Genomic DNA, 72,089 nt, shown 5'->3' on the forward strand with positions numbered 1-72,089 from the left:
TAGTTGTAGTTACAACAATTATTCATGATCGAATTAAATGCGTCACTTACGACCAACAGTATATCAAGTAAATTTGAATATTTATTCTGAAAGAACCATCACTTCTGAAACATTTCAGTTTTGCAAATCACATATTTATTTTTAAAAAGGAGAAAGCTTGTAAATAGAACATATTTAGAAGCAAACATTAAAAAAAGAATACAAGTAGAAGTACGTATTAATAAAATCACCACTTAAACAAAATATTACGTGAAAAAAGTTATTTTACTTTTGTTAATAATAATACGATAAATAAAATCAAACTACTCTGTCTCGTGAAATCCTCTTTTCTTTGACCCACCCCTGATTTTGTATGACTAAGTCTGGTGCATTGTTTCTGCCAGTGGGTAAAAAGGTATGGTGCCATACCCAAATATGTTTGCAGAATTTTTTTGACAAAATTATATTATCATTACTGTATGATTTTCTTAATCCTAACCCTAAACGTAACTCATGTTCTTTCTGAAGGAGGACCCCCCCCAACCCCTTATACTCCTGTTGACTGTGGTTGCTTTCAATTCCATAGAGCCATACCCAAAAATGTCTTTCTAGCAGAAACACTGTGGTGGTAGTGCTCCATGTTCGTTGTTTGATGGTGGTGCATCAGAATCAGACGACTTGTCCATACAAAACCTTTTTTTCTAGGCAAGTATTCGTTCCTGATGAGTCATCAGAAAAGCTGATGTCATGTTGTGTGCAGTGTTCTTTCCGTGTTCTTGGAGTTCCTCGTTCTGCTGCCTCAGGGTGTACTTCACTAGTTTCAAGAATACTTGGTTTATCAGCTAGTGCAACAGGCAAACCAGAATAGTTAAGCAAACTGAAGCTGGTATCCTTAATGAAGAGACTATGTTTAGCAGGTTATTGGTTTGGGATACACCGGGATCAAGTGAAGCTCATTCAAAGGATATAGGGTTTACATTTCCAATGAGGGTGTGCACTGAATATCAAATCCAGAAGTAGTGAACACTATACCATGTCCACCTGTTGAGTATGCAGGATTCTCTCCAGGTTATATTGAGTGAACAGTAACCCATACAGCTTCTGCTTTGCATTGGGTGTACTCTCCGGGTTCTGTTGTGTGTTCAGTGCACACACCTGGTTTTGTTATGTATTTGGTGATCTCTCTGGGTTCTGTTGTGTGTCCAGTGATCTCTCCAGGTTATATTGCGTGTTCAGTGATCTCTCCAGGTTCCGTTGTGTGTCCAGTCATCTCTCCAAGTTCTATTGTGTGTTCAGTGATCTCTCCAGGTGCTGTTGTGTGTTCAGTGATCTCTCCAGGTGCTGTTGTGTGTCCAGTGATCTCTCCAGGTCCTATTGTGTGTTCAGTGATCTCTCCAGATTCTGTTGTGTGTCCAGTAATCTTTCTAAGTTATGTTGTGTGTTGGGTGTACTCTCCGGGTTCTGTTGTGTGATCAGTGCACACTCCTGTTTTTGTTGTGTATTTGGTAATCTTTCTAGGTCCTGTTGTGTGTCTAGTGATCTCTCCAGGTTATATTGTGAGTTCAGTGATCTCTCTCCAGGTTCTCTTGTGTGTTCAGTGATCTCTCCAGGTTCTGTTTTGTGTCCAGTGATCTTTCTAGGTTCTGTTGTGTGTCCAGTGATCTCTCCAGGTTATATTGTGTGTTCAGTGATCTCTCCAGGTTATGATGTGTGTTCAGTGATTTCTCCAGGTTTTTTTGTGTGTTTAGTGATCTCTTCAGGTTCTATCGTGTTCAGAGATCTCTCCAGGTTCTGTTGTGTGTCCAGTGGTCTCTCCAGGTTATATTGTGTGTTCAGTGATTTCTCTAGGTACCGTTGTGTGTCAGGTGATCTCTCCAAGTTCTATTGTGTGTTCAGTGATCTCTCCAGGTTCTGTTGTGTGTCCAGTGATCTCTCCAGGTTCTATTGTGTGTTCAGTGATCTCTCGAGGTTATGATGTGTGTTCAGTGATCTCTCCAGGTTCTATTGTGTGTTCAGTGATCTCTCCAGGTTCTGTTGTGAGTCCAGTGATATTTCCAGCTTTTGTTGTGTGTTCAGTGATCTTTCCAGGTTTTATCGTGTTCAGTGGTCTCTTCAGGTTCTACTGTGTTCAGAGATCTCTCCAGACTATGTTATGTGCAGTGTTCTCTCAGTGTTAAGTGATCAATCCTCCGGTTTCTGTTGTATGTGCTAAATTATTTTCTGGGTCTGTTGTGAGTGATATGTCATGTTCAAGTTCTCTTGTGTGTTCTACATCATGGTCATGGTATGTTGTATGTGTGTTCTGTCACGTTCTTCTTCAGGTTCTGTTGTGTGTACTATGTCACGTTCAAGTTCTGTTGTGTGTGCCTAATCATGTTCAGGTTTTGTTGTGAGTTCTCCGTTATGTTCAGGTTCTGTTGTGAGTGCTATGTCATGTTCAGGTTCTGTCACAAGTGACCGGTTAAGGGCCGTGGTATGTGCTGTCCTGTCTGGGGAAGTGCATATAAAAGATACCATGCTGTATTAGGAAAAATGTAGCGGGTTGCCTTTGATGACTACGAGTCATAATTACGAAATGTTTGACATCCAATAGCCGATGATTAATTAATCAATGTGCTCTAGTGGTGTCATTAAACAAAACAAATAAACTGTCGCAAGTGCTATGTCACGTTCATTTTCTATGGTGATTATGTTCTCATGTTCAGCTTTTTGCTATGTTATATTCAGGTCTTGTTGTCATTGATGTGCCAAGTTTTGTTGTGTATGCTATATATCATGTTCAGGTCTTGTTGTGAGAGCTATGTCATGTTCATGTCCTGTTGTTTGAGCTATGTCATATTCAGCTTATGGTGTGTGTGCTATTTCACGTTTAACTTCTGTTGTGCTTGCTATGTTGTGCTAATGTGTGTGTGTGTGTGTGTGTGTGTGTGTGTGTGTGTGTGTGTGTGTGTGTGTGAGTGTCATGTTCACGTTCAACATTCTGTTGCAAATATTCGTTAACTGTAAAGTTAATCAAACTGTATAGATCTTGCTGTCGTTTATGTTGAGGCCACATTCACTTTATTCGCCTTTTAACCTTACGTTTGATTACACTGTCTTCTGTTACTGGACTTTGTCCTGGATAACTTACAATTTCGTTTATATGTGCAATATTGTTAATCCATAATGTCTACACGTAGGGCAGTGCTATAGATCTTCAAAGGCAGCTGAAAGACGGAACTTGATCACCGTAACATACAATTAAATACATCCAAAATCAGTGCAATTATGCTTTAGTCCATGAGCTAGGACCCAACATTGGGCCAATTGGTACCACCTGGGGGGGGGGGGGGGGGGGGGGGGACGAATGCTCATAGTGATTTTTGTCAAGGACTACATCCCTAGGAATGGAAAATTGATGATAGCATTGCAGGACTCACGGCTTTCTGTGTGTATCCACCCGTTTTGTGACCCTACCCCCATTTCCACGACAGATATAATTTTATAGAATTGCTTAAAGGTCACTAGTTTAAAAACATTGTAAACTATTTGTTAGGGCATTTAGGAATGCAAAACTTGGAGAACTGGGAGGCAATGAATTGGTGAATTAAGATATGTACCAATATTGAAATCCTTTGAGGATTAGGGTCTCATATAACACTTTTTTTGTGTAACGTTACAAAATATAATTCACAGTTTTATTTTTTAGTAGAAATTTACACACGCGCCCAACACTCTAGGGCTGAGCACACCAGCTAGGGTAATGCCCAGTTTACACACACGCCCAACAATATAGGGCTGAGCACACCAGCTAGGGTAATGCCCAGTTTACACACACGCCCAACAATGTAGGGCTGAGCACACCAGCTAGGGTAATGCCCAGTTTACACACACGCCAACAATGTAGGGCTGAGCACACCAGCTAGGGTAATGCCCAGTTTACACACACGCCCAACAATGTAGGGCTGAGCACACCAGCTAGGGTAATGCCCAGTTTACACACACACCAACAATGTAGGGCTGAGCACACCAGCTAGGGTAATGCCCAGTTTACACACACGCCCAACAATGTAGGGCTGAGCACACCAGCTAGGGTAATGCCCAGTTTACACACACGCCCAACAATGTAGGGCTGAGCACACCAGCTAGGGTAATGCCCAGTTTACACACACGCCCAACAATGTAGGGCTGAGCACACCAGCTAGGGTAATGCCCAGTTTACACACACGCCCAACAATGTAGGGCTGAGCACACCAGCTAGGGTAATGCCCAGTTTACACACACGCCAACAATGTAGGGCTGAGCACACCAGCTAGGGTAATGCCCAGTTTACACACACGCCCAACAATGTAGGGCTGAGCACACCAGCTAGGGTAATGCCCAGTTTACACACACGCCAACAATGTAGGGCTGAGCACACCAGCTAGGGTAATGCCCAGTTTACACACACGCCAACAATGTAGGACTGAGCACACCAGCTAGGGTAATGCCCAGTTTACACACACGCCCAACAATGTAGGGCTGAGCACACCAGCTAGGGTAATGCCCAGTTTACACACACGCCAACAATGTAGGGCTGAGCACACCAGCTAGGGTAATGCCCAGTTTACACACACGCCCAACAATGTAGGGCTGAGCACACCACTGAAGGTAATGCCCACCTTACACACACATACAATCATACACACACACACATGCACAAACACGCACACACACACACACACACACACACACACACACACACACACACACACACACACGTCTAGGGCTGAGCACACCACCGAGGGTAATGCCCACCTTACAGCCCCACGTCTTGGGCTAAGCACACAACCGAGGGTAATGCCCACTTTATATACACACACACACACACACACACACACACACACACACACACACACACACACACACACTAATCAGGTCTAAGGTCATGCACCTCGTTTACAACCCAAACTGAACCATATAGAGCTACGCCCCTTAAAGTTCTGTACAATTTATTTTGTAAACTCAAACTGGACCAAATCACACTAGTATATATAGTTCAAATACCACAAACCCGAACTCTAGGGCAATGTAAACAGTATAAGAAAACTAGAAACTACAATTCTAAAAACGTCTCAAATTAACCAAATATTGATAAATACCTGAGACTATCCTTAGGGTATATCCCCTAGCATACCAACAAGTTGGAGCAAAACCTGACATACCACCACCTTTTGTACAATGTATGTAAATTTTAATTCTAAAACAAGTTGGGTTAATTCTGTCGCAATATCATTCACAGATTTGTTTACTATACACAAATCATTAGAACCCACTTGTAAAAGTGCCACTTCGGGGCCCACAGCGCGAACTGTCATCAAACCTACGCCATTTATTATTATTAGCAATCCTCTTGAAAAACCGAGCATAATGATATTTTCCTCGAGTCGGATCCAACCATAAATTTAGATCGACTAAGTGATGCTTACTACCTCGTATGAATGGTTCCGTACGGGAAATAAAAAAAATGACCCATAATCAACACATTTGCCATGATGTCATTCGCACCGAAATTCGGGACTACCGACAATACAACAGAACACACTACAATACTAAGTATAAACGTCAAAAACCTCAAAGACGACAATATATACTCCACCCCGTGTGCTTTTCGAAAGAATATAATTCTAATCGAAGGTGAAACAAACGTATTATAATAGTTTATCGCGCCTTCGTGTAAAATACTCTATTTTTATTGGTTATTTAGTCTTGTAAAAAAACACCTTATACCCCGCGTGGGCGGAGACAAATCTCTTATACCCCCACCTGCAACATTGGACTGTTATTAATGTATTAATGCGCCATGCAAAAATGTGTGTTACCAACGAAAATAAAACATAGCTGTCAAACGATCCGCCAACCACTCGGAAAATGAAATTGAAAAAAAGCCAGCATTTAATGTAGCGAAGCATTGTAATTTTGAATTTAAATGACGTCAGTATTTCAATGACGTCACTTTACAACTCCTTACAATAACACTAAACTGGGTACATGACGTTGCTATTGCAAATGTTTTTGTTTGAACATTATTAATGCACCTGGATGTGTTTGAAGAAAATCTTGTAATTAAACAAGTCGGCAAGATATACTAAAACGCAAAAGAAACGCAGGTTCTCATTAAATTGGATATAAAATATTAAAAAAACAAAACGAAATGAAGATTTCAACATTTATTTTGGAGCTACACCAATTCGGCACACATTGGTGTTGGAAATTTTTGATTGAATTCCTTTTTGGCTATTGTTTCATGTCATAAAGTAGGGTGGGGGTCCATGTTAAAAATGTGAAAGAGACGACCTGTAGCATTGTCAAAGTCAGTATCGCGTGTGACCACCCTGGGCATTCAAACAGGCAGTGCAACGTCTCCTCATTGAGTTGACAAGCCGTTGAAAGAATGCCTGAGGGAGTGAGTTCCATTCATGGACCAATGCTGCCTCCAGCGCCTGCATATTCTGAGGTTGTCCGCGAGCCTGAAGGCGACGTCCGATTTCATCCCAGACGTGTTCGATAGGCGCCATGTCCGAGATAAGGCTGGCCACGGCAACGTTGGGATGTTGTGCTGAGCCAGCAACGCCTGTGTTGCCCTGGCAGTGTGCGGCCTGGCATTGTCTTGCTGCAGCAAGCGCACACGTGGGTGAGCGGCAAAGAAGGGAACGACGTGATTGTTGATGACGTCATTTTGGTACACGGCGGCATTAACGCGTTGTCTGAACACATGAAGTTGTGTTCTGTGGTTGAATGAGAACCCACCCCACACCATCACACTACCCCCGCCCCATCGGTCGGCCTGCAGAACGCAGCAGTCGGAGTAACGTTCATGTCGACGTCGCCATACTCGGATTCGGCCATCAGCGTTGGAAAGATTGTAACGGCTCTCATCAGTAAACAGAACTTGTTGCCACTGGCCACGTCGCCATCTTTGATGTTGTTGCGCCCACTGTTGACGTTGTTGGCGGTGCCGAGGGGTCAATATTGGTCCCACATAAGGACGGCGGTTACGGAGTCCTGCTGCCCTCAGACGGCGTCGGACTGTATCGGCGGACACTGGACCACGTGGACCACGCACCTGGTGAGCGGTGTTAGCTGCTGGCAGCATCCGATTCCTAAGGTGGGTCACCCGGATGTACCGGTCTAGGGCTGCGGTTGTCACCCTCGGGCGGCCGGTGCGTGGTCGATCGTTCACAGATCCAGTGATTTGGTGACGTTGAGAAAGGCGTGCGATTGTCGAAACATGACATCCCAATTGTCTGGCTACAGCAGTACGGGTCTGTCCGGCTTGCAACATCCCGATGGCCATCCCTCGCTGGAGTTGCGTCAGTCGCGGCATTTTTAAAATGTGATTCTGTTGTCTGTCACTACTCAAATTGAATTTATGCGATTAAATCCAGGTGTGTAGGCTTTATAAGCATTTCAATGAGTGTGTTTGCACTGGATTCATGATACGGATGATCCAGCACGTGCAAACAACGTGTTTTGAGAATTCGTGACGTCACACAGGTAATGAAATTGACACGCAGGTGGGACTGCGGTGTGGGTGTGTGCCATGTCCTTTAACACAGTTGAGGTTCAATTCCACCAAAGATACTGCTTTACAAAGTGCAATTCTTTCGCATTTTCAGGACCTGCGTTTCTTTTGCGTTTTAGTATTACATTCGTTGTAGAAGCATCACGAGGGGTTTATGGATTTTTATACCCTCTTTATACATGTAACAAAAATTAAAATTTAATTTACACGTGTAATACTCACGCCTGCAACAAAAAAGGAGGAATAACTCCACTGTTGTCCAGGAGTATAAGAAAAAAAAGAGTTGCACACCTCTACTATATTTACATTTGCAACAAAAACCATACAAAAGTATTTAAAGCTCATAAATTTATTTATTACATACCTATTTAATCTTACTATAGTGGTAAAGGCCTTTTGAAAGCGTGTAATAAATTTATCCTGTATTGCACATATGTGCAATCTGGCCTCAGATTACAGTTATCTTCCCATTTGGTTGTCCAAAATCCGGAAATTTAACCGCGCAAGTAGTCTGCTGTTTAACTGTGATTATTTCATGGCAGACAGCTATGAAGTGGTAACTGTTTGACTGAAGTGACAGGGGATAGCATGTAGTTTGTAAACATGTGTAACTTGCTGACATTGAAGACTTGTTTGTGGTAATTCCGGCCCATGCAAAAGTAGTGCTTTTTGTGTAAAATGGGTGTACTCCGGCCTGGTTTAGAGGGTGTGTCTGTTTAAACCAATATGCTGGGAGAAAGAGCTGGACAACAGGGGTTGTCCTTTTCAGGGTATGTGTCCCCCATGCAGGCAAAGGTACATACAAGACTTCATGGGCCTGCTGATATTAATAAAAATGTTATAGCCACTAAGGCTATATAGAAACATATAGCGAAATTAATTGTGGTCTGAGGCCATCTGCACCGAAACTTTTAAATGGGGAATTCCCTTTTTCTTTTTACTGCAGTTAGTGCCTTTTATTTACTTACGTCATATATGATTTCCAAATAACGTCATATCATATTTGAATCATTACACAAGGCTGCCGCAGAGTATGATTCTTAACGTTAAATGCATTCATGAAAGGAGTTTTGATCATAGATTTAACAAAGTGTTGTTATGACGTTAAATTAAAAACCGTTTTTGTCAAACATAAAAGGAGGTATGTAATAAATACAGAACTTCACATACGTTGTTTTCGCTTCCTATTTATTGCACTCGTTTATTTTGCGAGAGAACATACCACTCGCCCGGTACGCGGTCTCGAGGTATGTATTCTTGTGCAAAATAAACTCGTGCAATAAATAGGAAGCAAAAACAACGTATGTGAAGTTCTGTATATTTATGTGCCATAAAACCAATTACTAGATATTAATGTACCTCTATTATATCGGTACTGTGTGATGTAGGTCATGCTGTTTTCGGCATTTTTAACACGTTCAAGGTCAGATTGCATAACAATAACATGCAGACATGTTTTACTTGAGCGTAACCCACTCTGAGCTAGTGTTGTCATGGTCGTAGTTTATTCACCTCAACACAAGTGTTAGGGGATAAGGACGGGCAAACAACTGAAGTTTTGTCAACGTTCTATTTTTCCTGTAGCGAGTACGACAACTGTCATAGCGAGACGACTGTAAGTATATCATACATGTGTGAGAATATGTGTCAAACCAATATTAGGTAGATATTGCATCGAAACGGAAATGTTTATCTATGTTGAACAGAAAACATATCGAAGTCAGTGCTACGTGATACCGCATATTAGGTCACTTATGTGCCCCCAATTTGGCTTTCAGTGTTGGTTCACTATACTCTATTCATAATAATGCTGGATTACATATTGTAGGAATACATCCAATATACATATTGTATTGATCTGGATTAGAAAATAATGCAATAAAATAGATGTTCGGGTAATTATGTCATTTAAAAACAGGTTTTGTTTAGTAATGAATCAAAAATAGACGTGTGAAAGCTGCATGATAATTCCAGATTTCACAGATATTTAAAATTTCAACTACAGTAAGGTATACTCAGGCCCGTACGCAGGGGGTGTGGGGGTGTGGGGTTGGGGAGGGTGGTGGGGGTTGGGGAGGGGGGTTGGGGGAGGAGGGGGGGGGTGGAGGGTGCGAGAGGTGCCGAGGTCCGTCCGTGGATGTGTAAAAAATAATAGTCCGACGATGTGAACTGAGGCAAACAAACATTTCAAATGTTTCGATTACTCATCCCCCCCCATATACATTTCTGCGTACGGGCCTGTTATACATAAAATATAGTCAGGAATATATATATATATATATATATATATATATATATATATATATATATATATATATATATATAAATAATGAGTTTATTGCCCCCCAGATCAGTTGACAGTGTCAAGATTGGGGAGCCTTGAGTCATTGCCTTACAAAAATACATGTATATATTCATACACATACACATACATATATGTACATTCTTACATCGCATATTATGAAAGTTAATTTCAATATAGAGAATATATTAAATTAAAATGTATTAATCAATTACATTAATATATTAAATAATTATATTAAAAACAAAATTTCCATTATTGTTAAAGAGATAACTAAATAAATCATTTTAAATTGTGATGTTTAAAATGTTGATGGTTTTATAATGTTTTTATACACTATTGAAACAACTTCTAGTTACATACATTTAAATTTGTTTAAAAACAATACATAAATATGAATACAATAATGGTTTTGATCTGAGGGGGACAGGGGAGAGAGAATGGACAGATGAAATGAATGGGAAGAAAAAAGAGGTAAGATAAACAGAAACTAAAAAAGAGAGAAAGAAACATGTATTATTTACTCGCATTGTAGATTAAGATTGGTTTTCTGGTTCTACTGAAGTTTTCGTATATCCAAGCAAGCCCAAATTTTCCTTTAGGTTAACAAAATGTGCAGTTATGAGATTGAAGAAAGTAGTATCAATTAATTCTCCGATTTTCAAGCAAAAAGATTCAACCATTTCTCCCAGTGTTCATTAAATTTGTTATACTGGCAATTTTTAAAATAAATACATCTTTCTATTTGGAATTTAGTTTTCAGGATATTTTCAATGGCCTTTTTGTGCAAATTTTGTTTAAGTATTTTCATGTTGTAAATGTAATATTTTATATTGACAGTTATCCAGTTTACTACGTATCTTAGATCACCATCTGTCATTCCAAACATAACTACATTTTTGCTTAGTGGGATGCAAAGACCAGTTTTTTTCAAAAATCTATTTTTTAACTGCTTCCCAAAGGACCGGTCTCGGTGGCGTCGTGATTAGGCCATTGGTCTACAGGCTGGTAGGTACTGGGTTCGGATCCCAGTCGAGGCATGGGATTTTTAATCCAAATACAGACTCCAAACCCTGAGTGAGTGCTCCGCAAGGCTCAATGGGTAGGTGTAAACCACTTGCACCGACCAGTGATCCATGATTTGTGCTATCCTGCCTGTGGGAAACGCAAATAAAAGATCCCTTGATGCCTGGCATAAAAGAGTAGCCTATGTGGCGACAGCGGGTTTCCTCTCAAATCAGTGTCAGAATGACCATATGTTTGACGCCGATGATAAGACAAAAAATCAATGTGCTCTAGTGGCGTCGTTAAATAAAACAAACTTTACTTTTTGCTTCCCAAAGGTATCTTACTTCAATGCAGTCGTAAAAAGGTGTTGCATTGTCTACGGTTCATTATTATAAAAAGAGCATTTGTTTGAATCAACATAATGTATCATATGAAGAAAAGTATTAGTAGCCAGTATTCTATGTAACAGTCTGTATTGAAACCACCTTAAAGTTGTATCTTTTAAACAATAGAAAGGTAGAGCATAGTATTTTTCCCACGTACAACAGTCGTATGCCAATCCTTTATTTGCATATTTTATCTGCGACTTTGGAGTTATGTTTTTTTTTATTCAACATATTGTACAGATCTTTACATCCTGCATTTGTGTTCAGTAGAATTTTCATTTAGAAAGGTAAAATTGGAACTTTAACAGATGTGAATGTTTTGTTATTAATATTGTTTAATGAACGTAGGAAAGATTTTACAGCATTTACTAATGATGCATAATTTAAAAAATTCGTTTTTATGTCATATTTTCTTCTAAACGTTTCAAATACCAAAATATTCCCTTCATTGTCGAGTATGTCGTTTAGGAAAATTATTCCTTTTTTTTTATATATTCATTATATAGAAACGGTTTGTAACTTTTTAAGATGTTGGTATTATACCAAATATTCAGTCCTTGTATATCTTCTGTAGTTTTTAGACTTGTTTTTCTTGTAATAATACCCAACTGAATAATACATCTTTCCAGAAACTGTTTTTGATCTTTCCTTTTTTTTAAATATAATGAAATAGTCCCCATATATAATTAGGTCCCTTGTACTTAAACCAGTAGTAGATTGAAATAAGTAGATTGAAATAAGGTGAAATAAGGTGACCCATTTATTATTATAATTTTAAGGATGTCATTACATGTTGTATATCTGGCATTTTTATACCCCCATATTTATAATCGTGAGTTAATAATTCTCGTTTTAGTTTTTCTGGTTTATTTTGCCAGATAAATTGAAAAATAAACATTTTATTTAAATTATTTGTAATTGTTTTTGATGCATTTGGTAATGACATTAGTAGATACGTAATGTTAGGTATTAATGTTAGGTATTAATAAAAGGTATTAATAAAGTTAACAATTGTAACTCTTCCTAGGACAGTCAGTTTTCTAAATGACCACAGTTTTATCAAGTTCAGAATTTGTTTGATTTTAAATTACATACTATAATATCTTTTAAATTTATGGGAAAGTTAATACCGAGCAAAGTAAACTGGTTTTCACCCAATTCCAATTTCCAAAGTGTATGGTGATAGACATCTTTACAATATTTTTTGCTACCTATCCAGATGGTTTTGACTTAGAGTAATTTATTTTTAAACCGAAGATCTCAGAATAGTAATCAAGTAATGTCATTGTATTGTACAGAGACTCAGGAGATCCATCAAGAGTGAAAGTAGTATCATCGGCATGTTGAGAAATTAGATATTCTTCACCATTAATAGAAATGCCTTTGATATTTGTTTTATTCCTAACTAGAACTGCAAGAATTTCAGCACAAATTAGAAAAATATAAGGCGACAGGGAGTCATCTTGTCTGCACCCTCTTTCTAATTTGAAAGTTTCTGTAAATAACCATTTTGTAATACACTGGACATTGAATTTGTGTTAAATGTTTTAATCCAGCTCATTATTGAACTTTTAAAATTAAGTATATCTAATGCTTTTCCGATAAAGGACCAAGATACAGAATCAAAAGCTTTTTCGAAGTCCACAAGTATTAACAGACCAGGTATATTGTATATTTCAGTGTATTGCATTATATCGTATATCAATCGTATGTTTTCTCCAATATATCTTCCTTTAATAAAACCTGTTTGATCTTTATTTATTATTTTATCTAAGACTATTTTAATTATATTTGCAATGCAGCCAGAAGCCATTTTGTAGGTGCAGTTCAAAAGAGTTATGGGTCGCCAATTTTTCAAAAATTGCTTAGGCTTATTTTGCTTGGGGATACAAGTGATTATACCTAGTTTTTGTACTTGGGACATTTCCTCAATAGTATAACTATAATTTATTTCCTCAATAGTATAACTATAATTTATTAACCGAACTATAAAATGTCCTAAGTCTGTCCAAAAACATTTGAAAATCTCTGCTGTAAATCCGTCCGAGCCGGGACTTTTTTCGTTCTTCATATTTTAAAGAACATTTAAAACTTCAGAGTATGTTATTTTACCTTCTAGAGCGTCTTCATTTGTTAACCTGTTAAAAATTATAAACTGATAGCTCTCCAACTATATTAGTGTGTAGTTGTTCCGATTTTTCTTTTCTTAGCTCTGTTCTTTCTTCTAATACTTAAAGTTAGTGTTATCGTTGTCTAATTCGTTTATATCTTCACAAAGTTTAGTTTCTAACTCATTATTTTTCTTCTTTTTAAACGCCGAAAAGGATATTGTTTTCCCTCTTATTTCCATCAGCAGTGTTTCAAGAAAAAGTTGTTCATTTATTACAAACTGTATTTCGTCTTTTGGAATAGAGTTTAAGTTATCTGCATTATAAATTAAAACAGCATATTGCGAAATTATATTATTTATTACATCCTTAATAATTTTTACATAATCTTTGTTCGTCAATAGTGAATTGTTAAATTTCCATAACCCTTTACCTTTTTGGATTGTATTTAGTTTCAAATACAATATTACACCAGAGTGGTCCGACCTGTAGCTATTGTCAGTTAAAACCTTTACAATATGTGGTATTAAATTATTTGAAATGAGAAAAAAATCTAGTCTTGCTAATTTTAATGAGTCTGATTTTCTCCAAGTATATCTTCTTAGCATTGGATATAAATCCCTAAAAAGAGTTTTTCACGTGCTTTAGGATGATTACAATGTAAATAGTTTTTCGTATCAAGATCTTGATTAAGTACTAAATTGAAATCACCACATATTATATAATACTCGTTATCAAATTCTTTTATATTTAGTAAAATCTTAGAAAAGAAGTCCGGTTTATCGTTATTTGGTCCATATATATTAATAAGTGTTATTCGCTCTTTGTTCGCCGTTATATCCAGTACTATAAAGTTTCCTGAATTATCTGTTTTTATTTTATGTATTTTGTATTCGAATGTATTATTTAACATTACTGCAACTCCCCTAGCTTTACCAGTGAAAGAGTTAAACAGACATTTGTATCCCCATTGAGCTTCTATATAAGGTTCTAAATCCTGAGTAAAGTGTGTATCTTGCAAGCAGTATGTATCTTGCAAGCAGTAAATATCAAAGTGTTTGCATTTTAGGTAGTTCAAAACATCTTTTCGTTTCTCAGGATCTCCGAGTCCCTGACAGTTCAGTGTCATGATTTGTAAATATGCCATGTTACATTTTGGTTAATATGATTGTATATATATTTTAATGATGTATCTAGCTTGCTTGACAATGAGGACAATGAAATAAGTAACATTTATACTCTTGCTTTTGAACTAGGCAGAGATTCAGCGAGAGAAAGATTTGTAAAAAAAGGAATCACAAATAAAGCCCAGTTCTCACTTGAACGATTTTTCGTACAACTGCGGTGCGACTAAAAAATTGTACAGCCGTGCGATTCCCGTACGAATTACCTAGGGTCCCCCCCCCCCCACCCCCCGCGCAGTCTCACTTGTGCAACTGCCATGCGACTGCCTTTCTGCACCGGGCTCGCATACGCTCGCATGAGATTTGCACAGGTTGCACGACAGTTGCACGGAAGTCTGATGGATGTCGCACGGGAGTCGCAGGGGGTCCGCTGGGAGTCGCGCATCTCGGCTCACTTAAGACCACGTACGACTCCCGTGCTGTGCAACCTCTATGCGACCAATAATTTTAAACATTTGAAAAATGTCGCACCGGCATGCGACATGTCCAAAATACACACGACACCCCTACAATCTTTTAGTCGCACCGCAGTTGTACGAAAAATCGTTCAAGTGAGAACTGGGCTTTAGAGAGGGAATGAACAGTAAAGGACAAAGAAACCAATTAAACATTAAAATAACCAAGTGGCCATGTAGGCCACTTAAAGAGTCTCCTAACCCTTGATCATATTGACAGCAAATAATTTTTTTTTTTTTTAAAAGAAGACAAAAAGAAGTGAACAGTCACCACATATCCATTAATAGATATAAGCAGATGCAAGACCGTTTTAAGTAATAGATAATAATGGAGATGATCCTAATACTATCGGATAAAAACAGTAATTTAAGTTATTGTACGGAACCATCACCATATCCGACTTTCTCCATTTACATATATACATGTATCAATGTTCCCTTTTGAGGCCGATATTAATAGATTAAGTATATTCTGTGCACAAAAGTACATACATTAAAAAAGACACATATTAACACTCGCATTCATGCATGTACGCGCGCGCGCACACACACTTTTAATAGAGAAGTGAACACCACAAGTCCTGTGATTGGTTATAAATGTGAGTGTTGGTTGTAAAATCTGGGCTAAAACTGTATACAATTTTATTTCATCTAATACCACTGTGTCAAGTAGCCTTGTGCTTGGAACATGTATGGAGTACCTGTAAAAACAAAGTACTCAAATTTTGTGCGAAACTAGGGTGGTTTTAAAAACATTTGGTTATACCGAAAATGAGCCATACAAGATATCATTTTCTTAAGTTAATACTTGAGGTAGGGGTTGTAGTACTGATATTTAGTTTGATATATTGCATATAGTGTTTTTAAACAGACGTTCACATGGTCCCCTATGGGATTTTATTTGGTATAGTACAACCTTATATAGCTTCTTTCAGATCAATGGCAGGTCCGGCGTCCGTCCTTACTCTGTCAACGTCGCTGTTCTGGCGTTTCTGATGAGATCGTACATCTATAACAACAGCAACAACGTCGACGAAGATGACCTGTTCCTTCTCAACAACTCCTACGACTACATTGTAGGTACGTTTGTAATGTCCTGACGCAGAGGCGAATAAATGATTTTGTAAAGGGGTTCACGCACAACATGCTAAACAGGACAAGCCCGAGTTTGCAAGATACATTTTCAGAGCAGCTTAGTATTTTATATTTTGGATGATGACTAAACATTTTATTTAAAGGGCACTAAAAATTAACGGTGGGTTGATAAGACCCCTATGACCTCCCTCCTCCCTTCACTGGATCCGCCAATAGTGTAAGACAGTATTTGATATTAAGATACGACGATTTCAGACTGAACGTTCTAATCTTAATATGAGCACACGACATATGCCAGTACTGAAGTACGCACAATGTACTGAAGTACGCACAATGTACTGAAGTACGCACAATGTGACAATAATTCTTATCTGTCTGCTTTTGTGTTCGGTCTGTGTGTTCCTAAACTATTTTATCACAAACTGGGCAATTCCATTGTGACGGTCGTACACATTGGACGACGAAAATACTAAATAGTGAAAAAGTAAATAAAAATCAGAAAATAATGGCTTCATTTAACCATTAGTTAGAGTTTTATATTAGACCCCTGAAAATATATTTGTCCTGACAGAAATTGTGGAATGGTAGTTCAAAGGCGAGTGACTTACGTCCATGCAGAATTAGTGAAAAGCCAGTGTCATGAATTATTAGTGCTTACATAATTAATTTCTATTTCTATATACAGCCTGAACATCAGGGAAAATATCACTGCCTATTCAAAACATAATAAAGTAACTGGACCTAACGGATACATGGTAAAAATATTGTGACGGACGTACATAAAATGTGTGACGGACCTTCATGTCCGATTTGAATTAATTGATTTTAAAATAAGATCAATACTGTTCTACACAAAACCTCATAATTAGACTTTAATTGTGAAATAGGATAGTAATTGAGGGAAACAAATAAGGAAGATAAAAAAAATTCTTCAAAATATCACCTTGATTAATAATTAATTATCGGCAATTGATGTAAAAAATGTATTAATTGTAACACAACCTTCAGACGGTATTTGTTACTTTCCCCTGCACTTCCAACATACATGACAGCACATAACGTTTAATATGCATCCAATCGTGAGGGATTGGTTGGAATGGGAAAAATAAGGATCACCAGGGTGGTGGTTCCAGGTATATAATATTGCTTCAGAACATCAGCCGAGCGCTCACCTAGATCCCCGTTTTCATGCTATTATTTGCACACCTGTTCATTTGTCTATATATTTTTTATCTATGTTTTCTTAAATCCTCTTTTCTTTAAAAACAATCTTGGGCCAAATTTGCAAAAGTCAGCTTTTGTCTTACATGCATGAAACTAAAACACATTTACAATGCTTAAAAGTCTGTTTAAGAAAAATATGTCTATCAGAACTGCGACTGATTGAGGCCTAGGGCCCCGAGTTTGACCAGGGTAGGACCAGAAATATGCACCTGGTTCCCTATTTATTTAACTGCCTACTTTTATTACTAGTAATAATTAGCTTTATTTATAACATCCTCATCCCTCACCCTCAGTTTAATATATTGCAGACTATTTTGGGGACGTTTGCAATTTGACATTGTCATCCGATGTATCTTACGAAAGTTTTGACAAGACAATACCTTCTCAGTGTTTATTACGAATTCTTTCATTGGGATTGTTTCGAATGTTTTTAACGGCTTAATGTATGTTAACAGAAATCTGACATCATAATTCCCTGCTCCGCAGACCCACTTCAAGTATTTAGTTAGTAGGCTAGACAGAAACACTGCTTATTATAGCCTTATAGTAAAGGTCATAACATTACAGAGGCACAGAGCATGTACAAAGATATGTCCCCATCAACAATAAAAATCTGCTCGAATTGTGTGTCGTTCCAACCAGTTTATCACAACTGGTCAAAGGCCGTGGTATTTGTTTTCCTGATTGTGGGAAAGTTCATATAAAAAAGGTCCATTGCTGCATTATGAAAAATGTAACAAGTTTCTTCTGATGTTTGATATGCAGTAGCCAATGACTAATTAATAAATGTGCTAGTGGTGTCGTTAAACAAAACAATATTTAGCTCTTAGCTAAATTGTTCAATACTTTCTATAAAATTTTGTGACGGACGTACAGTGCTAATGATGGAAGGCTTTTACACCCCCAAAATGATCAATGTGTGAGAAGTGTTATTTATAATATTTCATGCATACCTGCTTAATTCAGTGTTTTAAAAACATAATAATAATATTGTTTTTACTTTAAAATGAAATTTGAATGTTTGGTCCCAGTTTTGTTACTTTATCATCGTTCTGGGTACCCAGTGTTTCATTTCAAAACATTAACAATGAAATAGATCTATATATATTTGAAAAGTTTTATAGATTAAATCTCGAAGTTATAGCATTTAAACTGTACCAATTATTGATGTTTAAACCAATATTCATAAATTGAGTAGGAGGTTGACCTTTTCATGGAATTGCCCAACAGGAAGCCATACACAGGTACACATTGTACAATCTAATTAAAATTAGCTCCACTATTACATGTGGATCTAAAGACAGCCAGTTGGAGCTCATGTCCACCAATCAAAACCTTACTTGCAGAATCCTGCCAGTGATTTAAAAATAAATTGAAAACATTCCGAATTATCCTGAGGGTATACGACATATTTCGTGTGAATTACGAATGCCGTAAAACATGTTTTATTTTATAAAATAAATAATTTGTAATGTAAAATTGAAGACTGATAACCCACCCCGTACGTATTGGTATGGTTGGCTGTACTGCGGCCACTAAAATAGATTCGCCCGATATTTTTAGAATGTGTATGCTCCCAAATAACGTTATAAAAGGCGAAGTGTGATTGGTCAATATTTAAATTATTATTTACAGACGAAATGTTACCTGGACATTGGGGACTACGCAGTGTTACTGGCAGGATTCTGCAAGTAAGGTTTTGATTGGTGGACATGAGCTCCAACTGGCTGTCTTTAGATCCACATGTAATAGTGGAACTATTTTTAATTAGATTGCAAATTGTACTTTTTTCATGATCCCTGAAACGCAATTTCCTAACACGTGGGATCAGATAACTGCGATTTGGTGCTGCTCCCTGTAGCACCACACACACACACACACACCACACACACACCTTTGGTTTCATGGTTTCACCTACAATGCTTGTAACAATTATAGTCTTTAAAACATGTGCTTTCGTCAATTATATCATCTGAAATTAGCTGCTGTGTTTTAATACTAGTTGGTTCCGGGTCAGCTTGGTCCGTGATTGCTGCTCGACTGTCAGAAGATAGTGACGTCAGTCCTCGTTTTGGAAGCTGGGCTGGATGACAGAAACGAGGCTGTACTAGCATTCCAGCAGAAGGACCAAACAGTCAGAGATCGAAATTCGACTGGGAGTATTACACCGAACCGCAGAAACAGGCGTGCTGGGCTTTGAAAGAAAAGGTAAGCTACTGATCTGACTTCACCTGCTATCTTCATTTGCTGTCCACATCCACATCTTAGTCCTTGTCTGACCACGGCAGGTGTTTGTTTGTTGCACATCTAATAGGTGTCACCTAAGAAATCATAGACCAAATCTAAAATTGAGAACGTAGGTATTCACTCGTTCTGACTCGTCTAAATATCGAGTACATGAAATATTTGTCCATTTATTTGTTCAGAGGTCATACTGGCCCAGAGGTCGAGTGTTGGGCGGAACCAGTCAGATGAACTATATGGCGTATGTCCGGGGGAACCGGTTTGACTATGACAGCTGGGCGGCCCAGGGGTGTGACGGGTGGAGCTACAAAGATGTTCTTCCGTACTTCAAGAAATCAGAGGACATGCAGGACGAGGAGCTCGCCAAATCAGGTCATACAACGAACACGTCGGACAATTATAATTCATCTAACGTAAGACGCAAAAACAGTTAACCGAGCGAACGCAATAGCTCTACTCTTGGCCAGTTGATGATGCAAATGAGTGGTCTAAAGTGGTATCAGTTTACGATGCACACGTTCAGTCAGATCTGGGTTCGAATCCGCAAACTGCATGCGCAGAAAGTTACAATCCCATTGTTCACAAGTGTAGATTCTTCAAACATAGTTAGCAGTTAGAATAATAATGTGACGTGACAGTGATGGAATTACTAACGGCGAAACACCTGGCGGTGATTTATAGTAGCATCATTTCTCATCTACCGTGTGCAGAGATGCGATTTTGAAAGCTTTGATGTTGTTAGGGGTTCATTAGTTCAAGTTGTAAAGATACACCTGTTAGGCACATCTGATATTAAAACAGGCCTATACATTTTACATAAAACTTAAAAAATAGTTTTTACTGAAACCACATTAAAATTAATTGTGCATGTATATATTTAAAATATTCGAGGTTTCGTCAGTGTAAAACTAATATCCTCAAGAGAATAAACAAACTGGTGGGAACGTAAACCACTAGTGTATAACACAGACATGGCTAGCTTGGTAGTTACAACAATCCTGGGTAAACGCAGGATTTGACCAATATGATAACAATGCATTTTACAGACTACTACAGCCGCGCAGACCTTATTTTAAATATTTGTCATACTTTACAGAATACCACAACCGTGGAGGCCCACTTAAGGTGAGCCGAGCGCCCACGAGTTCTCTCCCTTCGATATTCCTGAAGGCGGCCAAAGAGGCCGGATACAACGAAACAGATCATAACGAGAATGTCAGGAAGGTAACCGAGGAAATAATAGTGAACACTTCAACGATATCTCAAGATTAAACGTCTTTGGTAATATAACATGTTCAACGAAATCTCAAGATAAAATACCTTTTAGTAATGAACACAAAACGCCTACTTAGTTAAGCCTCCAAAACTACCAGAGTAAGGCCCAAAACACACCGGGTCCGAGTCTGGGCCTGGGTCTGGCGAGTGTGGTACAACCGCCATGCATTGTTTTGACTTCTGGGTCTGTAACTGACGTGTTATATATATATATATAACACATGTGTGTATATACATATACTCTTCAAAAGAAGAAACGCAAAACCACATTGTCGTAACATTTGGAGAATTGATTTAATTATTGAATGGTGAGTCCGATAATTACCAAATGTTGCAGGATTGTTCACAATTCACTCTAGTCCATTGTGAGTAAGTGATAGGACACACCACTAAGGTCAAGGTCATCTGGAGTCAATACCGGGTGTGGCCTCCGCGTGTGTTGACAACTGCCTGGCACCGCCTGCCCATTGAAGCAACCAGAGTACGGATGACGTCCCGGGGGATGGTGGCCCACTCGGCCTGCAAGGCTGCTGCCAGCTCGGGCAGGGTCTGGGGCTGTGGTTGTCGCTGTCGGAGGCGTCGGTCCAACTCGTCCCATAGAACTCAATTGGGTTCAAATCCGGTGATGTCGATGGCCAAGGAAGGACATTAATGTTGTTGTTCTGTAGGAAAGCCGTTGTGAGACGTGCTGTGTGAGGCCTGGCGTTGTCATGTTGGAACACTGCGTTGGCGTTGGCCATAACTGGAACGATGTGTGGCCGGAGGATCTGGTCAATGTAGCCCTGTGCATTCAGGTTGCCCTGCACGTGGACCAGGTCAGTTCTGCCAGTGTGTGAGATGGCTGCCCACACCATGACACTACCCCCGCCGAATCTGTCCACTTCCTGCACGCAGTTTGCCGCATAACGTTCACCACGACGCCTATACACGCGACATCTTCCATCATGACGTCGGAGCAGAAATCGGGACTCGTCACTGAACCACACCTGTCTCCATCGCAGTTGAGGCCATTGTCGATGAATCTGGCACCACTGCAGTCGGAGTCGACGGTGTTGTGGTGTTAAGATGACACCTCGAACTGGACGTCTGGCACGAATTCCTACCTCACGTAGGCGGTTCCGTACGGTCTGGTCGGATATCCTGCGCAAACCTGGTATTGCTGCGGCTGTGGAGGTGGCAGTAGTCAATCGTTCCCGAAGGTGGCGTACCCGGATGTAGCGGTCCTGCCCGGGGGTAGTGACCCGTGGTCGACCGGATCTAGGGAGGTCACGTGTTGATCCATGTTGCTGGTAACGGTCCCACAGTCTGGAGATGGTGCTTGGGGACACATGGAATGCCCTGGCAACGGCCGTTCTGGATTCGCCTGCGTCTAGTCGGCCGATGGCATTGTTTCTCTGCGGTTCACTGAGACGTGGCATGTCCTGGATTGTCAACTGTCGGCCAGATACAGAGGCCAGACAAGCGAACACCCTGCACTTTTATACTGTCGGTGTTCATGTTGCACGTGCAGACAACGCACGTGCAGTGGTGACATGGTTTGCACGTGGCTGCATTATTGCGAATATTCACATTTTGGAACTTTATTGTACAGTAGCTGCGTTTTATCGAATGTAACCGTGGGAATGTGTTTGGGACATGCAATGACCTTATATTCACAAAGCATGAACCGGTAGGAAACATAAAATCGGAGTTATAACCCATTTGTACCCTCTTGCGTTTCTTTTTTTGAAGAGTATAGTTCACAGAACAGGTAGGCCTAACCGAGTGGTAGACCCATGCAACCCGATACGATCCTAATTTGATGTTTGGTCTAACTTATGAATATTGTATATAACTTGCTGAACTTTGTTATGTATAATCATGTACGTTATAAAAACGTGTGATACTTGCATACCATATCGATATATAGGACGTCTCCCTATGCTTGTAAATGTGTATCAAAATACAAATGGTATCGCTAACGATCTCGACCAATGTTCTCAGGTACAATATACAAAATAGTAATCAAACTATATTTACATACAGTGGCAGTGTAAACATATAGCACATATCACGTCTATAACGTCTGTTGCCAGATCTGTAATTGACGTCAGCACAGATGCAGTGTGTTTTATCACATTCGATTCAATGCGTTTCATTTTGGACTGGCACCATACTCGGCAGACCCAGACCCAAACCTGGGGTGTTTTGGCCCTTAATGTGAATGACAAATCCGTAATACATTGTAAGGGTCCAATTCAGTAAACTCTCGTAACTTTGCGATCTGGCAGTACAATACAAAACGACTTATAGGGACGATCAGACGTTGTTTAAGAGAGCTTTGTGAACCAGGACCCAGGCTTGGAATTTTCGAACCTATCGTAGTGCTACAACTTTGTAAAACCATCGTAGGCTATGACGTCACTATAGTACACGTCATAGTGACGTCATAGCTTACGATGGTTTTGCGACCATGAAGTCTGATTCTATAAACTCCATACTTACATACATGTGTATCATTATTTACTGGTGTATTTTAAGTAAGGAAATGTCCTAGTACCTCTCCATTCCTGGACAAAAATAATGGCACTCAGCACTGTCGAGGCTCGTTGTCATTATTTGTTTGTAGGAATAGAGTGTTATTCGGGCATTCCCCCGACCATACATAATGATTAATCAGAGTCTGTATCAAACCTAGACGAATTCGTAGTACAGTGCATCATAAAACATGAAAGCCAAGTCTGGAAAGAAAACATTTCTCATATTCCAGACAGCATTGTTAGTTATAAAATGTCTACATTTTGTTACAGGGTTTGCTATTGGACAGTCCACTATGGGAAACGGTCAAGCACGTCAAAGTCATTCTTGTGGCCTGCAAGAAAAACAAGAACAAATCTACATATTGCTGTACAAGCTCATGTAACCAAGGTAAACTGTGTTACGAGTTATATCTCGTTTTGACGATTTTCATTTCCAATTTGAAACATTATGTCTCTTTACTTCTGCATGACTGGTATATCAAAGACCGTGGTATGTACTACCGTGTCTGTGGGATGGTGCATATAAAAGATCCCTTGCTGCTAATTGAAAAGAGTAACCCATGAAGTGGCAACAGCGGGTTTTCTCTCTCAATATCTGTGTGGTCCGTAACTATATTTCGGACGCCAGTGTGTCGTTAAATAAAACATTTCCTTGTTTCTTTTCTTTACTTCTGGTTTTGTATATTTTGATTTTGTTTTCGTATTTTTAAGGATATAATGGGATATAAGAAACACACACACACACACACACACACACACACACACATATATATATATATATATATATATATATATATATATATATATATATATATATATATTTATACTAATTTGATTCAAGTGCCTGTGGTTAAAATACCCCATAATAAATATTAGTATAGGTTTTGATTTTATGTTTATATTATGATATTTAAATTATATTCTATTTGAGTTAGGTTATCATAGAAAATAAGAAAGCTGTTTCTGTGGAGTTTGTCAAAAATGGCCGAGTTCAAAGAGTGAAAGCCACAAGGGAGATAATTCTGTCAGCTGGAACTATTGGATCTGCACAGATAATGATGTTGTCTGGATTAGGACCCAAAGAGCATCTTGAAAAGTTAAAGGTATCATTCCACGTTCCATATCATACTGAATAGCATATGTCTTAAGTGATGGATTCCCAATCCATATTGCGTATGAATGATTTGTTCATTCGATCCAGTCATCGTCGAATTGGTTTTATTTTAAGTTTGTTTGTTTGTTTTACGTGTTGTTTTGTCTAACTGTTTACTTTGTAATAATGACTCAGTTACGAAGGTATTCTCTTTTATCATATTTTGATTTAAACTTGCCGGAAAATATTTACAACGTCATCAGACTTCACTACATTTATTGGTTTGTGTTAGAAAAACAAACAAAATCCCAAGGTTTAACAATACAGATTACCGTCATTTAAACCTATCACGTTCAACACTTGCTGAATACGAAGATAGTCGTTTCACAATAACTTCAGTTGTATTAACTTGATTCATGGGGCAGACCTCAGCGATCTGAGTTTTATTATAAAGTTTGTTTTGTTTAACGACACCACTAGAGCACATTGATTTTTTTTTAATCGTCATCTATTGGAAGTAAAACATTTAGAGGAAACCCGCTACATTTTTACATTAGTAGCAAAGGATCTTTTATATGCACCATCCCACAGACAAAATACCAGTCGCGGTAGAAGAGATATCCATGTTATAAATAGAGAATACTAAACGAGTTCCCGCGTGAGACCGTTTATATTACAACGAGTGTCTTTTCAATCATACACCACGAGCGAAAGCGAAATAGCTAAATTAAGTAAATGCTAAATGACTTCATTTGGTAAGCTTGGTAATTTTCCCGGTCTTTTAATCAGTGCATTTTCATGTCTTGTTTAGTTGTTTAGGAAGTCATTCTGTGCATGTCCGTTCTTTGTTGTGCGGTGTAATAAATAGAGAATATTTCATGTTTTTTTGTCAAATATGATTTATATCTCATCTTGTGAAGTTTGCAATCATATCATTGCAAACTGCACGAGATGAGATATAAATCATATTTGACAAAAAACATTAATATTTCTATTTATTATATAACTTTTGGCAATTTACCTTTATTTGTAAAATGCCAGCAACAAAATAGTTTTGGCGTTCTTTCAGTGAAGATAACACTTTCTACAGTGACGATAACACATTTTAGAGTGAAATAGTGAAATTTTCACTCTAAAATATGTTATCATCACTGAGTGACTGTTAACACTTTTATTTCACTGATACTTTCAAGATATTTCACAAAACTCGTGATGTACGATTGAAAACATACTCATTGTAATGTAAACGGTCTCACACGACAGCTCAGCATTCTCTATTGCTGTCTGGAAAAGAGGTTGGCCCTGTGTGAGCGAAACTTCATTATCGTGTCTCTTCACACCCTATTTGAAACGAGAAATGTGACTCTGGTGGATTACCTACAGCCTTAAAACTATGGCTGATCAAGGCTGTTGATATGGTTACTTTATTCGGCCAGATTAGTGTCAGTTTAATTCTGCTATACATACCAGGGCCAGTTATATGGTGTCATTAGTAGTGAGTCTAACCCAATTATATAACTGTATAACAGGTAACACTAAGGTCTAGTTTGTTTATTCTGTTAGATAGACTCATTGTATTGCTGTGTCTTTTGTATTCTGATGAACTAATTATGTATTTTAGATTCGTGGGCTATTTGTTCTTATATTATCTGGTAATTCAGAACTGTTATGTCTATTATATTTAGGGGATAACCCTACTATGTTTTCCGATTTGCGGACGTATATCGGTGGTTTTACTGTCGCAAATTTAGTTTTATTGGCGACGCGTTAGCCAATAAAATTAAATTTGCGACAGTAAAACCACCGATATATGTCCGCAAATCGAAAAACACAGTAGGGTTATCCCTATTCTAATTAAACTGTTTGCTGGTTGATTTTAAATAGGAAATTGTCACACTTTTAGTAAGAATAAGTATATAAACGTCACCAGCTGGTGACGTCATTAGGCAGCCCATTAACAGACGATGGGTGGTCGGACAGTTAGCGGCTCGAACATAGATGTGTAATTTGACATATTTAATCAGGTCTCGTGATTAGATAAAGACTAATAAAGAATGACATGTTCATTTCTGACATAAAAACGTCTCAGTATTTAACGACTTCTGTACGTAATATGAATGCTACAGAAATTGTCTTTATGACGTCATTACAAAACAACCATGTTCTTTGCTTAACCTATGACGTATTTCTGCCACAAAATTTGCGACCGGTATATCGGTGATTTTACCACCTGAAATTTTTAGTGGAGATCCAATCAGATTCGTTCTTACAAATGTGTTGAATTAGAATTTGTGATCACTCTACTGCTCTGTCTTATATCTTGTGATAATTACCTTTTTATTATGTTTTGTCTTTCAGATTGTGATAATAATATTTATACTATATATATATATATATATATATATATATATATATATATATATATATATGTGTGTGTGTATGTGTATATATATATACATATATATAATAAATACACACACACACACACACACACACACACACACACACACACACACACACACACACACACTCATACATATATAATACAACGTGTTTTTGTAAACTATACACGCAATTTTAATTTCAGTCCGACATTATTAGATATTCAAATGGCATAAGAATATGTGGCGAGGTGTCTTGTGAATGGAAATGACGTCAAACTCGAATTGTGGATGTCCTTACATCAAAATAGACTAGTGCTTTAACATTTTTTGTTTTCAGAACGCTGGGCAGCTTTCAGTGTGAAATTGCTATTGAAATGTTTTTATTTGATGACTGTGAATGCATACGTCAGTTATGAAGTGTCACCCTAGTGCCGTGACTTCGATTAATTTACATTTAATTTGCAAAGTTATCAAAATCTTAAAGTATGTGATCTGAAAAAATAGTATATACATTGATTGCACTGAAAATGTAAGATATTATATGATAAGTATATATATATTTGTTTTACGTTCATCGTGGTATGAACAAACAACAATCATCCGCAAACTGTGTGAATAGGCGAAGCCGTTCTCACATGTTTGCAGATGATTTTTGTTTGTTCATACTCAGGTGAACGTAAAAGAAATAACAGACAATACTTATAATTATATTTGAATCATACAGGCTAATAATAACACTAAAAATCATACTTTATTTAGATTTTTTTTTTTTTTTTATCAATAAACAATGATGCCCAATAAGACAACTTGCCCATATAAAATGACGTCATCAGATATGACGTTCCCTGATGACGTAATGTTTATGTTCATCGAAAAATGAACAAACTCCCGTTGCTACATCTGGACCAATAGGATGACGTTACGTTGTAATGAATATAACATAAATTTAATTACAACAACAACAATAATAATAATAATAATAATAATAATAATAATGATAATACTTTCTATACAGTATTGTTTAGTATATTTGGTAAATATCTTTATACTATACAGATTCCTGTGGTTGCTGATCTGCCAGTGGGAGACAACCTTCAGGATCACCTGCTGACATTTCTTAGAGTTCTTATAGATCAACCGCTGTCAACGAGTCCCGAAAAGTTAAATAAATCGTGGACAAAATGGCAGTATGATATTTTCAAAACTGGTGAGTTGGTCTGTACAAAACAAAAACACTGGGGTACTCATTGCCGATAATACACAAACATGATTCCATTAAATAGTTTAATCCGTTAAAATGTTTAATGATTTAGTTTTATTTGGCTGAATTATGTTAAGTATTTCGTAATGTGTTTGAACAACGCATTGCTCTGTTTAAAGGTTACCTCACAACACCATGCGGCAATGAGGCTACTGCCTTTGCCAGGACTCGAGATGACCTGCAATATGGAAACCCTGATGTGGAATTCCACATGCTCGTCAATTTGCCGGAAAGAAAACATATCGAGCGATTGATTAGTTTAGACTCCAAGGTAACAAATTATTTTAATATAAAATTATTTAAATTATAAAACTATTTACTTACATGAGTTAAATAGTTTGGTCAAGATGGACTGATATATTAAATGTTCCCAAAACAAAAACATTGTCGAAGATCTTATAACGTTTACACTACCGTAGACCTTTTATATCAGACACGACGTCACATACAAAAGCGTTTGGTATACCAGTCGTGGGACTCTAGTTAACCCATTAGCAGCACAGACATTTTATATCAGACACGACGTCACATACAAAAACCCTTGGTATACCAGTCGTGGGACTCTAGTTAACCCATTAGCAGCACAGACCGTTTATATCAGACACGACGTCACATACAAAAACCCTTGGTATACCAGTCGTGGGACTCTAGTTAACCCATTAGCAGCACAGACCTTTTATATCAGACACGACGTCACATACAAAAACCCTTGGTATACCAGTCGTGGGGCTCTTGTTAACCCATTAGCAGCACAGACCTTTTATATCAGACACGACGTCACATACAAAAACCCTTGGTATACCAGTCGTGGGACTCTAGTTAACCCATTAGCAGCACAGACCTTTTATATCAGACACGACGTCACATACAAAAGCGTTTGGTATACCAGTCGTGGGACTCTAGTTAACCCATTAGCAGCACAGACCTTTTATATCAGACACGACGTCACATACAAAAGCGTTTGGTATACCAGTCGTGGGACTCTAGTTAACCCATTAGCAGCACAGACCTTTTATATCAGACACGACGTCACATACAAAAGCGTTTGGTATACCAGTCGTGGGACTCTAGTTAACCCATTAGCAGCACAGACCTTTTATATCAGACACGACGTCACATACAAAAACCCTTGGTATACCAGTCGTGGGACTCTAGTTAACCCGTTAGCAGCACAGACATTTTATATCAGACACGACGTCACATACAAAAGCGTTTGGTATACCAGTCGTGGGACTCTAGTTAACCCATTAGCAGCACAGACATTTTATATCAGACACGACGTCACATACAAAAGCGTTTGGTATACCAGTCGTGGGACTCTAGTTAACCCATTAGCAGCACAGACCTTTTATATCAGACACGACGTCACATACAAAAACCCTTGGTATACCAGTCGTGGGACTCTAGTTAACCCATTAGCAGCACAGACCTTTTATATCAGACACGACGTCACATACAAAAACCCTTGGTATACCAGTCGTGGGGCTCTTGTTAACCCATTAGCAGCACAGACCTTTTATATCAGACACGACGTCACATACAAAAACCCTTGGTATACCAGTCGTGGGACTCTATTTAACCCATTAGCAGCACATACCTTTTATATCAGACACGACGTCACATACAAAAACCCTTGGTATACCAGTCGCGGGACTCTAGTTAACCCATTAGCAGCACAGACCTTTTATATCAGACACGACGTCACATACAAAAGCGTTTGGTATACCAGTCGTGGGACTCTAGTTAACCCATTAGCAGCACAGACCTTTTATATCAGACACGACGTCACATACAAAAACCCTTGGTATACCAGTCGTGGGACTCTAGTTAACCCATTAGCAGCACAGACCTTTTATATCAGACACGACGTCACATACAAAAAGCCTTGGTATACCAGTCGTGGGACTCTAGTTAACCCATTAGCAGCACAGACCTTTTATATCAGACACGACGTCACATACAAAAACCCTTGGTATACCAGTCGTGGGGCTCTAGTTAACCCGTTAGCAGCACAGACCTTTTATATCAGACACGACGTCACATACAAAAACCCTTGGTATACCAGTCGTGGGACTCTAGTTAACCCATTAGCAGCACAGACCTTTTATATCAGACACGACGTCACATACAAACACCCTTGGTATACCAGTCGTGGGGCTCTAGTTAACCCGTTAGCAGCACAGACATTTTATATCAGACACGACGTCACATACAAAAGCGTTTGGTATACCAGTCGTGGGACTCTAGTTAACCCATTAGCAGCACAGACCTTTTATATCAGACACGACGTCAGATACAAAAACCCTTGGTATACCAGTCGTGCGGCTCTTGTTAACCCATTAGCAGCACAGACCTTTTATATCAGACACGACGTCACATACAAAACCCCTTGGTATACCAGTCGTGGGGCTCTTGTTAACCCATTAGCAGCACAGACCTTTTATGTCAGACACGACGTCACATACAAAAACCCTTGGTATACCAGTTGTGGGGCTCTTGTTAACCCATTAGCAGCACAGACCTTTTATATCAGACACGACGTCACATACAAAAACCCTTGGTATACCAGTCGTGGGGCTCTACTTAACCCATTTAAAGGCATGTGGTCATTTTGAAGTTGAGTGTGCCCAGACTAGTGAGGTTTTCGCACGGTTGTAATTCGTTCGTTTGAAATCAGACAACAGTGAAGAATCGATCTTCTCGGTGGAGCTATTGAGTGTTCCTATTCCAACCAGTGATTCGTGAATGACACGTCGTACGAAATAGTATGAACTGTGCTGTGTAAATATGTAGATGCTTTGTATGTACATATATATTTGTGTATCTTACTAAAACTATACTGTACCTTTGTTATGTTCTAAGTAAGTCGTGTCAAACCGACCCAAAACTTAAGTTGGTCATTTCATCTAAAACGATGAAAACAATAATAAATGTGTAAGCGTTTCACCAAATAGGTGAAAACGTATGCATAAGATCAACATATGGAATAACATCAGCCATAAGTTTGGTCAGCGAATATTCGTAATTTGTAGATATAGCCTCCGAATGTCTACCATAAACCTTTGTGGATTTCCGCGGGAGTCCGTGGGCATCATAATTGATTGAACAACTTCTGTGCCAGAATGATATGGCGTTGTCTGATATCTGCATACAATGAACATACTCTAAGGTATCTTAGAAGTTGAGATATGTAGACACTAAAAGCTGGTACAGATAGTATATTGCTTGACATAAAGGAAACATTGACTACTGGAAAGTCATCCCTTTTTGTCATACAGCTTAATTTGCAGATTTGTGTCTTTGAATCTCTAAGCACAGATCGAGGTGTGAAACTGATCTAATACCTTCAGATGTTTCTTTCATTTCGAACACCCGTGAGTAAATCAGTGGATCATAATCTGTAATCCTACTATTATTGAATAATATAAGGTCGCTAATATAGCGAAGAGTACAGATATAGATTATATCTCTGTCTCAGTATATTTTGTCTGCATTCACTCTTGGTCTTTACGAATTGTTCAGATCCGCGGAAAATAAGAATGGACAGATATGTTCATTCCCCGTTCTTTGTAAGAAATGTTCCGTTGATTAATGAATAGAATTGTTCCTTTAGTTTGTCGTGGGGATTGTTGTGTATAATGTATGATGTTAAAAAACAAAATATTTTAATATTAGTGATCTTGATCTAGATTGAGAGTGAATGATTCCAAGTAAATCTTTGGTATTCTTGATAATTGACATTTGATTAATACCACTTATCTGGAAGACTTTTTGGCAATACCTATAAAGGCCATCCTTGATAGTGATCAGGATAATGTTCAATCTTTGAGACAAGTATTTGGTTGTGCATTTGCTGGACCCCGCGATATATAGATTCTTATGACCTGTTGGAATCCAACATATAAGAGGAATGAATATGAAGTATAGTTTGTTCAGCCAATCAGATCCGTTGAATAATTTGCATTAATATATTCTACCAATAAAGTCTATGCTACAATTCTGTTCAGCCAATTAGATCCGTTTGTGTAATTTGTTAAGCCAATCAGACCAGCTGTATAATTTGTTTAGCCAACCAGATATAGGCATTTCAGGTTTTAGTTTCTATTCCAGTGTTACTTTCAAGCATTTCAATTTATCTTTGATTCGAATATTCGGTAGACACGATATGTGAACCAAACTATAACCCATAAATAGTAATCCTCCAACCCATCTAACAAAGTATAACCCATAAATAGTAATCCTCCAACCCATCTAACAAAGTATAACCCATAAATAGTAATCCTCCAACCCATCTAACAAAGTATAACCAAGTGAAAACAAGTGAAACCTTTCATGGTTCAGTTTCGATATAACTCGATGTTTATAAAACATCTTAGTTTAGCACAAAATTATTATTGCTAGTTTTATCCCATACATGCTTCAAGCACAAGGCTACTTGACCATAAGCGTATGAGACAGGGGGCGGGAGTGTAACTTCCCTCCTAATGCTGAAGCAAAAACTCAAAATATTGATACATTTTTGTCTTGTATTTCCATCAGTCTACCTTCAAAATTGGTAATCCATGTAAACATGTGTAGTGATTCGTTTGCAACCCTATAATGGTAGTGATGCTAATATTAATCAATGTTGTTATCCAGATTCGGGCATTTTCGTTTAATTCTGGCAAAAGCCAGCCTGTCCCCCCTACAAAATTAGGAGCTCGTACGCCTATGCACAGTGGTACTAGATGAAATAAAATTGCATACATTTATTGTCCAGATAAAAGTAATCTTTTTGGCAATAAACACTTGTCACATTACCAAAGGCAGGACTTCTGGTATTAACGGCTCTATCAAAAGTTGGATGCATCTCGCACTTTGACAAGGCCGGATGCAATTTTGTTTGGAGGTACATAACAGAACGTGATTTTATTGTAGGTCAGTGAACAGTTGAAATGGGACGCAGCAGAAGGGTTTGCTATTGTCCCTATGGTGTTACGACCTCAGAGTGTCGGGACAATTCGTCTTCGGAGCTCGAACCCGTTTGAATATCCAGTAATACAACCAAACTACCTCATGGTGACAGAAGATATGATGGTCATATACAGAGGTATAATTTTGTTAGCATCTCTGTTTGTTTGTCATGAGGGATAGGGGTGGTAGGGAGTTTATGCCACTTTCAGATACTACCCATTGAGAACGTAGTGGTGGGGGTTAGCTGTCACCACCCACCTAGCGCTGTAGCAAACCATCGCTTCCAAGCAAAACCACGGTGATTTTCTGGCAAAATGAGCAAACTTTTCACCATGTATTTTCTTCATTCTTCTCACAATATCAGTAACTGTTTGTTGTAATACACGTAAAAAGGCGTAGTGGATCGTTTGGAACCCTATTTGGCTCTTTGGTAATAATAATGCAAGTTGTTTTTTTATCCATTTTTATTTAATTCGGGGAAAAAATCAACCTGCCTCCTACACAATGTGGAGCCCGAACTCCTGTGATCAGAGTAACAAGATATGTGGAAAAGACCTAACGTTTGCCCAGATGAGATATTAAACTCACATAGGTATCTATAAAAGATACTGGACTGGAAAGTTTTAAAATAGTTGATAGTTTAACGACGATCTTTGATAGTTTGACAATCTTTGATAGTTAAAATGCACAGATGTGTTAAATGTCGTTGATTTGTTTTTGATTTGTTATCTTTTCCATCAGTTAAAGGTGGAATAGATGTAGGTCCAGTAGTAAAGAGTTCAGTTTTGGTTCAGTGGGTCGCACGGTCGATAGCGTTCAGGGTCCCACGATTAGTACATCAACGGCTGTGGTATGTACTGTCTAAGCATATAAATTACCCGTTGCTGCTCACCGGCAGACGGACTAGAGAGTTTACTTTGTTCTTCTTTCTCTTCAGGTGTTCGGATATTTCAGAAACTACTGAAGACTAAAGCGTTCAGAGATATCGGAGCCCGACTGGACACGACGAGGGTCCCGACGTGTAGTCAGTACACCTACGACTCTGACGAGTATTGGCAGTGTTACGTCAGGTCAATCACCATCTACGTGTTCCACCACATTGGTACCTGCAGGATGGGGGCGATCGCAGACCCCTCCACTGTAGTCGACCCTCATCTCATGTAAGACTCATCGGATATTTATATATTGTCCTTACCTTCCGAAATCTGCCCAATCGGCATGCTTGTTTACATTTCACATTGAATAGCCGTTGTTTGATTTGCTCACTTGAATAATCCCATTGCACCCACATTGGCAACATCTACCAAAGATGAAACGCAGTGTAATTTATATGTACTTCCCCGTAGACAGGACAGTACATACATTAATTAGTGATTGATCAGTCGTGTTTCGCCGATCCTGCTACCCGTCACTGTTTGGATATGCCATGTACCACTACATCCCGTTCCATAATTCTGAATGTACTTCAACACAGTGACCGTTTTGAATGTGATGTGTTTATATATATATATATATATATATATATATATATATATATCTGAATGTTCTTTATCTTAAACGCGCAGTGATTGTTTAGATTATGGTGTGTTTATATAAATACATTCAGAATGTCCTCCATCTTCAGTACAGTGACAGTGTTGACATAAATTTATTCTGAATGTACTATATCTTAAACACAGTATCCGTTTTGAATGTGATATGTTTATATAAAAATATTTCAAATGGATCATATCTTCAACACAGATAGCGTTTAGATACCCACGCCATCTTAGTATTAAGAATTGTATTTTAAAATGGAGGGATATTGTACTGCCCCTTGTGCATGACAATATTGTTTTAGAAATGAATCGCAGGCCGAGGTATGTACTACATTCTGTCAACGGGAAAGTACTTTTAAATTATAATACCTCGTATCAAGGATCAGTAGGGGTGTATAATGTGGTGGCAGCGAGTGACCTCCCCCCGCTCTCTATCTATTTCTCTCTCTCTCTCTCTCTCTCTCTCTCTCTCTCTCTCTCTCTCTCTCTCTCTCTCTCTCTCTCTCTCTCACACACACACACACACTTTCTATCTCTCACACATACACTTTTGCTTCTATCTTTGTCTCTGTTTTTGTCTCTTTCCAAAACGTTGAAATACCAAAACGTTGGACACCGAATAGGGGTGGTTTAAACTACAATAAATTGTCGTTAAACAAGCATTCCATTCCTTTCCTCTGTTTGTTATTTCAGAGTAAAAGGTATATCTGGTCTGCGTGTAGCTGATGCTTCCATTATGCCCAACGTCGTTTCCGGAAATACCAATGCTCCTTGTATTATGATTGGAGAAAAGGCAGCCGATTTGATTAAGGGAAAGAACTCTGTATGACAGGGATTTGAACGACTTCCATTAGAAGAACAGTCTCAAAGTTGCATAATAATAATTATTTATTATACTTTTTTTGTGTGAAATGTAAACATAATGCCTTGAATAAAATGCCCACATAAGATATAGAAATAATTTCAAACACTACTATAATCATAAAGTTATATTATTTCAAATTTGAATAAGACAGGTCAACACGTGACATCGCAGTTTAAATTTGAACTGTATCTGCTTATCGACAAATGTCTGACTTGCATTTTAGTGGATTAACAATGAATATTTTCTCTCTCTATATATATGGTATATTTTCTCTATATATTTTCTCTATATACAGTTTTTGTTTTTCATCAAGAATTTTTTACTTCATTACAAAAACCTTTAAAATACCAACATATGGCATGTGCCACTTTGGGAATGTACCTTGATATCTTAAAGCATTTTACTTAACTATTGCATAGTATAGGACATAAAAGGGGTGTCTGATATTGCCAGAAGATCTTCATGCCAATAACTCACATTATAACCCATATTATAGTCCAGAGATTCCACACACAGCAACAGAGATCACGAAAGACATTAAATGTAATTTCACCATACCATCATTGAAATAAAAAAATCAGAAATTATATAATACCATAAATCCAACAAATTATATCATGGCGAGAGTTTGTCAATCTACCATTAAATAATACAATGACAAGATTATTCTATAATATTATCACGAAAACAAACATCTCCATTTAGTTTTATTGTATAAATAATAAAAATGTATACTACGATTTTACCAGCGTTGATGTTGTTTGTATAGTGTGGTGTGACTATCGTGAATTATGGTCGGTACAAGTGAAGACTGTGTCAGTGATGTTTTTATACACTTTAGTGTGAGTATCAAAGCCTTGGATCTTATTGGTAACTGTTTACCAAACAGCGTTACGTCTGAGTCAACAGTTGAAGTTTTTTTTCTTTAACGACACCGCTAGAACACATTGATTTATTAATCATCGGTTATTGGATGCCAAACATTTGGAAATTCTGATATATAATCTATTAGTGGCAAGGGACCTTTCATATGCACCATCCCATAGACAGAATAGAACACCAGTGGCTGAAACGAGAAATAGTCCAATGGGCAACAGGCGGGAATCGAACCTAGACCGGACGCGCATCAGGTGAGCGCTTTACCACTGGGCTACGTCACACTCCCCTCTGGGTCAAAGTTTAAAGTGCACCTATTTTTTGGTGCAGCATATAACAGTAATTTGAAAGCCATATATTTTAACTTCTGATGGCATTTTGTTAAGTATTAAATATAATATGCCATACATGCTAGAATTATTGCTGATATATCACACATCACTCCTGGAGTGGATGTCACGTTTGCAATTACGTTTTAAGGAATTAACAGATCATTTTAATGAAGTACTTTTTAGATGTTACCCTTTTTTTAAAACATCGACTTCATTAAATAATTTATTATAATATTTGTAATAAATTTTAACAATACTAAAACAATAACAAGTGAAAAATAACTTTTAATAGCTTTATTTTCTGTAAAACTGATACTTTGTTTACAAAGAAAACAGAAACACATATATAATCATTTACGGTACATTGCAGTTAATACTTAGTTACACTACTATTATGGGTTGTTTTATTTTGATGACGTTATTTCTTCAACAGAATGGTATAAGACTGTAATAGTAATTAATGATAGTATATGAAACAAGAAATGTTTGTAAAATAAAACACGTTTTGTTTTGTTTGACTACACCACTAGAGCACATTGATTTATTAATCATCGGCAATTGGATGTGAAATATTTGGTAATTGTGACATACAGTCTTAGGAAACCTGTTGTTTTTCCGTTAGCTGCAATCAATTTTGTTTATGTTCACGTTCCCAGACAGGACAATACATACCATGTCATTTGATATACCAGTCGTGAGGTACTGATTGCGACAGGGAAAATCTCAATCAGAGAATAGGTCCACTGAGAGGATTCGATCCCACGAGACAAGCACCGAAAACGGGGACTCTACTGACTGAGCTATATCATCTATGATGGGCGGGGTCCAGTGTAGCCGATAGTTATAGAGAACACAATGTGAGTGACCATCTCTACTGACTGAGCTATATCATCTATGATGGGCGGGATCCAGTAGCCAATAGTTATAGAGAACACGATACGAGTCTGATGAGCTATACATCTATGATGGGCGGGATCCAGTAGCCGATAGTTATAGAGAACACAATGTGAGTGACCATCTCTACTGACTGAGCTATATCATCTATGATGGGCGGGGTCCAGTGTAGCCGATAGTTATAGAGAACACAATGTGAGTGACCATCTCTACTGACTGAGCTATATCATCTATGATGGGCGGGGTCCAGTGTAGCCGATAGTTATAGAGAACACAATGTGAGTGACCATCTCTACTGACTGAGCTATATCATCTATGATGGGTGGGGTCCAGTGTAGCCGATAGTTATAGAGAACACAATGTGAGTGACCATCTCTACTGACTGAGCTATATCACCTACAAACTGACTATGAGTGGGATAATGTGCCACTAAATTGACATTTCACAACAACAAAAATCTAAATGGTCCCATATTTCATTTTTTAAATGCCTCAAGTATTAAAAAAGATAAATATACATTAATGTTATCATGTTTACTGAATTGCGTGGGTGTGAAAACATGGGATTAGCAACTTAAATCAAGTATTTATGTGTATTGGGAGCCAAAATATTAGCAAGTTTGTTTTTCGATGGCTGCCATTTTGAAAATGAAGATTCCTGCTGGAACTGTTAACCGATCACGTGTGTCCTGCTTTTATATGAAAGAGAACTAAAAAGTGTACCGTATGCAAATGTTCACACCTTTTTTCACATTTTAACAATTGATGTATATTTTGACATAAGCTACTAGACTATATTTCTCCAGCCAGCCAGTGCACCAAGACTGGTATATCAAAGACCGCTGCATATGATATCCTGTATGTGGGTTTGTGAACATAAAATATCCCTTGTTACAAATGGGACAATGTAGCGGGTTTCCTCTTTAAGATTATATGTCATGATTACTAAATGTTTGATATCCAATAGCCGATGGTTAATAAATCAAAACAAACTTATTCCTCAATAGCCGATGGTTAATAAATCAAACCAAACTTATTCCTCAATAGCCGATGGTTAATAAATCAAAACAAACTTATTCCTCAATAGCTGATAATTAATAAATTAACTTGCTCTAGTGCTGTCTTTAAATAAAACAAATGTGGGTTTTTTTAATCAACTATATTATAAGATAAAATGTTTGATTGAGATCGTTTAAGAAATGCATTGCATTTTATTAAGCTGGATCGTGTGAAACTGATACGGTTGGCTTTCGTTTAGTTTTCGCTTCGTTTGTTGAAAATGATATGTGCATGGAAGACAATTTCGACATGTTGCATGGCTGTAGAACTTGGTGACATCGGTGGGACGTAGCCCAGTGGTAAAGCCCTCGCTTGATGCATGGTCTCGGGGGTGTCGTGGTTAAACCATCGGACATAAGACTGGTAGGTACAGAGTTCGCACTCCGGCACCGACTCCCACCCAGAACGAGTTTTAACGACTCAGTGGGTAGGTGTAAGACCACTATACCCTTCTCTCTCACTAACCACTAACAACTAACCCACTGTCCTGGACAGACAGCCCAGAGAGCTGAGGTGTGTATGCCCAGGACAGCGTGCTTGAACCTTAATTGGATATAAGCACGAAAGTAAGTTGAAATAAAAATGTTGCGCGGTCGGTCTATGACTGACCACCGTCGTCGTTGGGCCCATTGGGCTATTTCTCGTTCCAGTGCACCACGACTGGTATATCAAAGGCCGTGGTATGTGCTGTCCTGTCTGTGGGATGGTGTATATAAAAGATCCCTTGCTACTAATGAAAAATGTCGCGGGTTTCTTCTCTAAAACTATATGTCAATGCTTGACATCCAATAGCTGATGATTAATAAATCAATGTGTTCTAGTGGTGTCGTTAAGCAAAACTCACTTTAACTTTTAGTGCAGTTGATTTGATTTTAGTTACATTGTCCTTCCTGGGACTACAATGTGCTCTAGTGGTGTCGTTAAATAAAACACACTTTTTTTCCTGGGATTATGAACCTATCCTACCTGTTTATATTTGCTATTTCTCTTCTCGCGGAGAGTTGTCTTTCTTGACTTGTGTCCTTATCCTGAGTTTTATTTCAAGTATTTTCGTGCTTATATCCAATTAAGGTTCAAACACGCAGTCCTGGGCACACACCTCAATTATCGTGGCTGTCGCTGTCTGTCCAGGACAGTGGGTTCGTTGTTTGTGGTTATATAGAGAAGAGGATATAGTGGTCTTACACCTACCCATTGAGTCGTTAAAACTCGCTCTTGGTGGGAGCCAGTAACGGGATGCGAACCCTGTACGTACTAGCCTTATGTCCGTTGGTTTAACCACGACGCCACCGAGGTCGGTCTTATCCTGAGTCATCAGGGTCATATTTATATTGGCGAGCAAAGTGCTCACAGCAGGGGACACGGATAGAGTTTTGTTTGTGAATAATTGTATCTATCGGAAGAGTTCAGTGTACATACATCTGCTCACCTTTACATTTTGAGGACACCCTGTGATGTACCTTAAGTGGAGCCAGTAAAAGTATCAATACTGTATTAGTGTTAGAAACAACACAAACCTGTCGGGTGGAGACCTTCACACCACACTGGAACAAAGTACATCTTCAATATAGCGATCACGGAAGGAAATGTTTTATTTAACGACGCACTCAACACATTTTTTATTGACGGTTATATGGCGTCGGACATATGGTTAAGGACCACATATATATTGAGCGAGGAAACCCGCTGTCGCCACTTCATGGGCTACTCTTTTCGATTAGAAGAAAGGGTTCTTTTATATGCACCATCCCATGGACAGGATAGCACATACCACGACCTTTGATGTATCAGTTTTGGTGCAGCGGCCGGAGCGAGAAATAGCCCAATGGGCCCACTGACAGGGATCGATCCCAAACCGACCGCGCATCAAGCGAGCGCTTTACCATTGGGCTACTAGGCTACTGGACGTCACGGTGTCACATTACCATCAGTACGCTAATATATCAATTCGACAGGTGTGACCTTTAAAAAGAGTTGTTCTACTTACTTCAAGCCTTCTTGTTATTAAGATAGTGGCCGAGATAAACAACACATCAGTCCCTCTGTTCAAATTTGTGTAGGTCATGTTAGTGGTCATGTGAATATAGTGTGGCCTTGAGTTCGGCAGCTCCTTACCGGCCATTCATTCAACATAAAGAACGGCAGGGTGGGTTGACGTGGGTGGCACCGAGATAAGAACACTGTTCAACTCGGGGTTAAAGGTAAATGCATCACCACGACAGCCGCGGATATATGGTTTATTGAAGGGTACTGAATCTGCTCACTTTATAGGCAAAAATTAATGACTATTATCCGTCCCATCCTCCTACAAATATGTTTTTGGGAAATAATTTCAGTTTGGTTTGACGTAAGAAGAAAAGTAAAAATGTTTGGGAAACAAACTATTTTTGTGTGAAATTTAGAAAACAATCGATTCAGAAATAACTTGTAGTAAATTCCATATTATGAAAACATTTTGTTTTGTTTAACGACACCACTAGAGTACTTTGCTTAATTAATCATCGGTTACTGGATCTCAGACATTTTATGATTTTGACTCGTAGTCTTCAGATGAAACCCACAGTCACCACTTAATGGGCTACTCTTTTTCATTAGCAGCAAGATATCTTTCATATGCACCATCCCACAGACAGCATAGCACATACCACGGCCTTTGATATACAGGTTGTGGTGAATTGGCTGGAACGAGAAATAGCGCAACGAGCCACTGACGGGAATCGAACCTAGACCGACCGCGCATCAGCCGAGCGCTTTACCTTGTGAAACAAAAAGCAAAAAAGCCTACCAACCAACGAGGTGGGTTGGAGGGTCTTTTCTTCTGCATACCCCCACACCTGTAGTCTAGTAGTGGTATACTGAATGATCCATTTAAAGGAATAAGAGCTGTTACCATGGAAACAGTAAGCATGTGCTACCTCTTCTGTCACAACATCTACCCCTGCGTCATCGGCGCCACCTACCCCTACACCAGGGTCACAACCTACCAATGGACTGATCCTAATAAACTCCGTTACTCCATCTAATAACCACTGATTAATAAATTAATATCATCTAATGGTGTTGTTAAACAAAACAAACTTTAGATATGGGTATAAACAAATAATAAATAATAAGTTTTTAAAGGGACATTCCTGAGTTTGCTACAATTTTTAAGATGTTATCGACTAACAGAGACTTTATAACGATTGTAATTACATATCAAATATATTTTTCTGCATAAAATATTAGTGGCTGTATATTAAACACATTTCTGATCGTTCTACAATTTGTACTAGGTTAAATTTAATTTAATATTTTTTTCGTACGTAAGAAATTATTTGAAAACAAAATCCAGTTTGAGCTTCTTACAAGTATTAAGACGACCAGAAACACATTGAATAGACAGACACTGATATTCTAAACAAGAAAATATATTTAATATGTAAGTTTAATCGTAGAAATATTTTATTAGTCGGAAACAATGCAGCAAACTCAGGAATGCCCCTTTAAGTAACTGTATATGTTGTCAGGTGCATTCTCAGAGATTTATATCTAGAAGTGAGGTGGGTTGAAGTTGGTCCTGTACTCTTCATACATCACAATAACACCAAAATAGCACACACACCTTTCTTGTATATAACAGTAACTGCAGGAATGCAGTTTTACAATTAAGAATAGACTGGGTGATTGATTTTGTGCGTGATTGTCAAGTGGGAAATGTCATCTTAGTAAGTATTGTAAAGCATGACCCACTGTTGGTGTATTAGCTTATTTCAGATGTTTCTTGAAGAAAACATACATTCATTCCAGCGCCTTTTCACTTGCCTCTTGGTTGAAGTTTGGGTTGGATCTGTTGGTAAAGGCGTGTCCCGCGTCATACATATAAAACTCGTGGTTCACCTTTCGTAGCTTTTCAGCATCAGTTGGGGACGATAATCCCACGATGTCATCCTTGTCGCCAAAATGGCACTGGATAGGGACCTTCATCGTCGAGGGATCACACAGCTCCTTACTGGGCACCCCATAAAACACCACGCCTGCGCTGACTTCCGGTGTCAGGCAGCAAGCAGCTACGATGAGGGCGCCACCCATACAGTAGCCAGTGACTCCAACCTTGGTACACCCGTGTTTTAGCAGGTACTTAGCACAGCCTTGGATATCCTTCACCGCTCCAAGCCAGTCGAGGCCAGTCATGAGGTGGCCTGCTTCCTCGTGGTTGGTTCCCAACTTGCCTCGGTAAAGATCGGGAACGATCGTGGTAAAGCCGCCCTTTTTGCCTATTTGCTGTGCTCTGTCTTGTATCTGCTGGTTTAATCCCCACCATTCCTGGAGCACTATGATTCCAGCAGATCCTTTGACACCTTTGAAGAAAACGGCAGGCACCTCCCCTTTCTTGTTTTCTGAGGAAACTTTGACGCGTTCACCCATCGTTTTGATGTTGACCAGTTGAACAGCTAAAAGAAACAAAACAATAGTGCATATATAAATAAATATGTTTGTTTTGTACACCGAGTAGAGCAATTTCAAAGTACAATATACTTTTAACATATTGTTTGGGACAATTAGAAGTCGGCTATGTGTTGTAATTCTTTTTTATTGGTCCTGCCGCCCCACAACCCACTTACACATGTACATGTATTTTAGTTAAAACAGCCAGGTATGTGCGTCTCTCTCTCTGTCCCTCTCTCTCTCTGTCTCTCTGTCTCTGTCTCTCTGTCTCTCTCTCTCTGTGTGTGTGTGTGTGTGTGTGTGTGTGTGTGTGTGTGTGTGTGTGTTTCTCTTGATATTGACTCGGCAATGTCTGCTAAAATGTACACTTAAAGGGACATTCCTGAGTTTGCTGCAATTTTTAAGATGATATCGACTAACAGAGACTTTTTAACGATTGTAATTACATAGCAAATATATTTTTCTTCATAAATTATTAGTGATATTAATCGTGTTTCTGATCGTTCTAATATTTGTACTAGGTTAAATTTCATCTTATTTCCTAAAATATTCTTTTTTCGTACGTACGAAATTATTTGAAGACAAAATCCAGTTTGAGCTTCTTACAAATATTAAGACGACCAGAAAAACATTGAATATACAGACACTGATATTCTAAACCAGAAAATATATTTAATATGTAAGTTTAATCGTAGAAATATTTTATTAATCGGAAACATCTTACAATACAGCAAACTCAGGAATGTCCCTTTAAAGCAGTCAGGTATGTCTGTGTACCTGCCCTCTCTATTTCTCTGTGTCTCACAATTAACGCTGCGATGTCTATTATTAAAATTAAGTATGTTAAATGTTCGCTTAATGTAATTATGCCAGTCTATCTGTGTGCCTTGCCCCACCTCTCTCTCTCTCTCTCTCTCTCTCTCTCTCTCTCTCTCTCTCTCTCTCTCTCTCTCTCTCTCTCTCTCTCTCTCTCTCTCTCTCTCTCTCTGTCTCTGTCTCTCTGATTTAGCTCAGTCGGTTTAGTGCTCGCTTGACGAGCTTGCGTCGAACCACCTCAGTCGATCCATTCAACTGGCTGGTTAAAGGCCGTGGTATGTGCTTTTTCCTGTGTGAAAGTGCGTTAAAAGACCCCTTTCTGCATTAAGAAAAATGTAGCGGGTTTCCTCTGATGGCTACGTGTCAGAACTACCAAATCTTTGACATCGAATAGTCGATGATAAATTAATCAATGTGCTTTAGTGGTGTCGTTAAACAAAACAAAAGTTAAGTTTGTCATTGATTTAAGTATACATACTGCTCAAATATGTGAATCATTCGTTTGAATAACTTATATTTAAAAAAGTAATTCAACAGTTTATAACGCTCTAAAGAGTATATTATAACACTGAAAACATTATTCGTGTAACTTGAAAAATTCTCAACGTACACTGAGTTCCGTGCTGGAACAGGCTGGGGTTAACATTAGCATTCCCGAGTATTCCGATTAATTTTCACTTAGGCAGTAGAATTTAAATTTAGAATTTCAAGAGTTTTTACCTGTAAGTTTCACAGAAACGGCCATACAAACAGAAATTACGCATACTTCGCGATAGAGGCCAATACACATAACCTATACACACGTTTTAAATTTTAAATACAATCACCCCCCCCCCCCCCCCCCCCCCAGAATCTAACTACCATCCAAATTTCAGCCAAATCTATTAACATATAATACACAGCAATTATGATGTTATATGGAGCAGAATTGATTTTTGACCAAGGCCGATATTTATGTTTTGCCAATCAATAGTTTTATTACATCCAATAAGTTAAAATATCTGCCGGGCCCATCCCACTTTAAACTTTAGGGACAGGATTACGGTGAGGTTTCTACTTGTTGTTAAATACAATGGATGAGGAGGGAGGGCGGATATGATTGCCATATTCGTATGCACCTTGTAAAGCAAATAAAATTCGTTCTGTAAGCGTATGTGATAATGCGGGTTTCGTTCTGTGATCAGAGCATTCATGTTATAGGTTGTGTTACTATCGATCCATGCCTTGGTTTGTTAGGGTTTCCTAGAATAATAATCTTTCTACCTATACAGTTTAGTGACATCCATGGAACAATGTTCATGTCATATTGACCGAAAACTCTGAAAACGTAGTCTCAGAAACACCAGGATCCGTTAAATGTAAGCTGATGGTACTAGTCCATGATTCCATTTATAATAAATTCTTCTTTATTGAAGTTTATTGACATAAATTGACGAAATACGACAACATGTACATACAGAAAAATAACCTTTCAGTCAATTTTATTTGAAGCAAATGTCAGTCTTAGAAAAATAAAATCCCGTCGGCAGACTCAAAATTTACCGTCGGTGGGTCCTTTTACCGTCGGTGGGTCCTTTTACCGTCGGCAATTATCAAAAAAAAATTGCCGTGGGTGATAAATTAGTAAGTTCGAGCCCAGGTATGAATCTTTAAGCATCATCGTGTGTTTCGTGAATGCAGTCCTTTCACAGCAGTTGTTTACACCGTTTTATGGGTAATTTTATATTGTCTCTTTGGTCGTGCCTTTAGTATTGAATTTAGTAGCCCATAGTATTCGAGTCGCAAATGGTTAAGGACCAGTACATAATTGATAAAAAGATCAGTGACGGTGACAGGTAATAACAAGTAGGTTACAACCGTAGTTAAAACATTGCAGACTGCATGTACACCAACCTGCAAGTGCAAACTTCTTTGGTTACCGGTAGAAAGTGTATGTCAAATCCATAAATAAAAAATAAAAAATATTTGGCTTTTTAATATTGTTTTGCCAAGCATGTCTAATTATGGTTGGGAGGTATACATTTATTTGCAATCAGGTTTTGGATAGCCATGCCACCAAGACGTAAACTGAGACGTAAACTGACTGTGGCATATATCAATGGGGACATATACATGAGACAAGTAGCTAGACACCTGCAAGTTAACCATCTGTTATCCAACGGCTGCAGGAGTGTTTCTGTACCACTGGCAGAGACAATGAGCTACCACGCTCCTAGGTGAAGTGTTCATAAGATCCTTAACGTCTTGTCACTAGTATATTTGTCAAATGAGAAAACTTGTATCCATCATTGATCCCTACATATATCCTGGCTACAACTGCCCCTCTAGTGCTAGATTAAATCCTCAAATTCGGGCAAAGCCGATAGAGATATTTAAGCAAAATGTGCAAATGTGATGCCTTTTTACCATGTATTTCTTTCATTGTACCCGCAAAAGTAGTTGTAATTCATGTAGAATGCGCAGTGATTCGTTTGTAACCCTGTATAGCTGTTTGGCGGTAACGCTTATATGAAAGTAACCTTGTTATCCAGATTCGGGCATTTGCGTTTACTTCGGGAAGAAACCAGCCTGCCACCATACAGAAATGGGAATCCATACGCCTATGAAAATAGAACAAGAAGACATAAAAAACACAAAAAAACAACAGTTTTATCAGATCCTGTATCTTAAGCAAGACGGCGATCAAGATGATTAACTCGCCCCGCCCCCGCACCCGCTTCGCCATTAATTCTTAGCATATCAACTCCTTAACACTGAACAAACATCACTCTCATGCCACTTGTCAGTGATTATCTAACAACGTATGAAGTGAACAACTATAATATATATTTTCACATGTGTATGTTGTACTTACCCGATGCGCCTTGCTATTACACTACTGTAGGAATAAAAACACCTTAACAGAAGTTCAGTCCACCTGTCGTCAGCGTCAGGCATGACCTGGATCGCACCACCTCAGTGACCTTGCGACCAACGAGAATAGAAAGACAGCGAGCCACTGGAGGGGGTATTTTGTTTGGGCACCACGCAGTGTAGCGATTGTAAACTGTACCATTAGAACGTACACAGGCTACTCCTTATAGAGTATCGTTCTTGGCTGTCGTTAACCATTCCCTCCTTCATTCGTTCAGTCCTTATAAGAGTGATGCGAGATTATATATTACAATAAAACACACAAATTCATGTTGATGCACAGAATCCTTACAGGGATAGAGAAATACAAAATATGGCTAAAATCAATGGTAAAAGGTTCATAAAATATAGATGTGACAAACACCAGTCACACATCACCCAGCTGCGTCCTTTTTAAATGGAATAGGCCTATCTCCTCGCCAACCTCCCCCACAACCCCGCTCCCCCCCCCCCAAAAAAAAAAAGAAGAAGAAAAAAGCTAAAAAAAAAAGCAAAAAAAAAGCAACAACCAACAACAACAAAACCCCCCACACAAACACCCTCCCCCACAAAAAAGAAAAAAAGAAAAAAAGAAAAGTAAAAAGACCCACCCCCACACAAAACAAACAAGAGTTCGAGTGATATTGTGGACTGTCAATTAGAGCACACATAACACACTAAAATTTAGTCAATATTTTATTTTGAAAGTTTTAAAAATAAGGGCGGCCAATATTATAATATTTATTCTTTATCATATAATATCTTACATTTTCAGTGCAATCAAAGAATGTGATATTTTTTGATAACTTTGCAAATTAGATGTAAATTAGTCGAGGTTTCGGCATTAGGTTTATTGACATTTAAGCAAACGTACTTGGGTGACACTCCATGATTGACGTAGTCATCAAATAAAAACATTTCAATGGCAGTTTGACGCTGAAAGCTGTCCAGCGTTCAGAAAAGACAAAAACGTTAAGCCGCGATCACATTTATCCGCTTTTTACTCTCCGCTCCCGCTCCCGCACCCGTTATCCGTCGTCCGTTGTCCGTTGCTTACGAACACACCTGTCAGTGATTTTAACAAAAATGCATGTCTACAGTTGCTGCACGAGAATACTTGATATTCACGTGTGTTGTAGGGTATATATACTTCGAAGCATACAACAAATATCCCTAATTATTCGACATGTCGAAATACCTACAAGTCCGCTGCAATGATGATGATGATGATGATGATGATGATGATGTTTTGCTAATGTATTGGTATGGAAAAAGGAGAAAGAAGACGACGAAGAGGTGCCAGACCAACAACCTACGTAACTACGTACCTTAGAAACATAAATTTCGCCAGTAAAAGACACTGCAGACAATAACGTTTTCGTATTTATAGCAAATTGATTAGAAATTACTTATAGCCATTGGTCGATATTAAGTCATCATTTCAACAAGAAATTCATGAATACTGTGATTTCACGTGTAAATGTATTCAGTGGCATACCTGTATAACTTATTTTTCGTGGGAATGGGTGGTATTTGACCTTTAACAAAATATGAAAGTACTTGATGGGTTGGGGTATGTTTGAACCCCACCTTACCACAACCCCCCTATAAAAATTAATTATGAAAATATTTACATTGGTGGAATAATGAAATAACTTACACACACAAACACACAGACATATATACAGACACACAGACAGACAGATATATATGTAATTAGAGCTGTATCTACGAAGAATTGAATCGCGAGGTCAGGAAATACCCTAAATATGACGTCACATTGTGGGAATCCTATCCGCATCCATTGTCCGCTTCAGTGAAAATCGGTCCAGGAACGATTTGTGCGGACGAGTGTAAGTGTGCGGAAGCGGAGACGGATAGGTCTGTTTGCACACATTGATTTCAATACAATCGAATTTCACTGACGACGGATAACGGGTGCGGGAGCGGAAGCGGAAGGAAAAAACGGATAAATGTGATCGCGGCCTTAGCCATAACTTTATTTTGATGTAAGGACATCTAAAATGACGTCATTCGAGTTTGACATCATTTCCATTAAAAAATACACCGCGCTACATATTCTTACGTCATTTGAATATCTAGTAATGGCGGACTGGAATTAAATTTGCGTGTACAGTTTACAAAAAGACGTTGTATTAAGCTTGAGCTTATATGATAAAGAGATTATTACCCTCGTGTATTTCGGTATCTTCAATATCATATATTAGGAATAAAAATAATGAATTATGCTCGCCAGAGGCTCGCATAATACAATTTTTATTCCTAATATATGATATTGACGATACCGAAAAATACTCTGGTAATAACCTCTATGTATTTACCCCAGGAACGGGTTTGAGCCTACCTGTGCCAGGTGCGCAGGACAGTCGTTTATTTCGGGCGTCATTTTTAAAGACATTACATCAGAATAAATACCCATGGCAATTTGTACAATGAAAACGACAGAGATTCAGTCTGACTTATAGTCTAGTCAATATAGGGCCAAACCTATCACAAACTGCAATACATTTTGTCTTCTTCACAATACAGTTTGGAGAGGTCTCCAAAAAAACATAATAAAATGCACCTGAATACACATTCGGGAAATTAATATGGCTAATGGTTTTTAAAAAATTCAATATGGCTGCCAAACGCCTTTTTGGTCACATAGCAAGTACTAAGCAGGGTATTTTAAAGTTTAGAATGCATTTCTTAAGCATGAGGAACCTTTTTAGAAAATATAACAATTTACATGGGGATTTTCTTAATTTGCCTAAATCGAATATGGCTGCCCAAATCCCTGAAAATGGCTTATTTTACCATATAAACCCTTCAACGTGAACATTTGATTTGGTTTCAAGGTCAAGAATATTGATCATTACTGTGGCCATAAATTGGTCACAAATGTGTGACCAATCCTACATCTAATGAAGATCAGTGACCGATAATTATTCACAGAGACTTAGCAATGTTACTCTATTTTAGTGCATAGAATGTCTATGTGTAACATGCTACCAATCGTTTAACATAAGATTTGTACTCAAAGTATTTATATTCTGAGGCGACCAAAAGCGCGTCGAGTCAAGCTTGAGCAATGAAGGGGTTTCGACCTTTACTTTATACCGATGACACTGTTAATTTTTGCTGAGAAAAATATTGATATGCAAATGTTTAAAAATGTATTTCATAATTAATGCGTCAAATGGAAACTAACTGTTAATCTGGCAAAGACATAATTGTCATTTTTGAGTCAAAAAGTCATACACTTGTATTTACTATATCTAATAAGATGTCAGAGGTCATTGATTGTCATAAACTTGTATATACTATATTTAATAACATGTCAGAGGTCATTGATTGTCATAAACTTGTATTTACTATATCTAATAACACGTCAGAGGTCATTGATTGTCATAAACTTGTATTTACTATATCTAATAACATGTCAGAGGTCATTGATTGTTATAAATTCCTCGTGTTGTATTTTTTTTTTTAAAGAACCATATAATTATACTCATTAGCGATGAAACGTATCGTGAATTAACCCACGAAAGTTACGTTTTTAATTAAATCTCAAATATGTAACCTCAATTTACCTATTGATTTTCGACTTACACGTTTAGACTAAACAATTTTACCTATTTCACTTTATGGTTGTGAAATATGCGGTCTTGCAAAAACGTTTTATTATAGAAAGTGTACTTACTAGATTCTTGAGAAGCATTCTTTGTGTAAAACGTAGTACACCTATGTATATGATACATGGTGAGCTTGAAAGATTTCCACTTACTATTTATGTGAAAACTAGAATTATTAGTGGAATATGGTATATGGTAACCATGTGAATCAGCCATCTGCTAGAATATATAAGACATTAGTATGTAATGATAGTAGCTCTTGTTGTTCCAAGTACAGTTTGGTCATAGTTTAACTGTTTGAATAAAAGTCACCACAGCTTCATACGCTGTGTTTTGACCACATACTGCATATACTTTCTTTCGTCCATGTACCTTTGATTAACTCCCAGTAATCGAGTGTCTTTGGTGCCGGTTAGAGCACAATACGACCACTTAGACCTTCCAGCAATTTCAGGAGGACTGACACACTGCCGTTCTAATATCACGCAACACAAAACACTAAGAATAATATAATCTCCGTCAACGTTTATTGCTATAAATATCAAATATAACTGGATGTTTGCTTTCTATTGTTTTGCTTCAAATCAAATCTTATAATTAAGATTATGCATGTGTACATTAATATTATGTACATGAGCACGTACACGTGCATATTTCAACACACACATATGCAAGTGTACACACACACACACGCACGCGCGCGCGCGCGCGCGCAAACACACACACAGTATAAACATTTAACACTTTCTTCTTTGCATCTTCCAGGTAATTTGGACAAACATTAAACAACAGGTTGGTTGTCTATTCATATCATGGTACTACTGGATGTGTTGTAGGCTAGTGATTGTGTTTCATTTACGACCTAACTGGCGAGTACAGAGTAAATATTAAATCTAATTTGCACTTTGAATTCCAGTGATGTTACGTGAAACCACACATTTAGCAGCAGCTAGTACTGTTTGTGAATTGCGATGCACATTGGATGACAATTAGTGTGTATACCAGTGTTGACATCTCGACAAATGATTATACTTTCGAAATACAACACAATTTGTGTTTTGTGTTGTTTTTACTATTTTAAAACACGGATCGGTATTCTTTCTTTTGATTATCTCTGTCTGTCAGTCTGTCCGTCTGTCTGTCTATTTATTTATCTATCGTATCTATCGTATCTGTCTGTCTGTCTATCTATCCATCCATCCATTCATCCATCTATCTCTCTCTCTCTCTCTCTCTCTCTCTCTCTCTCTCTCTCTCTCTCTCTCTCTCGCTCTTTCTCTCTATCACGTTGTGTATAACTCTCTCTTTCTCTTTATGTCTCTCTGTCTGTCTCTGTCTCTCTCTATGTCTGTCTGTCTGTCTCTTTCTCTGTCTCTCTCTATGTCTGTTTCTGTCTCTCTGTAGTCTGTCTGTCTCTGTCTGTCTGTCTGTCTGTCTCTGTCTCTCTCTCTCTCTCTCTCTCTCTCTCTCTCTCTCTCTCTCTCTCTCTCTCTCTCTCTCTCTCTCTCTCTCTCTCTCTCTTTTCTCTCTGAATATACTTCATTAAGATCTGTGTTACGTAAGAATGTCAATGTACATTCACGATTAGTCAAATCAAGTAATAAAAAATTACGTAATTTTCACCAATGTTTGCTGTGTGCATTCTTTTCTGACTATTCCGGCTAATTGGAAGACAGTAGTGCACGTTGTGAGCGGGATATCTCCTTAGAAATGGATACAGAGGCATGGACAATTTATTTATCAGTGTTCGCGTATTTATTTCCCCTTCAAATATGGGATAGGATTCAAACGTTAGATGTTTTCCTTATTTTTCCTGTCCGATGACTGCATGGTGCATAGCGCTTACATTTCCTTTACTATTACTATCAGTATCTGGTTCATGCCTTTGTGCATTTGACTAAATAGCATATATATGTTTTAGTGTATTTATTTTGTGCCGGTGGGCCGTGTGCTCATGACCGAAATAAAGAATTGATCTGGAGAGAAGGAGTTACTTTAAGTTTGTTAGGTTCATCGAGGTACGAAGCAAAACGTCAAGCACAGTGTAACCAATCAGATTGCCTTATATGGTATAGACTGACGGAAATAATTTGTCATTATTTATAAATGGGCTTGTTTTTAGAACAGTTTTACTTATAAATGGACTTGTGTTTAGAACACTACTAGTCTACTTATAAAACAATTTGCGTTCAGAACACTAATAATTCAGTCGGATTATTTCACAGCAGACTGAAAAATGTTCATCATTATATATACTTTCTTGATTGCTGACACGTGTTAGTTGTATGGTGAATACCGCAGGGTGTGGAATCTCTGAACTGTAATGTTTGGTTTATAGCGTCTCTTGGTGTCACACAGAGGTCTTTCCCTTGATCAGATCAGCTGCCTTTTCTCCAATCATAATGCAAGGAGCATTAACGTTTCCGGAGGTGATTTTGGGCATAATGGAGGCGTCAGCTATACGCAGTCCAGATATACCCTTTACCCTGAAATGACAGATAATATATTATATGCTTTTGAGGTGGAGATAGAATAACTAATAACTAAAAACAAGATAGAAGACATTTGAATATTAAAAAACAATTTTGTATTGCACAGTCCATAGTAAAATAGCATGTAATTTGAAATGAGACTATTAATGCGATGTAATGGGAGTAATGACGGATATAGTCTAGGTAGGGTGTAGTTTACCCACGTTAATATAACACGGCTTTAACGTACCAGCCATGCGCATTAAAGCCGCACACCCTAGTTCCATCCAGCGAAAATAAATTATAATTTGGTTAATCTACAAACCTGTAACACACTTAGATCACGTTTTTATCAAATGGAGTGAAAAAGCAGGTTTTATATCGATAAATACCATGGGAATCCCCATGTCCCAATTGCTTGAAATAATTTAGAAAGTTAGTATTCTGATGTCACCGGTAGATGTCGCTCGAAGCACAACAATGCCTACGTCACGACAAATATTACAGACTTGGGGTGCGTTCGTTTCACCTCTCCTGGACATGTTCCAACTGTTCTGTCCTGGTTGTATCCCCTCTCCAGATATCGTAAGACTAGCAAAATTATTGGTTTTAAGGGTTTGTAACGTTTTGTATTGAGACACTTACTTGTCTGAACTTTATTGTTACTGAAAATTTTCACGAACTGTGAAGAAAAATCTCACAAATGAACAACAACAAATCGGATGTTGATTGCGCGAACCGTGCACGAGAAAACAAACCGAACCAAAATGATAACGGTCACGTGATATACCAACGTCTGTGGCATTAAAAATAGATTGGACCTCGCTTGCTTAACGGTTTTTTCTCGACAGAACGTCTTGTGAAAAAATGCAAAAAATGCATTTCGTGGTTTTACAAACATCAGGATTACCAAAAAGCACTTCAGGTGAATGGAAATGTGTATTCTAAATAATAAAATGTAAGTAAAGTGCAATTTTATTTGTGAAAAATGGGGTTTAATAGCGAAAAACAACGCCGTAATGGTTAACAAATAGCCGTAACTAGGGTGTGTCCCTTTAATTGATAGAACCGAATCCATCGAGGGCGTTCGATCCTTCAACCCAACGTATCTCAGACGAGTGCTCTATCACTGAACTGCACCCCGTCCCACAGTTGAAGGTAAGGTGTGTTTTGTTTAACGACACCACTAGAGCATATTGATTTATTAATCATCGGCTACCGGGTGTCAACATTTGGCAATTGTGATTTAGTCTTAGAGAGAGGAAACCAGCAATATGTTTCCATCTTTTATATGCACCATCCCACAGACAGGATAGCACATACCACGGCCTTTGATATACCAGTTGTGGAGCACTGGCTGAAACGAGAAATAGCCAAATGGGCCACCCAGCGGGGATCGATCAGGCGCGCGTTACCACTGAGCCACGATAGATCCATATCCCGATCCAAGAGGTTAAGATCTAATACAGTTATAGCCGAAAACAGGAAGACAATGGAGCACAAGACAGCACTGTGAGATTCCAGTTTACTGAAGTTTGAACTCTTTTGCAACAGCAGCATTCTCATTGGTCTACACATTCACTGAAATAAGGAAATAATACCCCAAACATTCCACCTAGGGATTTTGTTAGTGCTTAGCCATAGTGACGTCATAGCCTACGATGGTTTTATGATTTCGTAGGGCTAAGATTGCTTAAAAAATATGGGCCCAGGGCCCCGTTCTATGTAGCGATTTTAGCCCTAAGATTACCGTAGGCGCATAGCTACCCTATGCACTTAAGGCTATTTCTCGATCCAGCCAGTGCACCACGATTTGTATATCAAAGGCCGTGGTATGTACTATCCTGTCTGTAGGATGGTGCGTATAAAAGATCCCTTGCTGCTAATCGGGAAGAGTAGCCCATGAAGTGGCAACAGCGGGTTTCTTCTCTCAATATCCGTGTGGTTCTTAAACGTATGTCCGACGCCATAAATAAAAAACCGTAAATAAAATGTGTTGAGTGTGTCGTTAATCAAACCATTTCCCCTCCTTCCATTAAACACGGCTATAGACCATGTGCATTGTCTTTATGTTTCAAATCTTTCTTATGTTTATATAATTCTAACTTGTCAAATCGAACTTGATCACTTGATAAAAATCAATTTGAACTGATGATCTACGATGACATTCCAGCCGACTCCCAAATCTAGTAACTGGGCTACAATAATACGAAGGAACCAATTAAGAATCATGACAATGTCATATAAGGTCTGATCCGGATAGACAAAATGGCGTTTTTAAACTAAAATGAATGATCGTGTTCGTATTGCTATCCTTACTCATGCTGAAGGTCCTGCAATCTTATTGCATTATGATTTTTTAATTCTATTGTTCTAGAAGGATGGAGTGGGATGGGCATACAAATACATAATACGCAATGCTCACTATTGGGGTCAGTTGGGGTAAAAGGACGTGATTTCCCCAATCTGATTAAAATTAGCTCTACTGGTCTACCAGTAGATCTAACAGCATTGCGTTGACTCCCATGCTCAGGTGACATTTCATCTATAGCTGGCAATTTAAATATCGACCAATTACACTTCGCCTTTTATAGCGTTATTCGGGAGCATACAAATTCTAAAAATATCGAGCGAGACTATTTATGCAATAGACGAACTTGTTGGTTTATTTCAGCATTGAAAAAACATGGGGAAAAGTGCAGAAATAAACTGTCGATTGTATACTAGTATAAACAGATTTTATGGCTATACCATCACGATGTTTTTTTTGGTCTTGAAACGTATTTTATATTGCAATTAGTTTCCGGCATACTTCGTAATTCACCCGAATCATTTCGTATACCCTCGGCATAATCTCGAATGTTTTCAAATTCTTTTCAAATTACTAGCATGATTTTGCAAGTATGGTTTTGATTGGTCGAAAGAAAGGTCATCTGGACATGAGCTCAAACGGGCTGCTGTTAGATCCACATGTAAAAGTGGACATAATTTTAATTTGATTGTGATTTCCCAAGACATATTAAAAAATAAATTGTTTTAGATGCGTACTCAGCCATTTTAATTCACCATTTGTCTCATTTATTTTATATCAGTGAATGAATGAATGTTGGGGTTTTTCATGTGTGTTACACATTATCATCAAAACTCGGAAGACAATACAAAATAGCTACCTGAGTTGAGGGTCGACTACAGTGGAGGGGTCTGTGATCGCCCCCATCCTGCAGGTACCAGTGTGGTGGAACGCAGTTGTAGTGAATGACCTGACGTAACACTGCCAGTACTCGTCAGAGTCGTAGGTGTACTGACTACACGTCGGGACCCTCGTCGTGTCCAGTCGGGCTCCGATATCTCTGAACGCTTTAGTCTTCAGCAGTTTCTGAAATATCCGAACACCTGAAAATAAACAAGATGATTTAATGCTACACACTGCTCTAACAGTGTTCGTTGTGCTGATTTTACTTATACTTGTCACTCTCCTGTAAAATCAGAAAGTGTCAACTCTAAACGTTAGGAAACATAAAGCGACAGCGGCGTGTTATTTACGAGAATTGAGCGTCTTATGTTATTGACTAGTGTCGATTCAGCATCACTCCGATAAAGGGTAGGATGCAGCCCAGTGGTAAAGCGCACGCCTGATGCCCTAGGATCGATACCAGTCGTTGGGCCAAATGGCCTATTTCTCATTTTAGTCAGTGCACCATGACTGATATATCAAAGGCTGTTGTATTAATGGCAAAACAATGTATACACTATATATGTCAAAATTACCAAATGTTTGATATCCAATAGCCGATAATTAATAAATCAATCTGCTCTAGCGGTGTAGTTAAACAAAACAAACTTTAACTTTTCACTCTGACAAACATTGAAATAACATTCGATGTTAGTTATTTCATTGCATCATCTAGCCAAACACACGTCAAGGTAGTACTAAACCAAATAACTTCCGGCTGGGTCAAAGTTCGAGGTGCACCGAACTTTTGATAGAGAAGTGAACACCACAAGTCCTGTGATTGGTTATAAATGTGAGTGTGTTGGTTGTAAAAAATAATAGTTTCATCTGGGTAAAACAAAATTGCAATTTTATTTCATCTAGTACCAGTGTGTCAAGTAGCCTTGTGCTTGAAACATGTATGGGGTACCTGTAAAAAAAAGTACTCGAATTTTGTGCGAAACTAGGGTAGTCATAGACGCTACCCGTTATCTCAGAAACGAGCAGCTTGACCCCCCATTTTTTTCTGATTCACTTTAAGTGTAAGGGGTGGTAGTATTTATATCCGTGGCGTTTATGTCGGTTGATACGTTGCAGCTAGGAGTTTTAGCCACATATGTTACTATTGTCGTCTATGGGATTTGATTTGATAGTATACACCCTATAGTACATATTCAGTGCATAATAAAAAATATTATGATTTTGTCATTTTATTTAATTAAACTATACTGGTTGATAAATTAGCCATCACTCGATCATGCAAGTTCACAATGACCTTGACCTTGACAATAATCTCTGTACATGGCTCTGAATGGAGTTTGAATCAAAGTTAGCACTGAAGAAAAGTTGGTTTTGGCCTATAATTCATACTGTAAAGATTTCAATAATTTCTTTTTACATGGTATTTGACTTGCCATATACAACTGCTCTTAAATATGATATTATATATAGGCAACCTGAACTAAGATTTTAATAGCAATTTATTTTTATATTAAAAATAGCATGTGCCAATAGTGGGTTAATGTCTTTAGTTTCCATTAACATTGCTAATTTTGTATGTATGAAATTCTGAAAAACTCATATTTGTAAAGAAGTTGATTTTTATTGTCATTTTGACATATTTATAGGGTGCTAAGTTATATTTTAGACAAATTTGTAGTTTTATGCAAAATTTAAAGTAAATGTGAAGAAAAACTTTACCAAAAACATAATTAAATTTGTTGTCACTATTGTGCCTTCTGTTCTTATTTGTACATAACAATAAGGTTGTTAAACATATACTTAGATCTCCAGATCATTTTTTTTCCTTAATAATCACTTAGTTAGCTCTCATGAAAAGCATTTTGAGTTTATACTAGATTCAGAACCAATTTTTTCAGATTTGATTATCTGCCTTGGATTAAGTTGATAATTTATTTTATTGTTAAAGCTGTATTACCTAATGTTACTAGCTAAATAAAATGCTGGATTACAGATTGTAGGAATACATCTAATGTACATATTGTATTCATCCGGATTAGAAAATAATGCAAGAAAATAGATGTTCGGGTAATTTTGTCATTTAAAAATAGTTTTTTTTCAGTAATTAATCAAAAATAAATGTGTTAAAGCTGCATGATTATTCCAGATATCACAACTATTAAAACCTCCAACTACAGTAGGCTATAAATAAAATATAGTCAGGAATATTGGTGGCTGCCAATGGTTTTGATGGTTCATATGTTACTATTGTCGTCTATGGGATTTGATTTGGTAGTATACACCCTATAGTATGTCTGAAGTAGCCTACAGAGATTGTGTTGGGTTAATCATCTAGCCAAACACACGTCAAGTATGTCTGAAGTAGCCTACAGAGATTGTGTTGGGTTAATCATCTAGCAAACACACGTCAAGTATGTCTGAAGTATCCTACAGAGACTGTGTGGTTAATCGTCGAGCAAAAGGTGAAAATCACAAACAGAACTGCTTATTTAAGAAACCCACAACATCAACTGCATCAAATAACACTTTTTTCTATTGTAAATCACAAACAACCAGCGTCTTTAACAAACCTACAACCTGGTCTCAATAAAATAACACCTTTTTTTATTGCAAATCACAAACACAACTGCATCTTTCAGAAACCCATAACCCCAGTCCCTATCAAATAACAACTTTTTTATATTGCAAATCACAAACACAACTGCATTTTTAACAGACAGATAATATTCACCTCATAGCCTAGCGTAAACATACATAAGTAGTGTTTACCTCTGTATATATCCGTCATGTCGTCAGGGACCGTGAGGTAGTCGGGCTGTATTATTGGATATTCAAACGGGTGCGAGCTCCGTAAACGAAGTGTTCCTCTACTCTGAGGTCGTAACAATACAGCAGCACCATAAAAGCCTTCACCTTCGTCCCATTTCAGCTGCTCGCCAACCTATAATCACATAAAGTTTTAACTGTGGATGACAGCTGACATGATGGGAGGCAATTTGAATATTACCTCATCTAGAATTAATTAGATTAGAATCAAACTGTACTACATATCTACTATGCGGAAGAATCTACACAACAAAATGCATTGGCTGAAGAAACTATACAACAAATCTGATTGGCTGACCACCCCACTTACCAGTTGAGTGGTTACTATAAAAGCCTAAAGCAAACAGCCGGCACTTGTGCCCAGGACTGGTGTGCGCTACAATATTTTTTTTGGGAACGTGCACGTTAAACACTCTGACCTAACCTAACCTGCTCATTTTTTTCTTTGGGTATGTTGGTGATTTGCGACTAGGGACTTAGGACAATAGGTACAACCTAAACATTCAGTAAGGATCAGCAAACATACAGCACGCTCACTAACCACATCACTATTACATAGGATGCATTGACTAATGATAACAATGCATCCGCCCACAAATAATGGCCCAGTACCACGTACTTAATGAGTCGGACAAAAGAACACCGGCTCCAAGTACACAATTGCAAGAACAAGAACGGAACCGGATAACATCAAGTGCCTACCGGTCTTGTCTCCTGGGACTCACAATTGCAAACAAGTCTCCCCTGGGTTGTCATGCCATGATCTGAACAGAGCAGGTCCTTTTAAGGGCCCCATTGGGCAACCTAGGAAGGCACCTCAGCACCTAATAGATCCCATTAACGAGCTACTCTCGACATTTTTAATTCAAAAACATATGTAGCTCCATCCTTTATTTTTCGGCGGACCGTTCAAAATTGCGCCTAATTTCCTCAATACAAACTGAATGTGGACGTTAAACACTCTGACCCGACCTGCTCAATTGTACCGTAACCTTTCCTGTGAGGCTGGTTTACCCCCAGACCTAACCCTTTTAGGGCATATGAGTGCGTGATAGCAAAATTGATAAAATGGGCAATTTTCTGACAATGCCCACTCAAAATTTTACGCCAACTAATTTCGTTAAGAAATTAAATTAATAGTATAATATTTTAATTTTGATCGACGTTTAAAAACAAACACATCAACAACTCATTTCATTGCTCTTTTTATTAATATATCAAAACTGTCCCATAAATATAAATGTTTGTGTCCCAAGACAGATCACTGGCCATGCCAGAAACTAAACCTGTGATGGACGTACCAGAAACCATAGGGGTATAGGGGCACATTAAATCAGTTCAGATAAGATCAATTTTACTTTTGGCGAACAGCTCTAAATTATGCATCTAATCACCAAAAGAAATTCGCACATAAAATCTTTTCTTTGGTTCATAACTCCTACGGGAACATATTGTAAACTCCATAACACCAGACTACCACCCCACCCGTTACCGACCCCAGTCTGACCGACCGTGCTCCCTTGCACCTGCCAGAACGGGCGAGCCCGCCTTCTTCTACCCCTATCTCTTTCTGTCATGGACGGGGAGGTGGCGTGAGCCAACATGTAGGCCCACGACAGGTGTGCGCTACAACAGCTTGCTCTGGACGTACATATAAAAGTCCTAAGTGAAGTCTAGGGCGTCGTTCAACATCTATTCTATTCTATTAATTCACTGTTCTATTCTATTCTATTAATTCACTGTTCTATTCTATTCTATTCTATTCTATTCTATTAATTCACTGTTCTATTCTATTCTATTCTATTAATTCACTGTTCTATTCTATTTTATTCTATTAATTCACTGTTCTATTCTATTCTATTAAGTCACTGTTCTATTCTATTCTATTAATTCACTGTTCTATTCTATTCTATTAATTCACTGTTCTATTCTATTCTATTAATTCACAGTTCTATTCTGTTCTATTAATTCACTGTTCTATTCTATTCTATTCTATTCTATTCTATTAATTCACTGTACAGAGCCAAGACTTCTAAAATATATTTTAATCAATGAATAAACATGAGATCGCATATCTTCTAGGCGTAATGATTAAACATTACCTTTAAAAGAACCTTTGTCTGCCAAGTTAAATATCGAAGTTTAGTTAAGGCTAAACATTGAAGACTGCAAAATGTTATTGAGTTTTGAAAACGACATTAATCACACCATTACACCACAAGTTCTTTGGTACCTTCGGGTCTATGTTAAATAACTGCTCGATAACTTGTCTGGCAGGCAAGAACACTATCATATGAAATTGTAGATCTGGGTTCCCGTATTCCAACTCAGTCCGTGTTCTAGCAAAACCAACGAACTCCAAACCAGATGGGGTTGTGAGGTAACCTTTAAATAGAATATATCGATCGTGTCATCTATACGGTATTTTAAAGATATTTCATCTAAAGGAAAGTTCTGTCTTGAAATATGTTGATGGCTGAAATGATTTAGTGAAAGGAATTGGTAACAGTTGACAGTTAAAACTATTACTTCTTATTTTCGTGAAGCATTTCCTACAAATGTTGTGTCGCAGGATCGAACAACATCGGTGGATCCATTCAACTGACTGTTTTTTTTGTTCGCGTTCCAACCAGAGTACCACAACTGGTCAAATACCGTGGTATGTTCTTACCTGTCTGTGGGAAAGTGCATATAAAAGATCCCTTGCTGCATTAAAAAACAAATGTAGCGGGTTTCATGTGATGAGTACGTGTCAGAATTACCAAATGTTTAACATCCACTAGCCGATGATTAATTAATCAATGTGCCCTCGCGGTGTTGTTAAACAAAACAAATTTCACCTACAAATGTGATACAACTGCCCATTTATGTAAAATGTGAAAAACTATTTTTTAATTATCGGAACGTCGAGATGTTATATGAAATTCACATTTGCGCCCCTCACTTTGTTCAGATTGGTCTAGTCGTGCTCTTATTTGCTTTGTGACACACTGAGAGAAACAAATGAGTGAAAACATAGTAAAGACCAAATCGAATTCACTACTAGCTTAATAATATCTGTAACTAACACACATATGTAATGTGGCACTGATTGTGAGTAACGTGGGGTTGAATGTGAGTAACGTGGGATTGAATGTGAGTAGCGTGGGATTGGATGTGAGTAACATGGGATTGAATGTGAGTAACGTGGGATTGAATGTGAGTAACGTGGGATTGGACGTGAGTAACATGGGATTGCATGAGTAACGTGGGATTGGATGTGAGTAACGTGGGATTGAATGTGAGTAACGTGGGATTGAACGTGAGTAACGTGGGATTGGATGTGAGTAACTTGGGTAACGTGGGATTGGATGTGAGTAACGTGGGATTGAATGTGAGTAACGTGGGATTGGATGTGTGTAACGTGGGATTGAATGTGAATAACGTAGGATTGGATGTGAATAACGTGGGATTGAATGTGAGTAACGTGGCATTGGATGTGAGTAACGTGGGATTGGATGTGAGTAACGTGGGATTGAATGTGAATAACGTAGGATTGGATGTGAATAACGTGGGATTGAATGTGAGTAACGTGGCATTGGATGTGAGTAACGTGGGATTGGATGTGAGTAACGTAGGACTGAATGTGAATAACGTAGGATTGAATGTGAGTAACGTGGGATTGGATGTGAGTAACGTGGGATTGGATGTGAGTAACATGGGATTGGATGTGAATAACGTAGGATTGAATGTGAGTAACGTGGGATTGGATGTGAGTAACGTAGGATTGAATGTGAGTAACGTGGGATTGGATGTGAGTAACGTGGTATTGGATGTGAGTAACATGGGATTGGATGTGAATAACGTAGGATTGGATGTGAATAACGTAGGATTGAATGTGAGTAACGTGGCATTGAATGTGAATAACGTGGGATTGAATGTGAGTAACGTGGCATTGGATGTGAGTACCGTAGGATTGGATGTGAGTAACGTGGCATTGAATGTGAGTAACGTGGCATTGAATGTGAATAACGTGGCATTGAATGTGAGTAACGTGGGATTGAATGTGAATAACGTGGCATTGGATGTGAGTAACGTAGGATTGGATGTGAGTAACGTAGGATTGGATGTGAGTAACGTGGGATTGGATGTGAGTAACGTAGGATTGGATGTGAGTAACGTGGGATTGGATGTGAGTAACGTGGGATTGGATGTGTGGGATTGGATGTGAGTAACGTAGGATTGAATGTGAATAACGTAGGATTGGATGTGAGTAACGTGGGATTGAATGTGAGTAACGTGGGATTGGATGTGTGGATGTGAGTAACGTGGGATTGGATGTGAGTAACGTGGGATTGGATGTGAGTAACATGGAATTGGATGTGAATAACGTAGCATTGGATGTGAATAACGTAGGATTGAATGTGAGTAACGTGGCATTGAATGTGAATAACGTGGGATTGAATGTGAGTAACGTGGCATTGGATGTGAGTAACGTAGGATTGGATGTGAGTAACGTGGCATTGAATGTGAGTAACGTGGCATTGGATGTGAGTAACGTGGGATTGGATGTGAGTAACGTGGGATTGGACGTGAGTAACATGGGATTGCATGAGTAACGTGGGATTGGATGTGAGTAACGTGGGATTGAATGTGAGTAACGTGGGATTGAACGTGAGTAACGTGGGATTGGATGTGAGTAACTTGGGTAACGTGGGATTGGATGTGAGTAACGTGGGATTGAATGTGAGTAACGTGGGATTGGATGTGTGTAACGTGGGATTGAATGTGAATAACGTAGGATTGGATGTGAATAACGTGGGATTGAATGTGAGTAACGTGGCATTGGATGTGAGTAACGTGGGATTGGATGTGAGTAACGTGGGATTGAATGTGAATAACGTAGGATTGGATGTGAATAACGTGGGATTGAATGTGAGTAACGTGGCATTGGATGTGAGTAACGTGGGATTGGATGTGAGTAACGTAGGACTGAATGTGAATAACGTAGGATTGAATGTGAGTAACGTGGGATTGGATGTGAGTAACGTGGGATTGGATGTGAGTAACATGGGATTGGATGTGAATAACGTAGGATTGAATGTGAGTAACGTGGGATTGGATGTGAGTAACGTAGGATTGAATGTGAGTAACGTGGGATTGGATGTGAGTAACGTGGTATTGGATGTGAGTAACATGGGATTGGATGTGAATAACGTAGGATTGGATGTGAATAACGTAGGATTGAATGTGAGTAACGTGGCATTGAATGTGAATAACGTGGGATTGAATGTGAGTAACGTGGCATTGGATGTGAGTACCGTAGGATTGGATGTGAGTAACGTGGCATTGAATGTGAGTAACGTGGCATTGAATGTGAATAACGTGGCATTGAATGTGAGTAACGTGGGATTGAATGTGAATAACGTGGCATTGGATGTGAGTAACGTAGGATTGGATGTGAGTAACGTAGGATTGGATGTGAGTAACGTGGGATTGGATGTGAGTAACGTAGGATTGGATGTGAGTAACGTGGGATTGGATGTGAGTAACGTGGGATTGGATGTGTGGGATTGGATGTGAGTAACGTAGGATTGAATGTGAATAACGTAGGATTGGATGTGAGTAACGTGGGATTGAATGTGAGTAACGTGGGATTGGATGTGTGGATGTGAGTAACGTGGGATTGGATGTGAGTAACGTGGGATTGGATGTGAGTAACATGGAATTGGATGTGAATAACGTAGCATTGGATGTGAATAACGTAGGATTGAATGTGAGTAACGTGGCATTGAATGTGAATAACGTGGGATTGAATGTGAGTAACGTGGCATTGGATGTGAGTAACGTAGGATTGGATGTGAGTAACGTGGCATTGAATGTGAGTAACGTGGCATTGGATGTGAGTAACGTGGGATTGGATGTGAGTAACGTGGGATTGGATTGTGAGTAACGTGGGATTGAATGTGAATAACGTGGGATTGGATGTGAGTAACGTGGGTAACACGGTTAACGTTCTGATTCTATTAAACAACGTTCAGGTCTGTTTATCAAAAGACCGAAACACATTCCATAGTTTGCAAATGCATCACGCAGTTGCCCCGTACACGTGCGTGGGGTGTCATTCTCGATTTTTATTACATTATTTCTGTCAATCCTTTTCATTCTGTTGATCATACAGTTGTTATTGTTTTGTTTATAGTCAGTTTTATTGTTTGAATTTGCGATTTACTGATTAAAAAACGTCAACTTTCAAATTTCACTTCTGACCCCAATCGTCCTTCAAGATCTTTGGTGGTCATAAAACCAACTGTAATACTAAACTACAGGTTGTAATGTTTGCCCAATTAATTCACTATTATCATATAACCATTTCCCACAGCTAATATACCTTACAATTTTGGCAATTGTAAATTCTTATTAGAGTTCCCCTAGTTTGTTTTGAAGAGTATATTTAGTTAAAACGTTTATTGTATTATGTTGTTTTACAAGTCAGGTTGATCAAAGAGAAGCACCTTGTAAATTACTGCTTTTGTTTACACTGTGAATACAGAAGTTGGTCGGAGCTGACGTCACTTCGCCCCAAGCTAGAGTAGTGGACGTATCGAAAACAAAAGAAAATGGCTGTCCCCCGTTAGCAGGAATAATCACGGGTTTTTTTATTAACTCTAAAATTACGCGTTTTTCATTTGTTAAAGTGTCAGTATGTGCTGGTGGTCCAGGTGTTCATATTTCCAACACATAAGGCTCATGTTTGAGTTTACTCTCCCTTTAAACAACAACAATTTATTATTTTTATTTTTACATTAAAAATTATCTGTAAAAGGTTTAAAGAATGAAAATAATCAATTGAAAATAAAAGAATAACGTTGAACAACATAACATTCCTTTGATCGTAATTGTTATAACTGTTATAAAAGTAGTTCCGTCACAAAAAGCTATATTTTTACCATGACACAAAAACACAAACTATATCTAGTCTTCATATATATATATATATATATATATATATATATATATATATATATATATATATATATATATATATATAGTGATTGCAGAATAAATAGTCATTCGTGTAATGTGTTGCTTTGTATTATGTTACAACTATAAAACTACGCACCAGTTTTAAAAAGATAATACTGCACCATGGTCCACAGATTAGTTAACCTTTTAGTACTCGTGGATAACGGCTGGTCTATTAGAACTCTGAAAATCGTCATCACGTGATCTTGAAGGTTTTCTCCCACTGGCAGATCAGCAACCACGGGAATCTACGAGACAGTGTGAAAGTGTAAAGATACATTTAACAGAAGCTGTAAAAGATATTACGATAATAATCTTTATCAAAATCTATAAAATAAAACATAAAACAACTTTCAACAGAATCTACAAAACAAGTATAAACATTTGTTTTCATATATATATATTGAAATGTATGAAAGCCTGTATGGAATCACGACCTTTGACTGTGCCCCATTTTCCATGTCCTTGACATACTTTCCGTGACCTAACCTACATTCATGCGACCATGTTCTACTTTCATGTGACTTTGGCGACCGTGACCTACTTAGACATAGGGCCGGTGATCCGCCGTCGTCCTACTAACCCGACCTCGACCTTCTTGGGCAGGTTTATTGATTTATTGAGATGGACAATTCCCGTCCTAGCCAACTGAGTACTTGTCTCCTGGCCCCACCCTGACTCGGTCAGACCGCGAGCTATAGCATGAATGATGTTTTTCACGTTCAAAATGATGTTATTAAATATTAAATTTGTTTGGTATTTATAGTGGGTTTGAGTGCTGAACTGGCACCTCGGGTTTTTAACAACATCAAACTCTCCAATCTTTAACGACCTACGGTTTCACTCACAACAAATCTGTAGGCGGCGGATGGCGGACTTTAAGGCCAGGTCATTTACAATAGGACGAGGCTGGGTCACTGGGACGGTATCTAAGTATGTCTAGATCATCAAGGTCACAGGTCATGATTCTACACAGGCCTGGTCACTACTGGCAATACAATAAACTATTCATCAGTCTAGAAGCTAAGACACTGCAGTATAATGATCTTTATCAAAATCATGTTAATGATATAAAAGTATGTGATATTTTTCAGATCACATTCTTTCAGAATTTGATAACTTTGCAAATTAGATGTAAATTAATCAAGGTCACAGCGCTACATTTATTAAAATTTAAGCAAACGTACTACGGCGACAAACAAAAAACAAGTCAATAGTAACATTACATTGAAGGTTGTCCAGCGCTATGAAAAAAAACCGTCATGCACTTATTTATTTTTATGTAATGATATCCTACGTGGGTCCAATTCAACACGACACTGCATCATTTGAATATCGATCGATCAATGGCTGACTGGAATTATAGTTATATACAGTTTACAAAAATACGTTGTATTAAGTTTGAGATTACATGTTAAAGACATTATTACCCTCGTGTGTTTCGGTATCGTAAATATCGTACATGTGTACTAGGAATAAACATAATGTATTATGCTCGTCAGATGCTCGCATAATACAATGTCTGTCCCAAATATATGATATTGGCAATGATGAAATAGACTCTGGTAATAAACTCTATTAATTAGAATATATAATACAAAACTGTATGTTATCAGAATCAATACGACAAAACAGTATAATGATCTATCAGAATCGATAACAAAAGCAGTATTTTTATCTTTATAAAAATTATTAAACAAAGCGGTATAATGATCTTTATCAGAATATAAGATAATATTTAAAAACACAAAATGTCACTGGGCAGGTTCAACATCCTATCCACTCTGTAAAAGTGGTTTCTACCAAAATAGAAACACCGTAACCGGTAGTTACGACCGTGTCAAACACTAGGAATAATGAGATTTTCATTACAATCTATCAGACGTAACGTATAATGATTTGTAACATGTATAATTGGCCGTACAGCTATTACATTGTCTTTGTCTTGTTCAGCACAACAATGCCGTATAAGTGCAAATAAATGTTTGCTATTCTTTTAAAATAAAATGTTGACATTTCTGATAAAACGGCAATACTGTTTAGTAATAACATAAAACAACATTATAGCGCGCGGGCACACATAGACACACACACACACACACAGAGAGAGAGAGAGAGAGAGAGAGAGAGAGAGAGAGAGAGAGAGAGAGAGAGAGAGAGAGAGAGAGAGAGAGAGAGAGAGAGAGAGACATACAGACAAACAGACAGAGAGAGAGAGAGAGAGAGAGAGAGAGAGAGAGAGAGAGAGAGAGAGAGAGAGAGAGAGAGAGAGAGAGAGAGAGAGAGAGCGAGAGCGAGAGAGAGAGCTAGAGAAGGAGAGACAGACTCATAAAAACTAAACTAAATCCAAATCATCTATAAATCACGTGAGCATGTGGATCACGTGAGCATGTGGATCACGTAAGCATGTGACAGTCTAATTGCACTGATTACCAACATAATAACACATTCTATTCTAAATATGTTGTGAAATACGGGGTGATACCTGTAATTTTTCAAGATGTTCTTTGGGTCCTAATCCAGACAGCATCATTATCTGTGCAGATCCAATAGTTCCAGCTGAAAGAATTATCTCCCTTTTGGCTTTTACTCTTTGTAATCGTCCATTTTTCACAAACTCAACAGCAACAGCTTTCTTATTTTCTATGATAACCTGACACAAAAGTAATTAACAAAAATTAAACTTGACAAAACTGTTCATTGTTTCATGGTATACCAGAAAGTAGACATTTGGTTCATGCTAGCATGCTCGGTATAAGGAATATAGTAATGCACTCGATAAGAGACAGAATATGTCGAATCGAAGTAATAATACAGAGATCTGAGATGTTGTCAAAGTGTACCTTATATTGCAAGTAATACCCTCATAAAAATATCAAGCAAGGAGAGAACTCCAACATTATGTCCATCTTTTATACGTTGGTCTTTACTAGGTTTATTAACCACCTCGGTGGATCTATTCAACTGATTGATTTTTTTCTCTCATTCCATCCAGTACACCACAACTGGTCAAAGGCCGTAGTATGTGATTTCCTGTTTATGAGAAAGTGCATATAAAAGATTCCTTGCTGCAGTTGGCTTTCTCTAGTGACTACGTGTCAGAATTACCAAATGTTTGACATCCAATTGACGTAGATTAATGAATCAATGTGCTCTATTGGTGTCGTTAAAAACAATAAACTTTTTTTTACTAGTTTTGGCGTTACCTTCGTTACTTGAGCTTGTACAGCAATATGAAGATTAGTTCGGTTTCTTCTTGCTGGCCACAGGAACGACTTCGATGTGCTTGATCGTTCACCATCTCCCAATGTGGACTGCAGAACAGCAAAACCTGAAACAATTGACAGACGCTGACTGTGTTTCAACAATATCACTAATGTTAGACATAGTCTATGATGTCCTAACAACTACCAATTGTACTGCATGTTGTTACCGTGATAATTGGGTTATTGGCTAATGATAAAGAAAAGAAGTCGGCGTAGCAGCTATTATACATTCCACTGAACCGTTTAAACGCCCTCTCTAGGAGTGAAGTGGTATCAGGATGCAATCTGTGTACGCACGGAACTTAATGTGAGAAGACTAACGATTACTCCAGCGAGGTCATTACTAACGATTACTCCAGCGCGGCCATTACTAACGATTACTCCAGCGAGGTCATTACTAACGATTACTCCAACGAGGTCATTACTAACGATTACTCCAGGGAGGCCATTATTAACGATTACTCCAGCGAGGTCATTACTAACGATTACTCCAGCGCGGCCATTACTAACGATTACTCCAGCGCGGCCATTACTAACGATTACTCCAGCGAGGTCATTACTAACGATTACTCCAGGGAGGCCATTATTAACGATTACTCCAGCGAGGTCATTACTAACGATTACTCCAGCGAGGTCATTACTGACCATTACTCCAGCGAGGCTATTACTAACGATTACTCCAGGAAGCCATTACTAACCATTACTCCAGCGAGGCCATTACTAACTATTACTCCAGCGAGGCCATTACTAACCATTACTCCAGCGAGGCCGGAATCTCAAGAGATATGGCCAGGTGCACCGTGTGTAGTTTAGTACATCACGTAGACAGTACGGTAAGATGGTAGAATAAACTATGATGGTCCCAGTACAGTACCCTGGTGAAGTTTCTAAACAGGACCTCATTTAGTTGGTAGTACATTCTAGACGAAGTAACAATTATACACGTCCCACACCAAACACATTCTGATTAAACAATATCTTGGGATATTGTTGAAGTGTTAAATATTCCTTTTCTCGGTTACCTTCCTGACAATCTCCGTTGTAATCTGTTTCGTTGTATCCAGCCTCTTTGCCAGCCTTCACCATCACGCTGGGGAGAGAACTCGTGGGATTTCGAGTCACCTTGAGTGGGCCCCCGCTGCCGTGATACTCTGTAAAATACAGGTAGCATTATAACAAAAAGCAATACACAATAACACACGCTTCCACGGTTTAATCTAGCAGCAACAACAATAACAAAACATAGGTTTCATGGTACAAACAAAAAAAAAAGTTCATGTCAAAGTTCAAGGTGTATCGTCGAATATTTACGGCGAAAAAAATCTGCTGCTCTGGTTGGTGGCAATATGCGACATTGATTATTTGTGCATAGACTACTATCCATTGGCGTTAAATAAATACACTTTTATTTAGTATACAGTCGTCAAACTGTACACAAGAAATTGAAACCAATGCAGGGTACTACTCCCCACAATTAGGTTTGCTAATAAACACCTTCATAAAATAGCTCAAATGTTATGTGACCGTTTATTTTTAGCATTAAGATTAAATGTAATGTACCACGCGTTTTATTGGTGTAATGCTTGGGTGTGTTTATACGCTGCTTATATCAGTTTTATTAGTGATGGTGAACGTTATCGGCAATAAGGTACGAGCTAGCTGGGCTTGAGCACATTCACTTACTTGATTCTATCTCATTGTGTTTTGGAATTACCTTGAGTAAATTATTGTGCACATATTTATGACTCACAGAGAATTTTTGATGACTAAAATTTGATAATGTTAAATAGGTAAAACCTAAAAGCGAGCATAAGTCCGAACAGTTATATACACATTCAATAACTTGAAACATTCTAGGGGGAAAAGTCCCAAAACTATATATAAACGGACAGAGGGACAGACATACAGGGAGACAGATGGACGGACGGAGAGACGGACGGAAGAACATGAAACTGTCAGGAGACTAAGTAGCGCAGGGAACAGGAAATACACAGTACATGAAAATACAAAGTCACACGTCTGTCTGAGGTTTTCTTTGTCTCACCTGATTTGGCGAGCTCCTCGTCCTGCATGTCCTCTGATTTCTTGAAGTACGGAAGAACATCTTTGTAGCTCCATCCGTCACACCCCTGGATCGCCCAGCTGTCATAGTCAAACCGGTTTCCTCGGACATACGCCATATAGTTCATCTGACTGGATCCGCCCAACACTCGACCTCTAGGCCAGTATGACCTCTGAACAAATAAGGGACTATATATTTTATTAATAAAGTAAAGTAAAATAACAATGGAATACAGAAATAAAGACAGATAACAGAGAGACAGATAGACAGACAAACATATAGAACAAAATAAAAACAATTAATAAATGAATACACAAACACCTTTTCTTTAGAAGCCCAGCACGCCTGTTTTTGTGGTTCAGTGTAATACTCCCAGTCGAATTTCGATTTCTGAGAACTTGGCGCTTTTGCGGGTACAGAAAGTACAGCCTCGTTTCTGTCATCCAACCCAGCTTCCAAAACGAGGACTGTGACATCACGATCTTCTGACAGACGAGCAGCAATCACAGACCCAGAAGAACCGGAACCAACTACATTTAGGATTAAACACATTAGGAAACGTTTAGACTAGCTAGGACACTTTTAGACACACTAGGATACTTTTAGACACACTAGGATACCTTTAGACAAACTAGGACACTTTTAGACAAACTCGGACACTTTTAGACAAACTCGGATACTTTTAGACACACTAGGATACTTTTAGACACACTAGGACTCCGAGACACACTAGGACACATTTAAAAAAAACTCGGGTACTTTTAGACAAACTAGAACAAGGCGAGATAAATGACGAAAATCAAGGCAACAATTTAGTTGAAAGATACCTAATTTGATCTAGCTGGAGAACATCCTAAAATACTGTGCCCTATTTTAAAATTGTTATTATTATTATTATTATCATCACCACCATCAT

General features: G+C 38.2%; 3 protein-coding genes across 3 annotated transcripts in view; 1 reads left to right on the forward strand and 2 right to left on the reverse strand.

The window, feature by feature from the left end:
* The first annotated feature begins 9,020 nt into the window (after positions 1-9,020).
* Positions 9,021-36,158, forward strand: LOC121372084 (glucose dehydrogenase [FAD, quinone]-like). Its single transcript, XM_041498347.1, is given in 13 exon segments — positions 9,021-9,137; positions 15,901-16,045; positions 19,287-19,492; positions 19,711-19,900; positions 20,625-20,752; positions 20,796-20,809; positions 23,593-23,710; positions 24,258-24,425; positions 27,856-28,006; positions 28,180-28,331; positions 32,978-33,149; positions 33,951-34,173; positions 35,245-36,158. Coding segments are annotated over 12 exon segments (1,743 nt in total). The 5' UTR covers positions 9,021-9,137; positions 15,901-15,960; the 3' UTR covers positions 35,381-36,158.
* A 5,879-nt stretch (positions 36,159-42,037) lies between these two features.
* Positions 42,038-46,740, reverse strand: LOC121371201 (protein usf-like). Its single transcript, XM_041496908.1, has 3 exons — positions 46,675-46,740; positions 46,340-46,420; positions 42,038-43,009 (listed from the first exon to the last, which is right to left on the reverse strand). The coding sequence occupies exon 3, from the start codon at positions 42,981-42,983 to the stop codon at positions 42,357-42,359; it is 627 nt and encodes a 208-aa protein (XP_041352842.1). The 5' UTR covers positions 42,984-43,009; positions 46,340-46,420; positions 46,675-46,740; the 3' UTR covers positions 42,038-42,356.
* A 5,960-nt stretch (positions 46,741-52,700) lies between these two features.
* LOC121372085 (glucose dehydrogenase [FAD, quinone]-like) overlaps positions 52,701-72,089 on the reverse strand; it is a 20,037-nt gene continuing 648 nt past the window's right edge. The window contains exons 2-11 of the mRNA XM_041498348.1: positions 71,495-71,703; positions 71,156-71,345; positions 70,134-70,262; positions 69,052-69,176; positions 68,331-68,498; positions 66,000-66,093; positions 61,074-61,225; positions 58,784-58,955; positions 55,992-56,214; positions 52,701-52,836 (exon numbers count right to left, since the gene is read on the reverse strand). Of these exons, the coding sequence (XP_041354282.1) occupies positions 52,701-52,836; positions 55,992-56,214; positions 58,784-58,955; positions 61,074-61,225; positions 66,000-66,093; positions 68,331-68,498; positions 69,052-69,176; positions 70,134-70,262; positions 71,156-71,345; positions 71,495-71,703 (1,598 nt within the window). The remainder of the gene's footprint in view (positions 52,837-55,991; positions 56,215-58,783; positions 58,956-61,073; positions 61,226-65,999; positions 66,094-68,330; positions 68,499-69,051; positions 69,177-70,133; positions 70,263-71,155; positions 71,346-71,494; positions 71,704-72,089) is intronic.

Source organism: Gigantopelta aegis, chromosome 4 (assembly GCF_016097555.1).
Source record: "Gigantopelta aegis isolate Gae_Host chromosome 4, Gae_host_genome, whole genome shotgun sequence".
Taxonomy (NCBI): Eukaryota; Metazoa; Mollusca; class Gastropoda; order Neomphalida; family Peltospiridae; genus Gigantopelta; species Gigantopelta aegis.

Bases quoted from the DNA above. Each gene is read 5' to 3' on its own strand.
- LOC121371201 (XM_041496908.1), bottom strand. From the start codon at position 42,983: ATGGGTGAACGCGTCAAAGTTTCCTCAGAAAACAAGAAAGGGGAGGTG.